Source organism: Bidens hawaiensis, unplaced genomic scaffold (assembly GCF_021521415.1).
Source record: "Bidens hawaiensis isolate Kalapana, Puna unplaced genomic scaffold, B.hawaiensis_p1.1 tig00008898_1, whole genome shotgun sequence".
NCBI lineage: Eukaryota > Viridiplantae > Streptophyta > Magnoliopsida > Asterales > Asteraceae > Bidens > Bidens hawaiensis.
Window position 1 is genome coordinate 339028 of NW_027491645.1, and position 72089 is coordinate 411116.

Sequence of the window (72089 nt, forward strand, 5' to 3'; positions counted from 1 at the left end):
ATGCTTGCACACACTCATTAGTAAAATCAAAAGGAGAATCTTTTAATAATAAATTACATAAAGGTTTTGTGATAACACTAAAGCCTTTAATAAATCTTCTATAAAAACCCGCATGTCCCAAAAATGACCTTACCCCTTTAATGTTTTTAGGCGGTGGTAAAGATGATATTACCCCGACTTTTTCCTTATCCACTTCCATTCCCCTTTCCGAAATAACGTGACCCAACACGATACCCTCTAGCACCATGAAGTGACTTTTCTCCCAATTTAGAACTAAATTTGTCTCAACACACCTTTTTAAAACTTTTTATAATTCATAGAGACAATTTTCATAAGTTGGGCCAAAAATGGAAAAGCCATCCATAAATACCTCGTGTGACTCCCCGACCATGTCCGAAAATATACTCATCATACAACGTTGGAATGTGGCCGGGGCATTACACAATCCGAATGGCATTTGCTGAAAAGCAAAAGTGCCATACGGACAGGTGAAAGTGGTCTTGTGTTGGTCATCCGGGTGAATGGCAATTTGGTTATAACCCGAGTACCCATCCAAAAAACAATAATACTTTTGACCCGATAATTTTTCAATAATTTGGTCAATAAAAGGTAATGGAAAATGATCTTTAGATGTAGCAGCATTTAAATTACGACAATCGATGCAAACTCGCCACCCGGTGACCGGTCGGGTGGCGATTTGTTCACCGCTTTCATCTTTAATTACCTGTATACCTGCTTTTTTCGGTACCACCTGTGTAGGACTTACCCATGCGCTATCCGAGATAGGATAGATGATTCCCGCATCCAACCACTTGATTACCACTTTCTTCACAACTTCTCTCAAATTGGGATTCAACCTTCTTTGAGTCTCTCGGGTTGGTTTTGCCTCATCGTTGGTGATGATTTTGTACATAACTATAGATGGACTAATGCCTTTTAAATAGGAAATTGTCCAACCTATGGCAGCCTTGTTCGCCTGCAACACCTTCAACAATTGTTGTTCTTGGGCCTCTTCCAAATTGGATGCAATAATGACCGGTAATGTGTCATTATCCCCCAAAAACGCATACTTCAAGTGGCTTGGAAAATCCTTCAGTTCCAACTTTGGTGGACTTTCCAATGACGGTTTTGTACCCGAATCAATCACAGCCAGTAGACTTTCAATTTGATGAGCCATGGTGGTCGTCCTTCTTTAACTGCCAACACGTCTTGATTTTTCTCTTCCATCCTCAATGCACAAAGATGTACATGTTCAGAAAAATCACAAACACATGCTTCCAAAGCATCGCCTCATAATCGTGCGGTTCACACGTGTCAACAATATCTGCCATGAAACACTCATCACCACATAAATCATCAGATCCGTTAGTGAACACATTTAATCTCATATTCCGATTTCCAAAAGCCATATCAACTGTGCCCAATCGACAGTCAATAATAGCATGAGCGGTGTTAAAAACGGTCGACCCAATATAACATTTTATTGTTGAGTCAAATCAACCGATTAGTAATCTAAGACCAAAAAGTCAACCAGATAGTAAAATTCTTCAACTTTTACTATCACGTCTCGCACAATTCCTCGGGGGAGTTTATTATACAAATAGGCCGAAAAAAACGTTGTCTCAACTCGTTTTAAAGGACCAAAATCATATTGGTCGTATAAACCCCCCGGAAGAATACTTACCCCGGCCCCAATATCTAGTAACGCCTTAGACATTTGAAAATCGCCTACTTGAATGTTAATTAAAGGCGTTCCCGGATATTGAAGCTTAGGAGGAAGATCTCCTTTTAAAACAACACTCATCTACTCAGTTAAATCCACTCGTAGAGGCACTTTTTGTTGCCTCTTTTGAGTGCACAATTCTTTCAAAAATTTTGCATATGCGGGAACTTGCTTAATTGCCTCAAGTAGAGGTAAATTTACCTTTACTTGTTTAAAAACTTCCCACATTTCTTCTTTTTGAGGACCCCTTCTTGAAATAATATTTTTCTTACCCGGGTCAAGTAAAGCCGAAGGAAATGGAACCACCTTTGGTTCTACTTCCTTATTTTCATCGTTTACACTTGAAGTTTGACCCGGATTTTTTAACGGTTTTTCAAAAGTGACATGTTTAGTGGGTTTATTAATTTCAATTTCATCATCACTTTCATTGCCCGTAATATCCTCAACTTCCCCATCAATCACCCCTGATGATAAATCTTTTTTTTATTCTTTACCACTTCTTAAAACACTAATGTGATTAATAGGAACATTACGAGAAGAGTTATGAGAAGGATTTACCTTTGTGTCGCTTGGCAATTGACCTTTATTCTTCTTCAACTCAGACACTTCAGTTGCGAGTTGACCCATTTGTGTAGTCAAAGATTGGATGGCCTTATCTCTTACTTCATCCTTTTGCATACGCACCTCATCAAGTTGATTTCTTCGTTGCATGTCTTGTTGCATTAACTTCAACATGTCCATAACCTCATTGCCACTCGATGAACTTTGACCCGTCGACCCGCTTTGACCGCCACCCCCTTAACCTTGAAATCCTTGATTATTCCAGCCATGATAATTACCTTGGTTATTATATTGTTGACGAGGGACATAATTACTTTGACTTCCTTGAAAATTCGGGTTATATTGAGTGGCCGGATTTCCATAACGAAAATTCAGGTGATTTCTTAACCCGGGGTGGTAGGTGTTGGAGTTCGTGTTGTAATTTCTACCACCTCCCCCTTGAAGTGTATTCACCTCTTCCACCTGTGCTTGACCTACCGTGCATACCTCCGTTGCATGACCCAACTCGTTACAATTTGTACAAACATTGATGACTTGATTAGTGGTTTGAACATTTCCTTCTTCCACGGCTTGCACTTGCGGTCTACCAATCGTCGGTCTTGCTCTTTTACCGGTTTGAACCTTTCTCTTTTAAGTAACCGCCATTTGTTCCAAATATGCCCAATCATCTTGTTCATAATTGGTACTGAATGTACCGTTAGTGATCGACCGCAAATCCCGTTCATCCTCCATACTCAAACCCTCGTGAAACGCATTCAACAACTACCATAAAGCAATACCATGATGAGGACAATTCTTGATCATCATGTTAAACCTCTCGAATGCTTCATGAAACATTTCCCCCAATTGTTGTTGAAAGGTTCTCAAACTTCTTCTCGCATCATTGGTCTTTTGGGCCGTGTAAAATTCTTCTAAAAATCTTTGTTGCATCTCGGCCCAAGTATAAACAGACACGGAAGGCAAAGTGTAAAACCATCTCTTTGCCTTGTCTTCCAATGAAAACTAAAGCAAAACCAACTTCACATCATCCGATGTAAAACCTTGACCCCCAATTGTGTTGCAAATGGAGTCATATGCCTCCAAGTGAAAGTAAGGTTCCTCCATTGCTAGACCTTTATACTTCGGAAGACTTTGAAGGGAATTGGTTCTTACTTCAAAAGTCCTCCCTTGATTATTGAGAGGGATAACCACCGGAGGCGGATTATTAGTAATTATGGGTCGGAAATGAGCTTCAATCCCCCTAACCATCTCTCTTGCGTGCCTTCTTGGTACCCCCATTGGTACTCGTGGTTGACCCATTTGCCTATAAACGGGTCTTGGCTGCGCGAATTGTTGTTGAAATTATGGTTGGGGAATTTGCGGTTGGAATTATTGATCTTGAGGTTACCCTTGCAGTTGAATAATCGGTGGCGGTTGAACTTGATTCACAACAACCGGTGGTTGTTGTTAAGCTTGTTGTTTAACCGGTGGTTGTTGTTGAGCTTGTTGTTGAACAACCGCCGGTGGTTGTTGTCGATTAACCTCTTGCAACGGTTCCGGTTGATGCCATTGACCATAGCCAAAAGTTCCCGAATTTACCCTTTTGCTTCCATCACCTCCCATGTAGTAACCTTCCACTGCATACCCCTCAAATTTATCAAACCCATACCCATAACCGTCACCTTGTGATCTTGAATTCTGCATAAAAGGTTGAGGTTGATATAGGTAACTTGATTGTGCTTGTTGAAAGGTTGGTTGTTGATGTTGTTAGGATGATGATGATCCAAAAGTAGGAAAAAGGTTGGTAATAGGTGGAAATGTGGATGATGTTGCATAGGTGTATTGAGCAGTGATTGGTTCAGTTGTGAGTTGGTTGATCACTTGATGTTGTAGTAGTGATCGGTAGAGGTGGATTTGGTGGAGGTGTAGTCGAGTTTGTGTGAACTGAAGTGGGAACTGGTGAATCCATGTTGTTTGATGCGGTTGGAGAACCAAGAAGCTTATTCTCCCTAAGTAAAACTCGGTTTCTTCGAAGTGTTCTGTCAATCTCGGGATCGATTACTAGCGGTGATGACCTGTTAGAGCCTCTAGTATGCATACACCTATTGGTACCTGCACACTAACACAACCAGCGTAAACCCGAAAATAACACAAAAAACTACTAAAGCTAACACCACGTTGCGCACTACTCCCCGGCAACGGCGCCAAAATTTGATGTGAGGTCGAAGACTCACTCAAAATAAACCGAATACAACTAATTAGATAGCGGTAAGTGGATATCGAACACAGGGAGTTCGTGGAAAATGTATTACTAAGTAGTTTTATAATTAAACTATATTAAACTAAGTGCAAAAAGTAAATTCAAAGATTTGGTTGTTGGTTTTGATTAACAAAAATAGCTAAAACAATAAATTAGTTTTAATCAATATGAGACAATATGCCTTCCCTCGGTTTCAGGTTTCTATGAATGTCAAAGTTAATGTTTAACTAAGATGAACAATAAATAAAGTTAGTGTTTATGTAAAAGATTGAGATAATTTAGGATCAAGTACTTGGATTATAAAACGCAAGGTAATCACTCAAAAACCAATTAGTTTATCCAACCCCCGAATCCCTCCCGATTAATCTCGATTACTTAAAGCACCAAAAACTGACGGCTTAGAACACAAATTCGATAAACTAACAATCTATCAACCAATACATAAACACCATAATAATAAAATCAATAAGATCAATTATTATCTCAGAAATTGCATAAACATTCAACAAAACATTCATAAATAAACCTTACAATCCGAGGGAAAACAATAAGGAGTTTAGCCGAGCATGATTCGGTTCATCATTCCTTCGATTATAGTTTGCATATGAATCAAAAACGAGTCTTGAATGATTACCACACTCAAAATATTGTTCTTGCACTCCAAAATCGCCTCTTGGTTGCTCTAGGGTGAAAAGATATGATTTTGATGTGAAAGGCCGTCCAAAAATACATATTATATGGCAGTTACGAATTGCAGCGTAGCCTCCACCGTAAGCTACGGTGGCTACGGTAGCTTTAAAAAAACCAACGTGGCCACAAACCGCCTTACGGCAGCTTTTTACTCCATCACCCATCGTAGCTTACGGTGGCTACCGTAAGCTACGGTGGCTTCAACTTTGTTTCATCTTGTTTGCTCCATAACTTCTTCGTTCTAAGTCCGTTTTCTTCACCGTTTTCGCCCACGCTCTCGTAATTCCATCTTCTATCTTCTCATACCTGCCATTACACGAGTAAACATAGTTATCTAATTCAAAAAAATAAACATATTAAACGCATGAATATTAACGAACTTAAACCACTTAAGGGTTGTCCCATGGACCACCCGTCACCTGCACATAAGAAAAAGTTTGATTAGTTGAGTGATGAAGTGCAAGCCTTATCAACTTGTTGCTTATCAGATTCAGTTTCAGACACAGCTTGGGAAGTGAGTGTTGTTGGTTCAGGATCTTCATGAGTGAGTTCTAGATTGTCTGAATTGTTTGTTTCATAACCACACTCTCTTGGAGTTTTGACTAGTGAGGTTGAGTTCTGGAACTCAGTAGAGTCAGTAGCATACTCTTTTATCACATAGTCCTTCTTTTCACAGTAATCTCTCACATCAGGAACTGTTTCAACTTTGGTTTCAGTCTTAGGTTTCCAAAGGAATCCTTCAGGTTCAGATCCATGTTTTAACAAAAACTTCTCATCACCGGTGAGTTCTGTTGGTTTCTTTCTAGGTTATGCATCTTTTCTTCTTGTCTTCTCACTGCTTGATGATCCTAGAGAACTATCGGATTTGACAGATTGAGTATCTTGTTTGAATCTCAAAGGCTGATAGTTCTTTTTTATCACTTTCTCATGCTTCTTAGGAGATATACTTCTTCTTGCTGATTCAGTCACTTGCTTCTTTGTTTTGACATCAGCTTTCTTCTTAATCCTTGTCTCCTTTGTTGATTGCTTTTCTTCTCTGTTCATGGTTTCACTTCCACACACTTTTCCTTTTCCCAGATATTCATCATACTTCTTTTTGTATAGAACAAAGTCTTGGCCATACTTTGTTCCATCTGGGACATGAAATGGTTGAAATTTCAATCTTTCATTGCATAAGTCTGTATGGTGTCCATATTCTTCACACTTCTTGCACCATACCTTTCCTTTGAATTTTTCATGTTCTTTTGGTTTCTTGAATCTTTCACTAGGCTTGGGTGACTTGACTCCTAGAGTCTTCTGATTCTTTAAACTATCAAAGTTAATTGAGAATGGCACAAACTCCTCAATCTTGATATCTTGTCTTTCAAGTTTCCTTTTGACAAAGACAACTTTCTCCATAATCATAGGTTCTTCATCACTGCTTTCTCTAATCCTTGATTGTCTCTTCTCATATTCTTCCATAGTTTCTACTTCTCCAACATCTAACACCTCATGACTAGAAAAGACTGGATAAACTGGGATAAAATTTTCTGTATCAATTTCTTCAGTCACCATCTTCTTTTTATTTTGTTTTATCCTTTCCAATGCAGCCTTGCTTGGTGGTCTGACTGCATTGTAGCTTATTTTCTTCCTTTCACAAATGTCAAAAGAAACATGTTCTCTCTTTGTTCTTTCATTTTGTTTCTTCATTCTTGGTGTGACAGGTGGATACTTTGGAAGTTTATCAACTGATTCTGGTTTCTTGTATCTTCTTCCGCTCTCAGCAGCTTTAATTTCCTCTTTAGTAATTTGATCACTTAAATCACTCAAGTCATCTTGGTTCAAATCATCAGACCCAAGGTCATCTTCAGAGACTTGAACTCCAATTGACTTTTCTTCTTCCAAGTCTTTTTTCACAACGAACTCTCTTTCTTCACTCACCTCAACATTCTTGTACAAATCCACAAGTTCTTCTTTGTCTTGAAAGACATCTTTGAATTGTTATAGATATGCATTTATTTTTTCTTTATCAACTTTTGGCATAAAATTGTTGTTGAAAGGTGGTGGTACTGCTTTGTACTTGTCTTCTTCTTTAACTTAGTTTAAAATTCCACGGATGTTTCCAATGGAGACCAAGTTCTTCAAGAATTCATTGTCAGCTTGCAGTTTTGTGTTCAACACCTTCTCTTCTATAATCATTTTCTTCAACCCATCAATTTTAGTGGTGAATCTTTTCTGAGCTCTGTAAATATTTTCAAAATCTTCTTTCAAACTTTTCATTCTTTCTTCACTCACTAGTTCACTTGCCTCATATTCATTGATGATACTTTGTTTCTTAAAACACTCACTTTCCAGCTTGCCTACTTTCATTTTCAGTTCATTGATAACTTCAATTAAATCAATAGTAGGAGCAGAATGTACCTGAGATGATGATCCATCTTCTTTCTCAATTATAGCCATGAATGCAACATTTTCCCTCTTGATATCATCAGCAATATCTTCTTCATGATTGCTCCAATCAAAGTTACATTCATGCTGTGTTGTTACAACAACATTTCCTTAATTTATGATCTGGTTTTGATTGGCTGGAACAGTGTTGTTAGGAACATTATGAAGGTTTTGGTTGTTGTTTCTCTGAAAACCTTGATTTTGAGGCACTCCTTGATCATGACTGTTCATTTGGAAGTTGTTAAAGTTAGGATTATAGTTGTTGTTGGGATTGTTGTTAAAGTTGTTGTTGAAGTTGTTAGCGTTTGGTCTCTGCTGATATTGAGGCTGCTGTTGCTACTGAGAGTGCTGATTTCTTGGTTGATTCTGAAATTGGTTTACTTGGAAATTTCTTGGCATGTTACATTCTCTTGCAAAATGACCAGGCTGTTGGCAATTGTAGCAAAAGGCTTTTGACTTGTCAAAACCAATTCTTTCATTTGGTCCTGATAGGAGTGACCTACCAGTCCTGTTGTAAAGCCTCTTGCTTCTAAGAGCCAACATAGCTGCTTGCCACTTCAAATCCATGTCCTTCAAATCATCAGCATCTATCTGCTCAAGATCATCTTGTACTACACTTGTGTGAATTAAGTTCTTTGCAACAAATGCATTATATGACTCAGTGAACAATAAAAGCAATGCCTGTGTATCACTTCTTTGACCATGCCCACCATTAGTGTGAGGAACATTTCCACTTAACATAGAGGCAGAATCAGTGTCATCAATCAGCTGCACTTGAACCTTTGCTGGTTTCCTTGATTGCTTGTGCTCACACCAACAAATGATTTTGGAATATCAGAATTGAGTTCAACAGGCTCTTCAATGATAGGTATCTGTTGTTGATTCTTGGTAGTCAAATTGCCCATAGGTGCAATCAATGCATTTGAAACATTGAAGCAGGGTCTTTCCTCCTTTATCATATCATTCTCTATCATCTCTATCTCAGCAGCTTGAAGAAAACACACTACATCATCCACTTTTAGCTCATTGAAGTTACTCTTTGTGAGGATGAACTTGCAGGCAGTATACCATTCCTTTGGCATAGAGTTGAGCAGCTTGGTATTGAGGTCAAAGTCAGTCATGACATAATCTGTGGTTCTGAGATCATTCAAAATTCCCAGAAACCTCTCCATAATTGATTTCAACCTTTCTCCTTCTTTATACTTGAATCTTTCTAGCTGCTGCTTCAATCTCTGCTTCTTTATGTTTTTGAGTTCAACATTTCCCTCAAACATTTCAAGTATTGCATCATACATTGCCTTGGCATTGGGATGATGTGCAACCTTGATAAGTATTTCCCAAGACAGACCTAGCTTCTACATAGCTAAAGCCTTGTCATCTACTTTGCTCATCCTTTCTCTCACAGCAGTAGTTGCTGCTGGATTTGCACCTTCTTTAACTTCCCTTTGTGGACCATTCTTGATGGAGTTTCACATATCAACATCATTATAGCAAATGGCTGCTTCAAACAAGACCTTCCATTTAGTGAAATTTTCCTTTCCATACAGTCTAGGAATCGTGTTAGTAGAGACTTCTTATTCCTCGTAACCAGACATTTTGAGAAATCAAAAGTAGTTTCTTTGTAAAAACAGAGTTCAAAATAATCAGATCTGAAAACCGATTATTCAGATCTGAGGTGTCTGATGCGATAAGAACAAGATTTATATATAAAGATTAAAACTTTAATTAAAATAAGGAAGCGAAAACACCAAATGACTGTAGATCTGGAAGAAAAATGAAGAATAGAGCTGCTGACGTCACTTTTCAATGTAACAGTGGTCTGCTTACGTCATTCTTCTTCAAATCTTCAATCAGCAACGATCTTTCCAAAATAGCGGCAACAAGCTCTGATACCACTTGTCTGGTCCCTTGATTTCAGCTGGATCTTACTTAATCATGTCATAACTCACACAAATAAATGTGTCGACAAGAGAGTTAATGACGGGTTGCTATATTTAGAAAGATAACCGTTTGTTAAAGGCGGAATCAATAACAAACATACGGTTGCTTAATCAGTATTCAAAGGTAACCAACACAAACAAGATTCACTCAAAAGATTTCCATTCATATAACATTCATCAAACAAATTGGATAATCGATTTAGGATTTCTTGAATGAGGGTTTTTCTGTACGTATTCTAGGACAGCCGTCACTTTCAAGAAAATATTCTTTCTTATCCAAAAAGTGTAAAGGCTAGAATCCGTCTTAGGCGGCGTGCCCTAAAACATTCTATTTGTAGGCCTGCCACCCTAGGACAACTGTCATTCCTTCTAGAAACCCCAAACGTAAATACATATTCAAATTACATAATCAGAAAAGAGTCTAAGTGTAAAACAAGTCTTCCGGGTAGGCTTTGCATCAATCTTCATTTTCCGAGTACGCTATGTACTCTGTCATCCTTCAGGACTTGGTAAACATAGAAGTGTGCCCGGGATCAGTTTCCGGGTTGACTTTACATAAAGAGTATTTTACCAAGTAAAATACTCACCAGGCAGACTTCAATCTTCTTGACTTTGCCAGACTTTGCCCGACAAACCCTTACGAGCAACCTTGTTCTTCAATGGTCCATTTCAACTCCTTGCTATAACATAACTTATTAGCAAAGTGTACTCGGGAGTACTGTTCCTTGCTTGAGTTGAACTTTGCCCGATGTTACTTAAAGATATTCATCTAGATCATCAAGCTTGTTCAGACGACCAATATTAATGAATACCTTGCCCGATCTTCCAATCACTTGGCTTCATGGACTTGGTTAGCCAAAAGCTTACTCGTAAGTGAACTTTTCTTGACTATGAAGAACAAACTTTCTTGATAAAGTGAACCTTGCCCGGATTTACATAAACTAGTGAACCTTACTCGGCAATGCACTAATTTGCAAACCCTACTCGGATATCCACTAAAGAAGATTTCTTAAAGATAACCTTGCCCGATAGACAAAATATCGTACCCGGCTAAGTAAAAGCTTGCTCGGAGGTCTAAGGTGTGCCCGGATCCATACTTAGCGAATTCTGAGGAGGTTGAGAAGATTCCAATCTTCCATATACTTCATTTTGGTCAAATCTTTGACTCAACATATGATGAAAATTCAAACCCTGGAGCAGCAGGTTGAGAAGACCTCAGCTGCCCCAAAACAGGGGGAGAATGTAAATATGCCAACTGACTCTATGGCAGATATTGAAACTGAGAAGGAAACAGGTGTAGAGACTGTTGATAGATTGAAATACATCTTGAATGCATATGATGATGATGAGGATAGTGATGAGAGGAGAATAGAAGATGTTGATTATGAAGTTGATTCTTCTGATAAAGGAGAACAAAATTATGAAGTGAATGATGATGTGATAAATGTGATATGTAGAGAAGAGGATGAAGAGGAGACAGGAAATGAAATTGAAAAGACAAATGATGAAGAAAATGTGGATGTTACTGATGAGGCAACTAATGTCTTAACTGACATTCAGACTGAAGAACAAACTGAGGTAACGAATGAGGAAGATGCTGTTATTGAGGAGTTGATACTCACTGAACCAGAAACTGAACAAACAGAGAACTCCAAGACTGTAGAGTATGATGAAGAGATGAAAAATTTGGATAGAGATATTGATGAAATTGAGCCTGAAACTGAAGAAGAGCTCCAGAGAAGATTGAGTAAGGGAAAGGCAAAAGTAACTGAAAAAGAGCCTGTTAAGGCAAATCCAATGAAAGACATTTTGTTTAGAGATGATGCTGAGGCTTCTGCTGCTGCCTTGAGAGAACAAGAAAATATTTTGAGAGAAACAAGAGAGAGGGAGATACTGGTCCAAACCTTGACTCCTCAGGAGTTGGCAGAGCAGGAAGTGCTGATTTCTCAAGCCAATGTGGCCAAAATGTTAAATGAATGTGAGGCTGAGGATCAGATTGTCTTAGAAGCACTAATTAAGTTGAAAAGAGTTGAGGATGTAGATAACTCCTTGGCTATAGTGGTTAGCAAGTTTCAAACACAAAGTCAACCTGAAAAGAAATCAACTGAAACTGCTGAACCAATCAATTTGAATACTGAAATGATGGTGGAAGAAGAGATTGGTGAGTCTATGGCTTCTATGGCTGTCAAGAAATGGGCTGAGTAAGTGAGAGAAGATCTAAAGAAAAACGCAACTGTAAACTGGCCAGAAAGGGAAAATGTGACTCAACCTCAAGAATCAGAAACAATTCATCAAAAGAAAAAAAGATTTTCTAATCTGTATGAACAATTTGCTGAGAAAGTCAACAAATTTGCTAAGATCTATGAGAGGAGAAAGAGGGCAAATGAGCAATCTGAATATGAAAGATATGCAAAGAGAGGCCAGTGGGATGATAAGAACAAATGTTTTGTAGAAACTCCTGATGATGATGATGCAAGTCCAATCAGGGCAGTCCCATTGCAAACCTTGCAACCAGGAGAAAAGATGCATGGTGTTCCTGATGTGCCTATTAGAAGTGAACCAAACCCAGATCATCCACCTTCTGATGAGCCCAAAATTGATGCAGTTAATGATTCAACTGAGGAGGAGGATGAATCTGATGATAATCAAGGTAAAATTGCTGAAGCTGCTAATGTTGAATCCCCACATGTGACAATGACTGATGAACAAAGGGATAACATTGAGCAGATTTTGTTAATTGCCAAAATGAAGAATCCTTTGATTGTGAAGCTGAAGGCACTTGGTGTGAAATTTGAGAGTATTGCTCAGATGGATAATGATGAATTGAATAAGTGACTTGAAGAAGAAAATGACAAGATCAAAAGAGCTATGCAAAAAAAGAGCGGAGATGATCAGAAATACAAAGAATATCTTAGAAGGCATGGTTATTCAGAAAAAGATCTAATACACTTCAAATTTGACAAACTTCAAGATCTTTACAATAGTGAAAGAGCAAAGGTGATAGAAAAGTGTGTGAAGGAAAATGAAAAGATTGAAAAGATGGAAGCTCTGAAAAAGAAGTTTGGAGGTATGTGTGGATACCTATTGGAAAAAGAGTTGAAGCCTAATATTGATGAAAATCTGACAAGAGAATCAGTGGTGGACCAATACAACAAACTCAAGAGAAAAGAAAAGTTGAAGAGGATACCACCAAAGATCTCCACTAAGAAGTCTGAACCATCTGATGAACCTCATGCAAAGAAAAGAAGAATTCAAACTTTAAGAGAGAAATTGAAAGAACAAGTCAGATCGGTTGAAACCCCAACCCCACAAGAAGTCAAACCTGAACCTGAAGATGAACCTATTGTTCCTTGGGAAAATGAAGAAATGATTAAGATATTGAGGGGCATAATGATAAATCAGAGGGGAATGGATGAAGCCACTTTTAATGCCTTGGAAAAGGAAGACTTGAAAGAACTTTTCTATATTCAAAGGCTGATTTGGAAAAATCTCTGAGGGAAGGAGAGAACCCTAGAAGCTTTGTTGATGGAAGGTTTGTACCTATAGGATTGTCAAACAATTATGGGTTAAACCAAATGATGCTGATCCTTAATGAATAAGCAGGACATGACCTTGTTAAGCTTGCCAACCTTCCACCTGAAATGGTAGAGTCAATCTACATCAATACTTTCAATTTGGGGCCTAGAAAACCAAAGAAATCTATCCCAACTACGCCCTCTGTTTCAAGATTGCATGCCTTATCTAGCAGAGGTGAATCAAGTAGAGATGAACCCCAAAGAACAGCAAGACCACAATCAGATGTGGATCTTCCAAGAGAACTCTACTATGATTCTGTCACTGAATCTTTGAAAGGAATTATGAAAAGCAGACAACTGAGGGACATAGTTGTTATAGGTGACTTTTATGAATATTCTAAAGAACAACTAGAAAGAATGGTCACACTCAAGTTGTATGATTATAGAAACAGAAATAAGATGGCTAGACGACAAATGAATGATCTCTCAAAATTTTTGAAAGAGGAAGCTGACAAGGGATTCCCATTCCTAAAAGAGAAAAGAAGCTGGAGAACAATCCAACTTCAAAGGTCAAGAAAGACAGAAAAGCTAAAGAGAATGGACAGTGCTGAAAGGTACAACAAGATGAATGTCAGAGAGAGGAACCTTTGTCAAACGTGAACACATGCATCAGTCTTGAAAGAAGAATGACACGCCCCAATTACATAGTTCAAAGAAATGGCATCATAACTGAGATTGAATACAAAGAAGATGTTGGCCATTATGTGCTAAGAAACTCTGATGGAAAAGTACTGGTAATAATCAAGAAAGATGAAGACTTGACTTACTTGAATGATGAAGATCTGATGGATATAAGGGATTTGGTCATACAAGAAAGTCACACTCACTACCAAATCCTTGATATCTTTAGGCTGAGAGCTACATCCGTAATAGTCAACAGAAGACAAGCCGCCCACAATGTAAGGAAAAGACAAGATTCCTAGAATAGGCTTTGTAATTTAATGTCTTCGGACAGAAGTCTGATTATGTAATTTGTTTATGTTTTGTTGAATATGTAATTTGACTTTAATTTAATGTGTGTTTTTGACTAAGTGTAAGTAACTATAGAAATGTTTTGGGTCAGCTGAGGTGTTCCAATCCAGGGGGAGATTGTTGAGTCAAAGATTTGACCTAAGTGAGATATATGGAAGATTGGAATCTTCTCAACCTCCTCAGAATGCGCTAAGTATGGATCCGGGCACACCCTAGACCTCCGAGCAAGCTTTTACTTAGCCGGGCATGATATTTTGTCTATCGGGCAAGGTTATCTTCAAGAAGTCTTCTTTAGTGGATATCCGAGCAGGGTTTGCAAATTAGTGCATTGTCGGGCAAGGTTCACTAGTTTACGCCAATCCGAGCAAGGATCACTTCATCAAGCAAGTTTGTCCTTCATAGCCAAGTAAGGTTTACTCCCGATTAAGTTTTTGGCTAACCAAGCTCATGAAGCCAAGTGATTGGAAGACCGGGAAAGGTATTCTTCAATAATACAGTGGTCCAAGTAGGCTTGATGATTTAAAGGAATATCTATAAGTAACATCGGGCAAGGTTCAACTCAAGCAAGGAACAGTGCTGTCGAGAACACTTTGCTAATAAGCTATTCTCTAGCTAAGAGTTGAAGAACAAGGTTGCTCTTAAGGGCTTGTCGGGCAAAGTCTGGCAAAGTCAAGAAGATTGAAGTCTACCCGGTGAGTATTTTACTTGGTAAAATACTCTTCAAGTAAAGTATACCCGGAAACTGATCCCGAGCACACTTCTTTGTTACCAAGTTCTGAAGGATGGCAAAGCACAAAGCCTACTCGGAAAACCAAGATAGCTTCAAAGCCTCCCGGGAAGACTTGTTTTACACTTAGAATAATTCTGAATATGTAATTTGAATATGTATTAACATTTGGGGTTTCTAGAATGAATGACAGCTGTAAAGGAGGTGTCAGGCCTATAAATAGAATAATTTAGAGCACACCTCCTGCGGCGATAAGGACGGATTCTAGCCTTTACACTTTTTGGATAAGAAAGAATATTTTTTGAGAGTGATGGCTGTCTTAGGAATTGTACGGATAAACTTTCCCTTCAAGAAACCCTAAATCGATTATCCTTTTGTATGATGAACATTATATGAATGGAAATCTTTTGAGTGAATCTTGTGTGTGTTAGTTACCTTTGATTACTGTTTAGCAACCATATCGTTTTTTATTGATTCCGCCTTTAACAAACGGTAATCTTTCTAAATATAGCAACCCGTCATTAACTCCCTTGTCAACACATTTATTCGTGTGAGTTATGACTTGATTTGAGTAAGATCTACCTGAAATCAGGGACCTGACAGATGAGAAGATCAGAAGTTTGGAAGAAGACTATGTGAGTAGCTATAGAGCTCAACAGAGATACATTACTGAAATTGATGGGTTGAAGAAGATGTGGATTGAAGAAAAGGTGAAGAACACAAAGCTAGCAATTGACAATGAATTCTTAAAGAATGTGGTCTCCACAGGAAACATTTGTGGTATTCTGAACCAAATTGGTGAGAAAGACAAGTACAAAGCTGTTCTACCTCCATTCAACAACAACTTCTTACCCAAAGTTGACAAAAAGAAGAGGGATGGTTATCTCCAACAGTTTAGAGAAGTGTTTCAAGGCAAAGAGCAGTTTGTTGATTTGTATAAGAAGGTTGAAGTAAGTGAAGAAGGATAATATGTTGTGAAAGAAGACAAGTCAATAGGTATACAAGTCTCTGAAGATGACTTTGACTCTGAAGATTTGAATATTGATGACTTAAGTGATTTGAGTGATCAAATCACTGATGAAGAAATTACGGCTGCTGAAAGAGGTAGAAGGTATAAGAAACCAGATTCAATTGAAAAATTGCCACATCTACCACCAGTAACTCCAAAGATGAGGAAAATGAATGAGAGGATGAGAAAAGAACATGTGTCCTTTGGCATATGTGAAAGGTCAAAGATCTGTTACAATGCAGTAAGGCCACCCAGCAAAGCTCTTTTGAAAAGGCTAAGTGAGAAGAACAAAGAAAAGGCAACTGAAACAATTGTTGGTGACAACTTTATTCCAGTCTACCCAGTATTTTCAAGTCATGAAGTATTTAATATTGGGGAAGTGGAAACCATGGAAGAATATGAGAAGAGGCAGTCTAGACACAAAGGAAGCCTAGATGAAGAGCCCATGAATATGAAGAAAATTATGTTTGTTAATGGAAAGGTTGAAAGAAATGATATCAAAATTGATGAATTTGTTCCTTTCTCAATTAACTTCGATGGTCTGAAGACACAAAAGACACATGGAGTTTATCCACCAAGACCAAGTGAAAGCTTTAAGAAATGAGCTTACCATGAAAGATTCAAATGAAAAGTGTGGTGCAAGAAATGTGATGAATATCGGCATCACACTGACACTTGTAATGAAAAACTCAACTTCAAACGCTTCCATGTTCCAAATGAGACAAAGTTTGGACAAAACTTTGTTCTCTATAAGCAAAAGTATGAGGAATACTTAGGAAAGGGAAAGGTAATTGGAAATGAAAAGAAGAATGAAACCGATCATCAAGATAAGAAGAAGACAAATGATGAAAAGCAAGCTGATGTGAGAGTTAGGAAACCAAGTGATATGCAAAATAGAAGAAGCAAATCTCCCAAGAAGACTGAGTTTATGAAGAAGAATAATTTTCAACCTTTGAGAATCATTCCCAACAATGACACAAAATCAGTTAAGTCTGATGATTCTCAAGAATCTCCAAATAGAGAAAATAAGAGAAGCAAAGGTGTTGTTCATAGAAAAAACCAACTGAATTAACCGGAGATGAGAAATTCTTGTTGAAACACGGTTATGAACCTGAAGGTTTTCTATGGAAACCTAAAGTTGAAAACAAAGATGAGATAAGTTTGGATATGAGAGATTTCTCAACCAAAAAGGACTATGTGGTTCAAGAATGTAACAATGAAGCGTCTAAGTGTGAAAACTCAACTTCATTTGTGAAAGCTCCAAGAGAGTGTGGATATGAAACTAATGACTCAGACCACATTGAAGTTACACATGAAGATCCCGAATCCATAACACTCACTCCTAGTGCTGCCAGTGAAAATGAATCAGATGATTTGCAAGTTGAAGTAACTTGCACTTCATCACATAACTAATAACTTCGTTTTATTGTGCAGGAACAGTCCACTACACTGAGTGAAGTATGGTATAAGGAAAGTGGATGTTTTAGGCACATGACTTGTGACAAGAGGTCACTTGTTAACTATGAAGAGAAGTTTGAGGGTCCGGTGGCATTTGGAAGTGATGAGAATGGAGGAAGAATTTTTGGAAAAGGTATCTTGACCAATGGGAAAGTAACTTTGACAATGTCTTCTATGTAGAAGGACTTCAATATAATCTTTTAAGCATATCCCAGATGTGTGATAAAGGTTACAAAGTTAGCTTTGATGATTCTCATTGTTTCATCCTAAGGCCTGAGTATGTAATTCCTCCAGGATGATTATAATGATGGCCCCAAGAAATGGCAATCTGTATGAATTGAATATGAAGGATGCAATTTCAAGGGGAGGAAGAATTGTTGGAAAAGGTATCTTGACCAATGGGAAAGTAACTTTGACAATGTCTTCTATGTATAAGAACTTCAATATAATCTTTTAAGCATATCCCATATGTGTGACAAAGGTTACAAAGTTAGCTTTGATGATTCTCATTGTTTCATCCTAAGGCCTGAGTATGTAATTCCTCCAGGATGATTATGATGATGGCCCCAAGAAATGGCAATCTGTATGAATTGAATATGGAGGATGCAGTTTCAAGGGGAGGCACAAAAGACTAAACTCATCAATTCAATTGATCAAGTACTTGAAATGCTTCACATGGATCTCTTTGGTCCTGTGAGTGTGCCAAGAATTGGAAAGAAAAGATACTGCCTTGTGAACATTGATGAAGTCTCAAGATATACTTGGGTTTACTTCCTGAGTACAAAAGATGAGGCTGCTGAGTTAATTATGAATTGTGTCAACAGAATTGAAAACAAACTGGATAAAAGGGTTAAAGTGATGAGAAGTGACAATGGTACTGAGTTCAAGAATGGAGTAATTGAAGAATTTTGCAACAACAAAGGAATACTTCAACAATTCTCAGCTCCTAGAACTCCTGAACAAAATGGTGTTTCTTAGAGAAGGAATAGAACACTCATTGAAGCAGCAAGAACCATGCTAGCTGATACTAATCTACCTGTCACTTTTTGGGCAGAAGCAGTTAACACATCATGTTATGTTCAGAACAGGGTCCTTATTAACAAAAGTCACAACAAGACTCCATATGAAATCTTCTACAACAGAAAACCGTATATCAAGTTTTTCAAAGCTTTTGGATGTAAATGTTCCTTTTTGAACACTAAGGATTATTTGAACAAGATTCAAGCTAAATCCCTAGACTGTTTCTTTGTAGGCTATTCTACACACTCTAAGGCCTACAGAGTGTATGTGAAAGATCATTTGGTTGTAATTGAATCCTCAGATGTTGTTTTCAAGGAAAACCAATTCAACACAGTTGATGGTACATAATGGTTATTTGATTTGGAAAAGCTAATAAAATCATTCAAGATATATCCTAAAGACTATGATGAATCCTTCTACAAAACCAATGTGGTTGAAGAGTCAAACAAGAAGACTTTGGATTTGGAGAAATTATGAAAAAAGGTTGCTAGTAAAGAAAAGGAATATACATTTATAAAGGATTCCTCTAGGGCAGATGTTGATCAAGTCCAAAATGACAATCAAGTGGACAATGAAAGTCCAGTACAAGATCAAGCAAATGATGTTCAAGACAATCCAGAAATGCAAAATGATCAAGTACAAAATTTGGAGGATCCAAGCAATCAAAATGAAGAAACAACTACTACAAATGCAAGATTTCAAGACTTGTTTGAGGAACTGAGATTAGGAAACAACGGTGCATCCACCTCAGGTCAGATCAAAGAGGGAACACCAGCAGTTGATGATTCTTCACCTGATTTGAGCATTGAAGAACCAGAACTCAATGAATCAAATCTTGACACAGCTATGTCTACTGATGTGATTATTCAAACCCCCTATGTTGAAAAGAATCATCCTGCTGAAAACATCATTGGAAATATACATGAAAGAGTCACAAGAAGTCACTCTAAAACTGCAAACATTTGCTTATATTCATGCTTTCTATCCCAAATTGAACCAAAGAACATTGTTCCAGCTCTAAGGGACAACAATTGGGTGCATGCTATGTAGGAAGAATTGGCTCAGTTCAGACATCTACATGTGTGGGAACTTGTGGACAGACCTAGAAACAAATATGCCATTGGCACAAAGTGGGTGTTCAGAAACAAAAGGGATGAAAGGGGTTTAGTGATTAAGAACAAAGCCAGACATGTAGCTTTGGGATGCCTACAAGAAGAAGGGGTTGACTTTGAGGAATTTTTTGCACCAGTTTCAAGAGTTGAAGCAATAAGAATCTTCTTAGCTTATGCTGCCTCAAAGAATATCAGGGTATTCCAGCTTGATGTCAAATCTGCTTTTCTAAATGGAAAGATAGAAGAGGAGGTGCATGTTTCTCAACCACCAGGTTTTGAGGATCCTATCTATCCTAACAAGGTCTATAAATTAAACAAAACCTTGTATGGACTGCATCAGGCTCCTAGAGCATGGTATGATGAACTTTCAAATCACCTGCTTGAAAATGGTTTCCAAAGGGGAGCTATTGACAAGACTCTCTTTTACAAGAAGAAAGGAAGAGATTTGCTCTTATTACAAGTTTATGTGGATGGCATTATTTTTTGGTCAACCAATGAACAAATGTGTATGGCGTTTGAAGAGGTAATGAAGTCCAAGTATAGCATGAGTTCAATTGGAGAAATGAACTTCTTCCTGGGTTTACTAGTTCAGCAAAAGGCTTATGGGATTTTCATTTACCAGTCTAATTATGTACAGGACATACTTGACAAGTTCAAGTGTAATGATCTGAAGACAGCTTCAACTCCAATGGATTCAAAAGAAAATATGGTAGCTGATGAAAAGTGGGAGCCAGTGGATGAACATGAATACAGAGCAAAAATTGGCTCTCTGATGTATTTGACTGCCTCAAGGCCTGATATCATGTTTGCAGTGTGTGTTTGTGCAAGGTTTCAGTCAAGCCCCAAGGTCTCTCATATGAATGCAGTCAAGAGGATAGTTAGATATCTTAATGGAAGACTTGACTTGGGAATTTGGTATCCAAAGAACCAGTCTATTGAACTGACGGCCTACACAGACAGTGACTATGATGGCTGCAACATAAGCAGGAACTCAACTTCAGGGGGGATGTCAATTTTTTGGTGACAGATTGGTGTCATGGCAATGCAAGAAGCAGACAACTGTCTCAATCTCAACTGCAGAATGAATACATTGCTGCATCTGCCTACTTTGCACAAGTCCTCTGGATCCAAAATCAGATGCTGGACTATGGTTTGAACTTTCTAAAGACCCCTATTTATATTGATAACATTGCTGCATCTTTTATTGTTAAGAATACTGTGCAACATTCCAAAACTAAGCACATTGAAATCAGACATCACTTCATAAAAGATTGTAGTGAAAAAGGTTTAATTGAAGTAACCAGAGTTGATACAAGTGAGAATGTGGCTGACATATTCACAAAACCACTTGATAGAACTAGGTTCAACTTTCTTCTGAAAGCCCTGGGAATGATCAATTCTGTTGAAGTCTGATTTAGGATGTGTGATTTTCTGTGCAAACTGACTATCTTTTCAATGTTTTTTTGAATGATTTCTTGTGTATGTGATTGAATGTGATGCTTTTCATGTTAACTGATATGTGTTTTGTTTGACTATAGATATGCAATTATAGTAAGCTTGAATGCTTATCTGACATCCTTGGCAAATTGCTTGAATATGTGTGCTTTCTGATCATGGGATGTTATTAGGATAAGATAGACTTTGAATGTTAGTACTGTCTGCTTGTCTTGATAATGTTATGTATGATTAAGACCTGAATATGTTGCAACTATTTGTGTCAAAATGAGTTTTATGTCAAAATTATATGATAAAATGAATTTTCCAATGAATTTTGCATAAACACATTATTTTGGTCAAAACATGAGCAAGTTGTTAATGGTGCAGAGATATGATAAGACTATTCAGTTCAAGCTTTAAAGAAGCTTCAAAAGGGTTTTAAAGAAAAGTCTCAAAAGAAATTACTCTTGCTGGAAATTATGTCATTTTCACAAGTCTGAGGAACATATACTTGTATATGTTTGGTCCTATCATCTACTTGTAGATTGAAAGGATAGCCATTAATCCAAAGACTGAAAGCATTTGAGGCAAATTGTAATTTGTTCTTTCACTTATAACTATGCCATAGACTCTAAGCCAAAAGGACATACACCAATGTTTGGTCCTGCTGTATACTTGTAGACAGTCAGGATAGCCATTAACCTGGAAGCTAAGAGTACTTGGGGTGATTGAATATGTTATATGGGAAATGATAGTACATTGTCTACTTAGCCAATCATATGGATTTAATATGCTAAAAAGGAATTTAGTACAGTCATTAACATGTATGGTTGCTTTCTCATGATGTGTAAAATCTAAGGTGATATAAACATAATGAAAATGATAATCTTTATGTGGAGATACATAGTTGTCTTTGCATATCTCAATATACATCTCTCCAGATGATAGGCAGAAAAGTGATTACCCAGTCATACACAAGTCTGCTGTTATTTGGTCAACCCAAAAATGAAATATCTTTAAATATGACAAAGAACAAGTTTGTGAAAATTTTGAGAAAATATCAAAAACAAGGGGAGAATAAATCAACCAAAAGTTGATAAGTGTTTTAAATATTTTATCAAACAAAGAGGGTTTCATCTAGAACTACAGATATGTTGACATATCTGTCTCATCTTGAATGAAAGGCTTGTAAGTCCGGATGGCATGTAAGTCCACACTTCAACCTCTTTTGTTTTAAAACAAAAATACAAAAATATCCAATAAGTTCTGTCATACAAAACAAAATTTTGACCAAATAGCAGGAGGTTGAAGTTAAATTGGGGTGATCTGGGGAAAGCCAAATAAGCTTTGAAAAGAGATATGAGGCATCATAGAACAGTGTTGACCATTTCTGAATTATGCTTAACTGAACCTAAATCATATCACCAAAGATATGAAATTCATGCTAAGTTTATACCTGCTGTTAACCTGTCTATTGTCATAATAATGCTGAGAATAAAGTATTGAGAAAGCTACTTAGTCAATATGATCCCATACTTGAGATCTTTTCAGTAAGAGAGAAATTATTTCGAAAAGAAAAATGACTGAAATTTGATCTCTAGATACACCATTTGCTCTTAAACAATGGTCTTAAATGAAATATAAAGTTGATAATTGGGTTTAAGTTCAAAAAGAGTTGCATTTTGCCTTTAAAATTGAATATGTATTTTCGGGCAAGGTTTGATGTTTTCTAACCTTCCCGAACACAAAACAGTTGAATATGAATTTCCAGGTAAGGTTTGATGTTTTATAACCTTTCCGAGCAAGCTTAGCCATTTAGGTCTAACTTTATAATTTCCGGGCATGCCTTGGAGTGTTTACACTTCCCGGTAGAGTATACTTAACACTCCAATATCCCGAGCATGCTTGAAGTCTTAACATGAATATGTGATCTAGCAAGCCAACAAAATATTTCTTGTTCCGAGCAAGCTTTGCATCTTATATGCTGCATATGATCTACCGAGCAAGCTTTGTGAACTTAGCTTTGGTCCACCGAGCAAGCTTTATGATCAGTGTGAATATGTTTTCTTTCTTTGAAATTACAAGTGTTTCCGGGCAAACCTAGTTTACCAGGAACACTTTATATTTTGGGCACCCTTTGAATGTTCAAGTGTTCCCCTAATATACTTGGGTAATTTCACTGATTTTTCGAGTACACTTTGTGCTATGAAACCGCTAGCACACTTTGTATTCTTTTTCGGGCATACTTTGCATCAAAGTATACTTGACTGATTACTTGTGAATTGAAACTGTCCAGGTAAGGTTAGTGATTTAATGAATTATCCGAGTAAGGTATGTAGTTAAAAGTATGTTAGTTATTTAGGTATCTTAAGTGATTCCCAGCAAGGTTGCCTACTTGATGTTCTATACTTGATTATATTAACTTGTGATTCAGTTCTCGAGCAATCTTGTATTTTGAGTAAGCTTTCTTCATCTTAACTTCTAATTTGGACCAACCAATAACCGAGTAAACTTTGAGTAAATGGACTATACCGAGCAGGCTTTGCAATACTTACACTGACAATTTCCGAGCAAGGTTAGCTCAACTTAATACTATGATTTGGATGTTTTTAAATGTGTAAAAGGTTAAATGGATAAGATTACTATTTGACAGCTAATAACTCACCAAAAGAAAAAAAGCATTTAAAACCCACTTTCAAAAGGTATATAAGGGGGAGTGAGAGATATTTTTCAACATTATTTTCCCTCTCTCTCTCTCCTTCCACTGCTTACTCAAGAAATACCAAACCGACTTATAGAATTCAAAATTAATCCAAACCATAACTTTACCAACCTCTAATTCCTACTCGGTAAGCAATAATAACATGTTTTCCGACCACGATTCGATGATTATGAGCTTTGATTATGCATTTTTACTAACACTCTGTTTTGTGTGTAGGTTATAAATTTGTCAAATAGCAGGTTCTTAATGATTTTTCTATCTCTCTTCTTAAATTTTATAACTTGAAACTGCTTAAAGTAATGATCTTTAGAGCTAATTTCACTTTGAATATGTTTGATTGTGTATTTTTTAGATATGGCGGACGAAAATGTTCCACGATACTTCTTTGAGCATAAGCACAACATGTGCGCTCTTCTACAAGTGACGCCAGTTAATGAGGAAGTTGCCTCAATTATTCGATGGTTGCAAAGATCAAATATACAGTTTGCTTTAACGGCAAATCCTGTAATCTGCAGGAACCACTCATTGGATTTTTGGAACTCAGCAACATTGACAGATGACGTGAATGGCCGACGAATAGAAGCCACTGTTGCTAATCAGGAAATACGAGTGAATGAGGCCGTGATTCGAAGGTGTCTACAATTGAATGACGATAATCCTAATCCAATCCATCTCACAACTGCTTAATTATACAAGATATTTGTCAAATGTATGGGCTATCAAGGGAATACAAAAGTTGGCAAATTCCAAAAGGCCATGTTGCCCACCTTGTACAGATTTTTGATTCATTATATAATACAGGGTTTTGCCCCAAGGATAGGGTCTTGGACCCTCATGAGCAGAGATTTGGCAAACGCCACTGTGGTAGTATTATTTGACTATCCTTTCAACTTTTCACGAATGATATTTGAAGGATTAGTGCAAAAGTTGGAGAAGCCAACCAAGCAGAAGGTTTTGGCATATCCAAGGTTCCTGCAAATCATTTTCAATCAAGAGTTGGAGGACTTACCAACTATAGGAATAACACACATCCTGCAAAATCCAGACACTTTTAAAAGAATAGAAAATCTAGCTAGTACAAGCAGATTTGATCCAGAGGAAGTGTATGAAGATCTTCCTTGGTTGATGTTTGATGATATATTGATCCCTTAGTTGCATATGTTATTATCTGAGGATGAGGATGTTGCAGGAGAAAATGATGGGAATGATGGAGGTGATGACAGTTCTGATGATGATGGAAATAATGATGATGATGCTGGAAATATGGAGGGAGGAAATGTCAACCTTGAGGTCATTGTACAACCTCAGGGGGGCATCATGTTATACCAGAACTACCAATACCAACACCACCTTTGTCACCACAACCACAAGACCAAACCACCCAATCCCCAACCCAAATCCAGCCTGAAACATCAACACAAACATCCCCACCACCACAAACATCACCAACCAACAACCTAATCCAAATAGATACATTCATTCCTAGCCCACCTCATACTCAATCACAACCCCAACCAATTACAACAACCTAGCCTACCCCTATCCATACCCAAACCATACCTCAAACTAGATCCCAATCACCACCTCAAACCACAACTCAAACCACACCTGAATCACATACACCACCTACATTTACAATCACCCACTCTAGAACCCTTCTAATACCAAACATCAACCCACTACCATCCACCAGTGAAAATATTCTTGAAAACGCCAACCCAATAATCCCTCAATCCACCGATCAAGACCAATCAGAACCTAAACCTTTCTCTACCTCACCACCAATAACCCCTCCTGCTAGAACCTATCTATTTGAAAGAAACTTGGAACTAATGTTGGAACATGCAAAGTTAAAAGAGAGAAATGAGGAGGTAACAAAAGAGAATGTGGTACTACAAGATAAGTTGGCCCGGGCACTGATGAAAATTCAAACCCTGGAGTAGGAGGTTGAGAAGACCTCAGCTGCCCCAAAACAGGGGGAGAATGTTACAGAGCCAACTGATGCTATTGTGAATATTGATGAACCGATATTGGAGGGTGCAAGTGTAAAAATAGCTGATGTTGATGGGTTGACATGCATTTTAAATGCTTATGATGATGATGATGAGAGTAAGGAAAGAAGGATAAAGGATCTTGAATATGAGGCTGATAAATCTGATATTTAAGATGATGTTAATGATGAAGTAATGAATGTCATATGGAGAGATGAGGATGATGAGGTGAGAGGAGAAGAGGAGGCAGGGGATGGAATTGAAAAGATGAATGTTGAAGAGAATATGGCTACCACTGATGTGGCCACTGATGTTTTGACTGGCATTCAGACTGAAGCTCAAACTAATGTAATCAATGAAGATGATGCTGCTACTAAGGAGCTGATACTTACTGAAACTGAACAACCTAAAAGCTCCAAGAGGGTAGAGTATGATGAAGAGTTGGAAGAACTAGAGAAAGAAATTTATGACTATCAGCAGTCTGAAGATGAGGAAGATCTGAAAAGAAGAATGGATAAAGGAAAGGCAAAGGTTTATGAAGAAGAGCCTGTTAAGGCAGATATTGTGAAAGAGAGATTGTTGGATGAAGAGGAAGAAGCTTATGCTGCTGCTAGAAGAGAGTTTGAAAATGTGATAAGAGAGACAAGGGAAAGGGAGATACTTGCCCAGATCTTGTCTCTTGAAGAGTTAGCAGAGCATGAAGCATTAATTGATCAAGCCAATATTGTCAAAATGATTAATGATGAAGAGGCTGATGATCAAGTAGTTATTGAAGCAATGATTAATCTGAAAAGAGTTGACGAAGTAGACAACTCTTTGGCCATGGTGGTAAGCTTGTTTCAACCTTAGAGTCAACAAGAAAAAGAATCAACTGAAACAGCTTAGCCAGAAAATATGAATACAGAGATTATGGTTGAAGAAGAGATTGGTGAATCTATTGCCTCAATGGCTGCTAAGAAATGGGCTGAACAAGTCAAAGATGATATCATACAAAACCCAAATGAAACCTGGCCAGAAAGGGAACATGTGACTCAATCTCATGAAACAATTCGTCAAAAGAAGGAAAGACTCTCCAATCTATATGAACAATTTGTTGAAAATGTCAACAGGTTTGCAAAGACCTACATAAGAAGAAAAAGGGCACAAGAACAGTCAGAACAAGAAAAATCAGCCAAAAGGGGGAAACGGAATGAAAAGAATAGGTACTTTGTGGAAACCCCAGATGATGAAGCAAGTCCAATAAGGGCTATTCCTTTGCAAACTTTAAGGCCAGATGAAATTGTTCAAGGAGTGCCTAATATACCATTCCCTGAAAATCCAACTCCTGATGAGCCAAGAATTGATGTTGTAGATGATACTACAGAGGAGGAGGATGAAACTGATGATGATGATGATGATGATGATGATGATGATGTTGATGATGATGATGATGATGAAGATGATCAGGGAAAAGGTGCTGAAACTGCTAATGTTGTGTCCCCACAAGTCACAATGACTGATGAACAAACGGCAAACATTGAGCATAGTTTGATGGATGCTAAAAGGAAAAATCCTTTGGTTATGAAATTGAGAAGCTTTGGCATAAGCTTTGAGACCTTAGCTGATTTGAATGATGATAAGTTGCAGAAAAGGTTGGATAAAGAGAGAGATGAAATCAAGAAGAAAATGGAACAAAAGAATAGAGATGCCCAAATATACAAAGACTATCTGAGAAAACATGGGTATTCTGAAAAAGATCTAATTCATTTCAAATTTGAGAAGCTGAGAAAAGCCTATGAAGGCACAAGTGAAAAAATAAAAGAAAAATTTGTAAAGGAAAATGAGGAGGCTGAAAAGCTTGAAGCTTTGAAAGGAAAATTTGGAGGAAAGTGTGGATACTTGCTGGAGAAAGGGATGAAACCTGGCATGGTTGAGTGTTTGGACAAGACCGCAGTTGAATCAATATTTAACAACATGAAAAGAAAGGAGAAATTAAAGAGGTTACAACCTGAGCCCTCAACTGTACAAACCAAGAAGAATGTAGATGAACCCCCTACAAAGAAGAGAAGAATCATGACTCTGAGGGAGAAAATGAAAGAACAATTTCAAGGGAAGGCAGATGAAACCCCAATCCCAGAGGAAGTAAAACCAGAACCAATTGATGAACCTATTGTTCCTTGGGAAAATGAAGAAATGATAAATATTTTGAGGGGTGTTATGGTAAACCAGAAGGGAATGGATGTGAATGCCTTCAATGCATTGAATAAACATGAACTGAAAGAACTCTTTTATATGCAAAAGGCTGAATGAGAAAAAGTTCTCTTGGAGGGTGACAATCCAAGAAGCTTTGTTGATGGAAGATTTGTTCCTGCAGGTTTATTGAAAGATCCCAGAATGGCTGAGATGATAACAAGACTTTCAAGGGATGCTGGAGAAAACTTTGCTGATCTGATTTTCTATCCTGCAGAGTTGATTAAATCGATGTATATGAAAGCGTTTGCAGTAACAAGGCCCACAAAACCGATGAAATCTATACCAACAAGGCCATCTGCATCAAGGCAACAACCAACAACACACAGAAGTGAATCAAGTGGAGCTGGATCACAAAGAACAACAAGACCACAATCACATGTGGATCTTCCAAGAACTCTCTACTTTGATTCAGCCTCTCAGTCTCTGAAGGTGATAATGGAAAGCAAACAATTGAGAGACATTATTATGAAAGATGATTTTGCTGAGTATACTCAAGAACAGTTGGAGAAAATGGCCACACTTTATCTGTATGACTATCATGACACGAGCAAGTTGGCAGGAAGACAGCAGAATGAACTCTCCAAGTACTTGAAGGATGAAGCTGACAAGGGATTCCCATTCTTAAAAGAGAAGAAAAGCTGGAGGCTAACAAAGCAGGAGAAAACAAGAAGGGATGCCAAGTTGAAAAAGATAGCCAGTGCTGAATTGAACTACCAGCTGAAAGTCAAAGATAAGAATCCATTGTCAAACATGAACACGTGCATAAGACTGGAAGGAAGAATGACACACCCAAACTATGATGTGCAGAAGAATGGCATTATTGCGGCAATTGAATACAAAGAAACTACATGCCATTATATTCTTCGCAACTCAGATGGAATAATCTTGGGCATAATTATAAGATATGAAGACCTGACCTAATTGCACAGTGAAGATCTAAGAGATATAAGGGATCTGGACATTCCTGAAAGCCACATTCATTACCAAATCCTTTCTATCTTTAGGCAAAGGGCAGGAACTGTGATTGTGAATCGAAAACAAGCCTACTACAATGCAAGAAGAAGATAAAGATCTTTAGAATAGGCTTTGTTTTGTAATGTCTACGGACAGCTTTTGATTATGTAATCATTTTATTTTGTAATGAGTATGTAATTTGATTTTGATTTGAATATGTATTTTGACTAAGTGAATGTAACCTTAAAGTTGTTTTGGGACAGCTGAGGTATTCCAATCTAGGGGGAGATTGTTGAGTCAAGATTTGACCTAAAATGATCATAAGGAAGATTGGAATCTTCTCAACCTCCCTGGAAATCGCTAAGTATGGAACCGGGCACACATGAGATATCCGAGCATGGTTTTACTTAGTCGGGCATGATATTTTGCCTATCGAGCAGATTTACCTTCTTGAAGTCCTCTTTAGTGATAACCCGAGTAGGGTTCACTACATCTAGCAGAGTTGTTCTTACAGAGCAAGGTTTGATTAATAAAGTGGAATCCGGGCAAGCTTGTTGAAAGTTTGATAGTACTTACTTTCTGAGCAAGGTTCAACTCAGAGCAAGTTATAGTGTACCAAGCACACTATGGTTGCTTAATAAGTTATCTAACAAATGAGTTGAAATGATTCTTGGAGAACATTATGGTAGTAGGATGTTTTCGGGCAAAGTCTGATAAGATCAGGAAGATTGAAGTCTACCCGGTGAGTAGTCTCCTTGGTGAAATACTAAGTAAAGTCTACCCGGAGAACTGTACCCGAGCACACTTCAAGGTTACCAAGTCTAAAGGAAGGCATAGCACAAAGTCTACTCGGAGAAGGTTACTGCTACAAGGCCTACTCGGAAGACTTGTTTTACACTTAGTATAGTTTTAAATATGTAATTTGAATATGTTTGAATCATTAGGGTTTCTAGAAGGAATGACAGCTGTCAGGAGGTGGCAGGCCTATACATAGAATAATTTAGGGCATGCCTCCTGAGACGGAATACGGACATTTGCCTTTACACTTTTCAGATAAGATCGAATATTCCTTTTTGAGTGTGACAGCTATCCTAGGTTTTTCATTGATTATACATTCCGACAAGAAACCCTAATAGATTATCATTTGTATGAATCCCTTTATATAAATGGAAATCTTTCGAGTGATTATTCGTGTCTGTTACCATTATTAACCTATTAGCAACAAAACTTGTTTGTTTCTAATTCCGCCGTAAACAAATAAGAATCTTCCCTTATTTAGCAATCCGTCATCAGCCTTCTTGTCGACACAATATGTGTGGGTTATGACATTGTTATTGATTATTGAGTGATTATTCGGGACCGACAGTCTCAATCCCACGAACAAACCTAACCTAATCCAGACACTCAATTCCAGATCACACCAAATCGAAATTCGTAAACCGTATAGACAAACACCTCTGCTTCCAAACCTTACAATCTCAGTCCAATTCCATCAATAAATTTCACAATACCTCAATTAAATAATTACGAAGAACACAAACTCAATTTCGAATCCATTTACAACAAATTCAGCCTCCAATTAACATCTCAACATGTTAAATCAGCTAAAATCAATAAAACCAAAATCAGATCTAAAATTAACACTGAATCAGTGGATTATCTATCAGATCATTACGAATTACCTTAACACATACACAATCTAACCTCTGGAGCTCTGTTACCACTTGAGAAAATACACAATAGAGCTTCAATTACAATTAATCAATTCCTAGTGATCAATCTACGGATCTAGTTATTGGATATGCGTATATGAGTAATAGATTAGTGAACGAAGTGTGTGAGTGAACAATTTGGCATAGTAATGGCTAGAGAAAAATACGTTAAACACTTGTTAAATTACTCAAGCATGAACAACCTATTTATAGAAGACGAATGCCATTCTTGTTAAATTACTTAAGCATGAACAGCTAGCCTATTTATAGAAGACGAATGCCATTCGTTATACATTCCGTAACGAATGGCCTTCATTCGTCTTCACTACAATAAGTAAACATAATAGTATAGAGAATGACTCATTCGCTATACCCCATTCGTCAACATTCCATGACGAATGGGTACATAATGATAACGATTAAGGTCCATTCGTTGAACATCCTTAACGAATGGACACGTATAATAACTTAAACTCTCATTCGTTAAACATGCTTAATGAATGAACCTACATAACTTAACGAATGGCTTGGTAATTCCCAAAATACCCTTACATTACAATAATAAATTATAAATGATTACAAACACTCGAGACGACCAAAACCGTGTACTAAAAAATAGCTTTGAAAGCAGTCTTGTTGGTAAATTTTACCAACATCCTGCCCTTTTCACACCCAATCAATAGCTTTTATATGGGTGAAATTTACCATGTACGGTTGTCGTATAGCTTTGCTATGGGTGAAATTTACCATGTACGGTTGTTGTAGCTGCAAAACATATAATTTTACAAATTTTCTTATTTATGATAATAGACAAAAATACATTAATAGTTCACAAATGTTATATTTCAAACAGTAGTTATTAGCCATACCATCATCTAGGAACATAAAAACGTTTAATATATAATCACAAAACACAATCCCGGGACATTATTGCAATATTTCCTCGGGATTTTATTCAATGAATTGTCAATAATGATCCAATGAGCAGTCGATAATCGACTTTTGAAAGCAAAGAAGATCACGAGAAACTCTCGAACTAGCGTTTATGCTTGAATTTATGGTTTCTTGGAGTGCCTTTTACAAAAAACCTTAAGCCTCTTGATGCCTTCTTCCACAGCTGAAGGCTCAATAGCAAATGTTACCCTTAGCCAATTCTTCAATCCTACACTTATACCTGAAGGAGAAACAAGAAAGAAAAATACTATAAGGATCGATTCGAGTTATATGTTATCTACTTATCTTTAACGGGTTAGATGAGTAAAATAAAGAATTTTAGATAAAATTAAAATGGTTCAGAAGTCACCCAAAGTGTATAAAATACATAAAACTTCTTAATTTGCGATATTAAATATCTAGGTTATTAATGCAATTATATAGTTTTTATAATTGTATTCATCCACGTAGTGATGACAATTAAACTTGATCGATATTTAGGCTCTAATGACTATTAACGACAACCAAATCGCGTTAAAGAAAAACCCCACTACGATTGTTGTCAAAACTTCCCTGGTAGCCCTTCTTTTCCTTTCTACCGACCAAAGAGAACCAACTTTCGACGTCAAAGAAATATGAGTCGGTTTCCGGAAACTTAAAGAAATAAATTTTCTTTGACGTCGATAGTTGGTTTTCTTTTGGCCGGCAGAATGCAAAGAAGGGCTACCAGGGAAATTGTTATAGTACTTACCGTAGTGGGGTTTTTCTTTAAAGGGCTTTGATTATCTTTAATAATTGATATAATAGAGATTAGTCTAAACAAGATTGTTTTATTGATTAGCATAATTATTTTGTTTACACATAAACCTATTTATAAACCAACAAATTCAATTCAACACAAATGCTTATTAGACTAAATTGAGAGAAAACTAACTCAAAAACTCCAAGGCTTTCTAAATTCGACAACTAGATCCTCGTACTTACGTAAAAATTAGTTTAATAGACAGATGCTTGAAATAAAGGCGGGGGTGTTTTGTAAGGGGACTCGGGAGTAAATGGGTAAAAATATAAACAACAAATTAGATTATATGAAAATGGATAAAAGTAACCTAAGTATTAAAATGCATAAAACCTCCTAAATCGTTATTTTTTATATAATAAATATTTTGTTTATATATATATATATATAGGTATTAGAATATATAGATATCATTTATAATTAAAAAAATAACTAAATTAGAAGGTTTTTCTTTAAAAGGCTTTGAATAGCTTTAATAATTGATATAACAGAGATTAGTCTAAACAAGATTGTTTTATTGATTAGGATAATTATTTTGTTTACACATAAACCTATTTATAAACCAACAAATTCAATTCAACACTAATGCTTATTAGACTAAACTGAGAGAAAACTAACTTAAAAACTCCAAAGCTTTGTAAATTCGACAACTAGATCCTCGTACTTACGTAAAATTTAGTTTAATAGACAGATGCTTGAAATAAAGGCGGTGGTGTTTTGTAAGGGGACTCGGGAGTAAATGGGTAATATAAACAACAAATTAGATTATATGAAAATGGATAAAAGTAACCTAAGTATTAAAATGCATAAAACCTCCTAAATCGTTATTTTTTATATAATAAATATTTTGTTTATATATATATATATTATTTATAATTAAAAAATAACTAAATTAAACAAATATATATAATATTATAATAATTCTTAACTAGCAAAACAATTTTTAGTTACACGAAAAATATTATCAAAAAGATAAATCATAATTATCATAATTATGATGAAAATAACTAAATATTTTGTTATACATATGACTATAAATACCTATAATAGTGTAAACAAATAAAATATATCTAGATAAGAAATGAGTGAAACTTGAGCTTTGACATCGAACACAAAACAAGCAACTAGAAGTGACAATATGAATGGGTTGGATTGGAGTTGGGTGATGGGTTAGAATGGGTTTGAGTTATAGGATGATGGGTATGGTTTAAGATGGGTAAAGTTAACCCATTTTAATCCATGTAAAGGTTAAAATACAAAGGGTTTTAAAAACCCCTTAAAAAATTTTAAAAAATTATTAAAAAAAAATAACTCAAAATATAAATCAAAAAAGCAAAATGTAAAATAACTAAAATGTATCCCTCATCGTTCTCATTCATTTAAAAAACCGGTTTTGTATCGGTTCAGGTTTGATTTATTCGGATTTTTTTACGGTTCGGTTTTGCTTTTTTGCATTTCGGTTGGTTTCGGTATTTGTTCAGTTTCAATGATTTTGGTTTCGATTTCTTAGTTTCCATTTGGTTTCGTGGTTTTTGTTTGAATAGAGCTTGTTTTAGTCCATTCTAATCAATAAACAAACTCATTCTAACATATAACCAAAAGTCACTAGCAATTTCCTAAGGGAAAATTCTCAAAATAGTCCTTTTTTAGAGAGAGAAAATGCAAAATAGCCTTAAATTTCAACATATTCCCAAAATAGCCCATCTAATTTGGACTGAGCAGACGAGATCTGAAAAAATCCTCCGACCAATAAAATTCAGGCAAGTGTCAAAATCCGACGAGATTTTTAAAAATATTGGGGGACCAGTCCATATTTCCTATTAAAAGTTTTTGAAATTAAACAGTCTTGCCAGACGGTCTTTTAATGTTTCCTAATGTGTCCCCACAACTTCCACAAACATAGGAAAATGTGCCTTTAAATTTAGTCTTTCAAGACGCATTTAGGGTGAATTTGTACCAATAAGATCATAAATTTATAAATATGAGGGATCCCTCCATATTTTTGAACTAAAATTTATATTCCAAAGCGTTCTGGCCAGACGGGTTATATAAGTTTCTTATCTCGACCCTATACATTTTAAACTCATAAAAAAATGTGCCATTCAACTTTGTCTTTCAAGACACTTGTAAAATTTGAACGAAAGGGATCATATTTTTAAAAATATTGTGTTACCTGTTCATATTCTTCAAAAAATCTTTATATTAAAAAGTTGTCTTGCCAGACGGGTTATATAAGTTTCTTATCTCGACCCTATATGGTATTTCCCTTACATATTTTATTATTATTATTATTAGCTTTTATATTGCGGTTAAACTGTGACCTTTTTATTAATATTATTATAATTAGTAGTAGTTTTTTATATAACTGTTAAACTTTGATTTCCTTTTTTTTGCTTCATACACATGTTCTTAGAGCCGAGGGTCTCTCTGGAAGCCACATCTTTATTCCTTTGGATAGAGGTACGGTGTGCCTACATCCCACCCTTCCCAGACCCTACCTATAGCTTTGTTGTCGGTGGGATTTTACTGGGTATGATTGATTGATTGATTGATTGATCTCGACCCTATATATTTTAAATCATCAAAAAATGTGCTATTCAACTTTGTCTTTCAAGACACTTACTTGAAAATTTTGAACTTAGGGGATCATATTTTTGAAAACATTGTGGAAATGTATGTTACCTTAAACCGAGCTTGAAGTAAATCAATTAGCTTGGAATGGTTAATGTTTGAAGCAAGACTAACACCTCCCCGTTTACAGTTTATTGGAACATAATCATAGCTTCCGTTAACGGTTTGCCAATTACCACCATAACAAACAACAACATTATCAAAATCCATGAAAGATAAGGTTTAGAGTGGTATGAGAGGACGGTTTAGGGTGGTATGAAGTGGAAGATGATGAAAATAACTCATGTATATTCTTTGGATGATCATGTCGGAAAAGACGGAATCTCATACTACATTGGCGGTATAGACGGAATATAAATAAATTTTGAATGTCTAGACTAAATTTAAACACATAAGAAATAAACTACAAACTCGTCTTCTTGGTACAAATTCACCCTAAATGCGTCTTGAAAGAATAAATTTAAAGGCACATTTTCCTATGTTTGTGGAAGTTGTGGGGACACATTAGGAAACATTAAAAGACTGTCTGGCAAGACTGTTTAATTTCAAGAACTTTTAATAGGAAATATGGACTGGTGCCCCAATATTTTTAAAAATCTCGTCGGATTTTGACACTTGTCTAAATTTTATTGGCTGGAGGATTTTTTTTTAGATCTCGCCTGCTCAGTCCAAATTAGATGGGCTATTTTGGGAATATGTTGAAATTTATGGCTATTTTGCACTTTCTTTCTCCTAAAAAGGCTATTTTGAGAATTTTCCCATTTCCTAACCCATCTTGACCTTTTAAATTCTTTTGATTCATACTAACTCATTTCAATTTTAAAAAAGATATCCATATTGATTCAAAACAACCCATTTAGTTTTGTTTTGCCACCCTTACAAGCAACCTCAAACCTAGGTAAGCTCATCTTACCTGGAAGAATTATAACCGATTCTTCTTTAGCAAGCTTGACACAAAAATCCACATCATCCTTAATACCATCAAATACTGACATATCTAGTTTCACCTTCAAACATAAACAAGTATGAATTTACACAAAAGCTTTCAAGATAATTGTGCATATGTGTCCTCACCATAACAAACATAGACCCCTCAGGCTTACTAGGGCAAAGTACACCAGGAACATCCTGAATTCCCTCATAACAGACATTTGCGGCATTCTTAATTATACCAACAATTTTAATAAAGAAATCATCTTTCGTTTTAGCAAGAATATCGGGAACCGCTCCCTACATGTATAAAACAAACGGCATGTATAAAACAAACCCATGTAACAAAAGGCTTATAACACAAAAGCATGAAGCAACATGACTCATTTACAAACATTAAAAATAAACAAACCTGAATAAAAGTTGGGGCATCTGGTGATATATTGAGGTATGTTGTAATGCAATCAATGATCTGTAAAGAACAATCAAGTTAACTTTTTTTCCTAAATATTTATGCTTCCATTTGCATATGAGAAAAACATATACTCACCCCGTGTTCTTTAAGAATGCAATTAGGATCATTGATGGCAATCCAACCGAACCTCCAACCTGGAACAATCCACCTTTTTGAAATGGAACCGAGTGTGACTATTGGTGTGATTGATGCAAATGTTCCCATTGGAACAAAAGGGTTTTTCCCAAATGCAAGATGATCATAAACTTCATCAGAAATTACTAATATCCCGAGCTTCTTTGCAGTCTCAGCAACCTAACAAACCAACGGATTGTTTTATAAACGGAAAGCAAGAAAATTTAAAAACTATGGACACCTATTGAAGTTGCTAGTGAGTGAAAGTGATATCCAGTGTTATGTGAGGGTAACTGTGTTTTTTAAATTAGAAAACCTAATAAAATACTCTCAAACTTTAGAACTCGAATTCATGGTCTTCGATTATGCACCGAGCCATCGATTTTGCACTGATTGAATTGAAGGTGATGAACTGGAGTTCTGGAGTTTGAAAAAGTATTTTATTAGTGCTTTTAAAATTGAAAAGACACAATTACCCTCACATGAACAACACATGACAACATATCACTTTTTCCGTTAAAAACTACCTAGGATTAACGTTGCGGACTAAATGAGCAACGCTCTCACCAATGTTTGGACCAAATTTGCAACTTTTAACATATAGGTACCAAACTTGCAAAATGGTTAAACCATAGGGACCATTTGTGAAACTTTATCATAAAAAAATGCTTTTTAACCAAAGTAAGACAATTTAAGAATAATGGGCACCTTTTGAAGATGTTGGTGAGTGAAAACATTTCCACAAGGGTTTCCAGGGTTGATTATGACCATGGCAACCGTGTTTTCATCTGTAAGTGCGTTAACCGAGTCAATGTCAACTTCCCAGTCTTGGTCGGGAAGAAGGTCAAAGTGGCGAACTTCCAAACGGCATGTTTTAGCAATGGCTTCATAATATGGGAACCCGGGTTTAGGGAGTAGGATGTTGGCTTTAGGGTTAGCGAGCACGGTTACCATGGTTTGAACCGCTTGTGTGCAACCAAGTGTCAAGAAAACATCATCTGCAGATAGTTTATACGGAAGATCTTTAGATAGGTACTCTGCAACAGCCCTGCGTAAGAATACAAATATTTATATTTCACCACAAATTACTAGTCAAATTACTTGTTAAGATATAAATTCTCAGTTTTATCCAAAAAAAAAAAAAATACTTGTTAAGATATAAACTCTCACTTCATCCAAAAACTGATAATTGGTCAAGACTTAATTAACAACTTAAAGAATACTTAAAGATTTAAAAATAATAAATTAAAAAAAAATATTAAGAGTGGTATATCTAATCCGAGCCTAAGCACGTTTAGCCTTGAGCTTAACTTGTTCCAATTTAAGAGGGCTCGAGCTCGACTTGTTTAGAGTGGTATATCGAAAGCTCGATCTCGGCTCGGTTCTTTATTACTTATCAGTTGATTAAAGGAAGGCTCGAGTTTGGCTTGTTTTGAGTGGTATATCTAAACCTCGAGCTTGTCTCGGCTCGGTTCTTTATTATTTATCAGTTGATTTATTACATATATGTTCATAACTATAAATTTTATGTATAATAATTAGGGTTGTAAACGAACTAAACCGGACGAAACCCTATTTGTGTTCGTTTATTAAGCCTTTGTTGAAATCTGTTAGTGCACGTTTTGTGACTGGTGATTTGAAGTTAAAGTATTCAAGATTAAAGTATTCAATAGCTACAGAAAAGGGGGTGTCTGTTAGTGCACGGTTTGGTGTCCGTAGCGATCGAATAACTTATAGATAGTCTAGGTTGTTTATTTAATGTAAAATGGCCCAGTCGCTATGGTTTGTATAGCGAATAAGGTCCATTCGTTATTATCTAGACTAGTTCGTTACGATATAAGCCCATTCGTTATGTAATATAACGAATGGAGGCCTAATTCGTTATGGAAGCATAACGAATGAGGTCTAGTTCGTTAAGATTATTACCATTCATTATGGAATCATAACGAATGGAGTCTAATTCGTTATGAAGATATAATGAATTAGACGTAAATTAACGAACTAGAGCATGTGGCCTATAAATAGGCTAATCCATGCTCATTTGTAAAGTGATCACACACATGAGAGAGTGTGAGAGATCCTAGATCTATTATTTATTTTCTCCATAAGTTATTATGTATTTATCCTTATTTATCAATAAACCGTATTTAAAGTATTCGTGTTCGTATTGTATAATCGATGTATCGACGCGGCTAGATCCATGGAAGGTTTCAACAATGTAGATTGCCAAACGTACACTACACATCTTGCTGGCAAGGGACCTGATTGGATGTTGGCTTATGTTGGTCTATTTGATTGTTTCTCTCCCTCAGTTGATGTACAAACTGAAGATTTGGTTCAAGCTTATTTAGAAGATAAAATTTTATTTGTTCCAAGTTCTTCTACTCATCAGTTTACATTTGTAAATGATCAACCGGAAGTTTCAGATACTGTTTGTCTGTATCTTTTGATGATGCCGACTTTGAAAATTTTACCTCTAGACCATTTTTTTTTTAATCTCTATGAAGTGCCTGAGATACATCTAGAGAATCTTCCTAACCTTTGAATGCTGAATCGACTGAAGATAATGTCACCTGCTTACACGGTAATGTTGAAGTTCTTGAGCATCCGACTCTTCAGATTCATTCTCATCATCCCCAGGACAATATTGTTGGTATATGAATGAGGGAGTACATACAAGACTTCAAGTTGCTAATGTTGTTGATGATCAGTTGTTTTGAGAGTATGCTGACATGAATTCTTTGGGAATTATAAGTATCGCCAAATACACTTGCTTTCTATCACAAACTTAACCGACTAGTGTTCCTGTGGCACTTCAGGAACCATCATGGGTAGAAGCAATGCTAGAAGAACTGCAACAATTTGTTCGACTTGGTGTTTGGGATCGCATAGACAAACTAGTTCAGGCGAAAAAGGCGATCCCGAAAAATTGGGTATTTGAGTGTAAGAAAGATGGTTGTGGGGTAATTGTGCGTAATAAGACAAGATTGGTAGTCCAAGGATTCAATCAACTTAAGGCAAAGATTATACCGAAGTGTATACTCCGGTTGCAAGACTGGAGGCTATACGAATTTGGTCCATGCAGGTTTCAAGAATTTCAAGGACTATCCAAATGGACATTAAGAGTTCTTTTCTAAAGGGGGAATTAACGAAGGGGTGTATGTGAAGCAATCTCCTAATGAAAATCCAGACGATCCCGAGCGTGTTTGTCGGCTTAACAAGGCTCTTTATGGTCTTCACCAAGCCCAAGAGCTTGGTTAGCACGTTGGCTGATCATGTTATTGATAGAGGCTTCAAGCGAGGGACAGTGGATTGTACTTTTATTATAACACGACAAAGGAAGATCATCTCCTTGTCCATATATACGTTGATGATATCATCTTGGCTCTATAAATGACTGTTTATGCAAGGAATTCTAGAAGACAATGCAGAAGAAGTTCGATAAACTTCTTTTTGGGGTTATGGGTTCACCAGTCGTATTTTGGTATCTTTATTCATCATACTAAGTACGTGAATGATATATTGAGTCGATTCAAGATTACTGCCAGAAAAATCCCCTTAACTTCTCTTCCCGTGGGTCACAATTTGTCACCGAACGAATTGGAGGTACCGTCAATTCGGCCCTATATCGTGCAATGATTGGTTTATTAATGTATTTAACTAGTTCTCGCCCTGATATAATGTTTTATGTTTGCCTGTGTGCTAGGTATCAATCGAGTCCCCGAGTGACTCATCTGGTGGTTGTTAACTGTATTTTTCACTATACATATATGCATAATTTAGCAAAACTGAGAATTTTTTATTAATGAAACCGAGAATTTTAACAAACATTTTGGTTTTTTACCTTTTTAAAATATTCGGTTTTATAGTATTTTTTAGAAGGTTTTTCTGTAGTCCAAAATGGTTCTCAAAGTTCTCTTAGGATTCTCACCTTATGTGTGTGTGTGTATAGGTGGGATCTTGAGAAAACTTTTTTTAAAGAAAGAACTATTAAAGAATTATTTGTAACTTTTTTTTAAAATAATATTTTACAAATTTTTTTTCATTCCTTCTTCTAATAAGATGATATTGTTCCTAAAAAAACTGTCGATGTAATGCATATATGCATTAATGCGTATTGCATAAATAAAATAGTGTTTTATTGCATATTATACAACACAAATGCATTATATAATACACACTATTGAATATATATGTAACGATTCCGGCAAATCCAGGTATACCCTAGCCGGTATATACTATTTACGTGTCATTTAATATTGATTATATGAGTTATAGGACGTATATACGAGTATATATGATTCATAGTACGAATCGTACTCGATTATATAGTGAATCGTATTGGAATTACAATTAACCAATGAACGATTATTGAAACCCGAACGAATCGGGAATTACATTATAGACGAAGTATATAATGTTTAGCGATGTTTTTGAAGTATTAATGCTTCGGGATAAGTGAATTATAGCACAGAAAAAGGATTTCGATTTATTGGTACGTCGGTACGATAAACGAAACCTTTAACATCAAACCAAGCAAGAGATGATCAATCAAGCCGAAAAAGATGCGTAATTATTAATAATATGATGTTTTAATGTCATGGTTTAAGTTTTTAAAGTTTTTAAGTCGGTTTTATGTAAATTTTATTTTAACCCGAAAAACGACCATTTTAGGCTCGTTTTAAGCCGAATTACGAGTTTAAACGAGAAACGAACTGAACCAGACTATCCACAACATTATCCGGATTGTGTAATCCAAATGTGTGGCCATGGTTTGAGATGTGGGCCCCCCCCCCACATCAACAATAGGGCCGGCCTTACACACACACTTTACACATTATATTTTTCTTTTTTTCACACCAATTCTCTCAAAATCTCTCAACTCTTTCAACATCCATCCAAGTTTCTTTGATTTCTACCAAAAACTTGAAGGTATAACACATGTTTTAAGGCTTTAATCTTGTTTCTAATTCTACAATATTGAGAAAAGGAGGTTTCATGTGAAAAATGGGTGAAAACCCGAGATGAAACCGATTCTCGTGTGATCAAGAGATGTATACAAGTTATACAAAGGATCTTGATCCAAGTAATTAGTTAAAAGAGTTTAGAATGAAATTTTACGGTTGAAATCTTGTAAAAATGAGTTTCCATGTGAAAGACGGGTGAAAACCCGAGATGAAACCGACTCTTGCATGATCAAGAGATGTATACATGTTATACAAGGGATCTTGGTCCAAGAAATGAGTAAAAAGAGTCGAGAACGGATTTTTACGGTTAAAACCTTTGTTTTTATATCAAAACCGACACTATGAAAGAAATGGTTTGATTGTTGGTGTAAATTGCTTGGTATAGTGTTATTGTGCTTGTAAGTGTTGTATCTAGTGGCTAGCAAAGGCTAGAAACCAAGATCCTTGCGATCTAACGATAGAAAACACAAGATAGTTCGGTTTTCGTGTGATTTAGTGAGTTTGGACAGATTGTAGTGTACTTAGAGTCGGGTCACGAAATTTCACAGAGATGATCTACACATGAAAATATGAGATCTGTGAATTTTTGGTAATTTTTGGATAAAAGATGAATATTTGGTGAATTTAATGCTCGGTTTTGGCCAAAAATGGTGAAAAATAGCTAAACTTGATGAAAAATTCTGGAAAATTTTGGATAAGCTTTTTATAACATATAAAAGTCACACACAAAATTTGAGCTCAGTTGGAAAAGTCTAAAGGGGCTTTTCGGTAAAATGAGTTCTAGGGCTTTCTAGCTCGGTTTTTGTGAAAATGGCTTGAAATATGAGTTTTGGGTTCTGGAAAAATTCCAGGGAGTCATGAGAATGGTAAGGATCATCCCGGAAAAATTTGGGATTTTTCTAAAGTCTTTAGGTATTTTTGACATATTTAGTGTTTTAATAATGTTTAAAAATAGATAAATAAATGAAAATATAAAAAAATAAATCTGGAAAATTTTTGTAAAATTTATTACTGTCAAAATAAGTTTTGTCCAAAATTTCAAGACCCGAGACTAAACGGGTAATTATTTGTGCTAAAAAGTACATAAAAACAAATTTCTAAAGGTTAAAACGTGTAAACCGGCAAAACTCGCATAAGCGAGCTGACTGGTATATAAAAACCTAAAAATTGACCATTTTCATAAAACTAAGTAAATTAAGTAAAAATAAATCATCCGAAAATAATTCGGATGATTTGGGTAATTTTACCGATTTTACTGTTTCCGGCACCTAAATGACGGAAACGGGCCCCGCGGCCAAACGGGGTGTCCAAACTAAAATAACGGTTAAACACCATTTTTGGGTTAAGTGTGAATAAACTCATTTTTGAAACTAAAAACGGATGACCGTGCTAGGCACGCAAATCAAGGAAAACATAAAAATGATAATTTTGACCGTCCGACTCTAAGTAATGGCACAATCTGAGTCCTTAGGAGTGTCACGGGGTTAACATTGTCCCCGGATCGAGTACAGTACTGGGTTAACAATGTCCCCAGATGTGCCGATTAACACGGATTTAATTTATGGGAATTATATAGTAACGACTAGATATTATATTGCAGATCCAGGCACGTAGCTGTTCATTGTATTACCCACCGACTCACAAAAAGGTGAGTTTTCACGAGCCCCTTTTAATGAACTGTTTTAAAATATATTTTCCCGGGGCGGAAAACATGTCTTATTTAAAGTATTTAAGTACATACCGATCGTATGGAAATACTTGTATATTTATATATATATGGTTTGATGCACAGAATATATAAATTGTTTATCATGTGTTATTGTTCTGGGGTAACATAGTTCCCAGGGGTTGTTATTGTTCTGGGGTAACATAGTTCCCAGGGGTTATTATTATTCTGGGGTAACATAGTTCCCAGGGGTTATTATTGTTCTGGGGTAACATAGTTCCCAGGGGTATTTATTGTTCTGGAGTAACATAGTTCCCAGGGGTTATTATTGTTCTGGGGTAACGTAGTTCCCAGAGGTTATTATTGTTCTGGGGTAACATAGTTCCCAGAGATTATTATTGTTCTGGGGTAACGTAGTTCCCAGAGGTTATTATTGTTCTGGGGTAACATAGTTCCCAGAAGATTAATGGAAATGTTCTGGGGTAACATAGTTCCCAGCATGATTATATTGCTAATAAATGATTATTAAAATGATTTGTCAGTGTTTATTTAAATTAGTGAAACTCACCAACTATTTGTAGTTGACCCGTTTTCTTTACATGTTTTCTAGGTATGCCCAAGTTGGAATGATTGATATGTGCTTAACTATCTGTGCTATCTGTTGGAAGCTTGCTGCTCTATGTTTTGTAATGAATTTATTAATGTCTTATCGGTAAAATATGGGTGTAACACCTAGACAGTAACGAAACTCGCAACAATGTAATATGTTATAATTAATGTAGTGGTATTTTCTTTATAAGCAATGCTGTTGATATCAGATGTGTCTGTTGCATCCCGTGTACGTTTCCGCTGCGGTTACGGGGTGTTACAGAACTTGGTATCAGAGCCATTGGTTATAAAGAATTAGGATGTCTGAAAGAGATACCTAAAATATAACCAGTAGCTCAAGTATTATAGGATCTGAATATCAACTAATAATTTATTGTGACGGGATCTGGATGAACTTGGATGGACAAGTGAGTTATTATGGTCCGGAACATAATAACAGACTTGTCTGCACGGGAGAATTCAGGGGAAGTCACGAGGAACTTTAAATAGGTAAAATTGGCAACATATGTGTAAATATATGATAATATTATTATGTGGTAAAGTTGTATAGATAAGTATGCATTAATTTGATTATGAATTACACTATGGAAAGAACTATATGCTTGTTAACTTGTGTGCAGGTAAAAATGTCAAGCCCGCATAGCTTATCAGTAGAGGAGGATCCGGAGGAGGTTAGCCCTGGAAACTCCGGGAGCTTACACGTGTCTTCCGACTCCGAGCCTAGCGAGGCGAGTCACAGGAGCTCGAGCCAGTCCTCCCCGGCCCGGATCGTCAGATCCCCTACTCCGCTCGCACCGCAGGCCACCTCTGTCCCTCCGGGATTTGTTCCCCGCCTTACGGCGCGGATCAGCATTCCGCGTGTCCCACCGACCTCTCCCCCACCCCGACCTGCTACTCGTCGGGGAGAGTCCTCATCTCAGCCCGAGCCGATGGCTCTACCTGTCTGGGGCCTTCCGAGACAGGAGCGGGATGCGGCAGCCTGGCTACGAGTGCTCACAGAGCAAGTAAATGAGCACTCAGCCGCCCTGACCGTGGGGGTACAGAGACGGGTGTACCTTGGTGACCGCATACTGGATTGCCAGTATGCAATCTACCGATTGACAAGGGAGTGCTCGTACTCCCTATTGATGGTTCAGCGGTTGGAGGCGTGGCTCCGGGGGGTGGTGGCAGTAGTAGTGGCGTTGGTGGCAGTGATGATGTGGTGGGCATACCACCGTGTTTAGTAGTTATGTTTGGATGGGGATAGTCAGGGACCATTTTTTTGATACTCTGTGTAAGTAGTTAGTGGTGATACTAACACGGAGTGAATCTTGTTTAGTTATGATACAACCACTGGCCCCTAGGGTGGGTCTCTTTTGGGGCATATCTTTATAGATACTTTTGGGTATCATTCAAGCACTGACCCTTTTACGGGTTATGTCGAGATGATACCGACATAGGGCCCTTGTATTAAAACTTAGTTGTGTAATGTTGACTAGAAAGTATGTAAACTGATGTTGTGTAATATGTATCAATGTTTACTAATGAATGAAATATGTATTGTGTTTTATAATTTGAGATGGTATTGATTATATGTATTTCTTGATGTTGTGTAGAATGGCACCGAAACGATCAACGAAAACATCGGAAGTAGATGTGAGCCGTTTGATTGCTCAACAGTTGGAGGCGGCGATACCGGATATAGTATCGCGCATCGCCGCCAGTATTAATAACTCGACCAATCCAACCCCTCCGAGCAATCAAACACCCATAAATAATGACGGGGAACAAAATGCTAATCCTCCAAGGAATGATAACACTATTCCGAGCAATGACGCACCGCCTAGGGTGGTCGTTACTGACAGCAATGGCCCTATACCTACGGTAGAGACAAACCGTACTGAACCAATTCGTGCATCCAGGGGATGTTCGATCAAGGATTTTATGTTGTGCAAGCCATTAGAGTTTAGCGGGTCTGAAGGACCAAATGGGTTAGTTAAATGGATAGAGAAAATAGAATCAGTGGTGAATATTAGCAACTGTCCCGAGGATTGTGTCGTTAAGTACGCCACTTGTACATTCACCGACCATGCCTTGACATGGTGGAACACCATAGTACAGACTCGAGGTCAGGCGGCGACAAACCGCATGACCTGGACAGTGCTTAAGGCTCTCGTTTTGGAACATTTCTGCCCAAAGAATGAATTGCAGAAACTGGAAAATGAGTTGTGGAACCTAGAAATGCAGGGGGCGGATCATTTGGGATATACAAACCGGTTCAATGAGCTGTCACGATTAGTACCATGGTTGGTCACCCCAGAGGCAAAAAGGGTGGAGCGTTATATTTGGGGACTAACTCCAGTAGTGAGGAGTATAGTTAACGCGGGGGGACACCAAACGTATGAGGGTGCAGTGACACAGGCCGGTATTGTCACGTATGATTTCTTAAGGAGTGGATCACTAAAGGTGACAGGAGAGTCTGCTGGGGGAAAGCGAGGTACGTATGACAATAGGATCCGGGAGAAGCAGCAAGGTAAACGAGCTAGGCCCGCTGCCCAGAGCTATGCCATGACTGGTTCGGGCGGAAGGCAAGAACCGCAGAAAGGAACGTTTCCTAAGTGCGGGAAATGTGGTTACCACCATGGTGGCGTGTGCAAAGAGGTGGTGTGCCACCGGTGCGGCAGGATTGGACACACAGCACCAAAATGTAGGACAAACCTGAATAACCTAAATCGACAACCGCAACCAATTCGTGCTCAACCATTTAGGACCCAACCAGCCCTGCAGCAAAACCCGCAAGGAAACCAAATGGTGACCACTAGCCGTGCCTGCTACGAATGCGGCAGCACGGATCACTTCAAAAGAAACTGCCCGAAACTGAACCAAGGAGGAAACGGGAGACAACCCACGGGTCAGGCATCGTCGTCCAACCCGGCGAGAAGCCGAGCTTTCGTGATAGGGGCGAGCGAAGCACGCCAGGACCCCAGCGTAGTGACAGGTACATTCCTTGTTTCTGACCATTACGCTTCAGTATTATTTGATACGGGTGCTGATAGAAGTTTTGTCTCCGTTAAATTCCTATTAATAGCAAACATGCCGGTTAGTGAATCCATAGAACCCTATACCGTAGAAGTCGCTAACGGTAAGACCATGATAGTCAATCAAATCGTTCGGAATTGTCCTTTTATTCTAAACGAACAATCCTTTCTGATTGACTTGTTACCGGTAGAACTGGGTAGTTTTGATGTGATAGTGGGAATGGATTGGTTAGCACGTAACAGGGTAGAAATAAACTGTGAAAAGAAAACCGTCAAGATCCGGGTGTCGGATGACGAGGAGGTATTAGTGCAGGGAGAAAAATCCGGCACCATGATACCATTTATATCCCACCTCAAGGTGTTGAAATATATACGTCAGGGATGTGTGGCGTATCTAGCGAGCCTGACGGCCGCTGATTCTGAGGAAAAACGGGTGGACGATATTCCCGTGGTACGCGAATTTCCACAAGTTTTTCCAGAGGAACTTCCTGGATTACCGCCAACCCGACAGGTCGAATTCAGAATCGATCTGTTACCACAAGCTGGCCCTGTTGCTAAGGCCCCTTACAGACTTGCACCGTCCGAGATGCAAGAATTATCCAACCAGTTGCAGGAATTGTTGGATAAGGGATTTATTCGTCCCAGCTATTCCCCGTGGGGTGCACCTGTACTATTTGTGAAAAAGAAGGACGGAAGCCTTCGAATGTGCATTGACTATAGGGAATTGAACAAATTAACCATCAAAAATAGGTATCCTCTTCCCCGAATCGATGATTTGTTCGACCAACTACAAGGTGCGAGCTATTTCTCAAAGATTGATCTTAGATCGGGATACCACCAAGTTAAAATTCAGGAGGAGGATATCCCAAAAACCGCGTTTCGGACTCGCTACGGTCACTACGAATTTTTAGTTATGCCTTTTGGACTAACAAATGCGCCAGCGGTGTTCATGGATCTCATGAACCGAGTCTGTAAACCCTATCTTGACAAATTCGTCATCGTGTTTATTGACGATATTTTGATATACTCGAAGAGTAAAGAAGAACACGAGCGACATTTGAGGTTAATTTTGGAACTTTTGGATCAGGAGAAGTTGTATGCAAAATTCTCCAAATGTAACTTCTGGTTACAAGAAGTGCAATTCCTTGGTCACATTATAAATCATCAAGGAATACACGTCGATCCAAGTAAGATTGAAGCAATTAAGAATTGGCAAGCACCTAAATCTCCAAATGAAATCCGCCAATTCTTAGGCTTAGCTGGGTACTATCGTCGATTTATTGAGAATTTTTCCAGCATTGCCCAACCTTTAACCCTGCTGACCCAAAAGGATCGAAGGTATGATTGGGGTGAAGAGCAGGAAGCGGCGTTTCAAACGCTAAAGCAAAGATTGTGCCAAGCGCTAATCTTAAGTCTCCCCGACGGAGACGATGGATTTGTTGTATATTGTGACGCATCCCGTAAAGGGTTAGGATGCGTGTTGATGCAAAATAAAAAGGTCATAGCCTATGCGTCTCGACAGTTAAAAGTTCATGAGAAAAACTACACTACTCATGACTTGGAACTGGGAGCAGTCATCTTTGCACTTAAAATCTGGAGACACTATCTCTACGGTACAAAGTGCACCATCTTCACTGATCATAAAAGTTTACAACACATATTCGATCAGAAAGAACTGAATATGAGGCAACGAAGATGGGTCGAGTTGCTGAGTGACTATGACTGTGACATTCGATATCACCCCGGCAAGGCTAACGTCGTAGCCGATGCCTTGAGTAGGAAGGATCGGGTTAAACCATTGCGAGTGCGGGCGTTGGGGATGATAGTCCGGTCAAACCTTTCAGATTTGATTCGAGTCGCTCAACGCGAGGCGTTGAAAGAGGACCAATTGGATAAAGAGGGACTTTACGGGAATGAGAAGAATTTCGAACAGCGTGTGGACGAAATTCTCTATTTCAAAAATCGGATTTGGATCCCGACCCTCCATGACCTTCGTGATTTGATCATGGATGAAGCGCATAAATCGAAATATTCCATACATCCGGGATCAGATAAAATGTACAAGGATGTGAAAGAATTTTACTGGTGGCCAGGTATGAAAAAGAATATAGCCACATACGTCGGCAAGTGTACGACGTGTGCGAGAGTTAAGGCGGAGCACCAGAAACCCTCGGGAATGCTACAACAGCCGGAAATTCCCGAATGGAAGTGGGAGCAGATCACAATGGATTTTGTGACACATCTCCCCAAGACACCCCGAGGTCATGATGCGATTTGGGTAATCGTGGATCGATTAACCAAATCGGCACATTTTATTCCGATTAGGAATACTTTTAACACTGAGAGACTTGCGCAGATTTATATAAATAAAATAGTGTCTCATCATGGCATCCCCATCTCGATCATCTCCGATAGGGATAGCCATTTCACCACCAAGCTTTGGCAAGCTGTCCAAGAAGCATTGGGAACACGTATTGACCTAAGCACAGCTTACCACCCTCAGACCGATGGTCAGTCTGAGAGGACCATTCAAACTTTGGAGGATTTGCTTCGTGCTTGCGTACTGGACTTTAAAGGAAATTGGGATCAACATCTCCCACTCGTTGAATTTTCCTATAATAACAGTTATCACAGCAGTATAAAGGCAGCACCTTATGAAGCATTGTATGGGCGGAAGTGCCGATCACCACTTTGCTGGTCTGAAGTGGGTGACCCGCAGGTCATTAGATCGGATCTGGTCCAGGAGACGACCAGCAAGATTCTTGAAATTAAGAACAACCTAAAAGCCGCGCGGGACCGGCAGAAGAGTTATGCCGATACCCGTCGAAAACCGTTGTCATTTGAGAAGGGTGAAAAAGTATATTTGAAAGTATCCCCTTGGAAAGGAGTGGTCAGGTTTGGCAAGGTGGGGAAGTTAGCCCCCAGATACATTGGACCATTCGACATCACTGCAAAAATCGGTCCGGTAGCTTACCGATTAGAACTGCCTGAGGAACTAAGTGCAGTTCATAACGTGTTTCATGTGTCAAATTTGAAAAGATGTCTGGCGGATGAGACATCGGTGTTACCCTTAGAGGGTGTTCAAATGAATGATAAGCTCAACTTCGTAGAGGAGCCCATTGAAATAGTGGACGGTAAGATCAAGCAACTTAGACACAATAAGATCTCGTTGGTCAAAGTTAGATGGAATTCGCAACGAGGCCCAGAATTTACTTGGGAATGAAAGGATGAATTTCGGAAGAAATACCCCCACCTATTTCCTCAAAAGGAAGTAGTTGACGTGTAAAATTTCGAGGACGAAATTTTTATAACGGGGGGAGAATGTAACGATTCCGGCAAATCCAGGTATACCCTAGCCGGTATATACTATTTACGTGTCATTTAATATTGATTATATGAGTTATAGGACGTATATACGAGTATATATGATTCATAGTACGAATCGTACTCGATTATATAGTGAATCGTATTGGAATTACAATTAACCAATGAACGATTATTGAAACCCGAACGAATCGGGAATTACATTATAGACGAAGTATATAATGTTTAGCGATGTTTACGAAGTATTAATGCTTCGGGATAAGTGAATTATAGCACAGAAAAAGGATTTCGATTTATTGGTACGTCGGTACGATAAACGAAACCTTTAACATCAAACCGAGCAAGAGATGATCAATCAAGCCGAAAAAGATGCGTAATTATTAATAATATGATGTTTTAATGTCATGGTTTAAGTTTTTAAAGTTTTTAAGTCGGTTTTATGTAAATTTTATTTTAACCCGAAAAACGACCATTTTAGGCTCGTTTTAAGCCGAATTACGAGTTTAAACGAGAAACGAACTGAACCAGACTATCCACAACATTATCCGGATTGTGTAATCCAAATGTGTGGCCATGGTTTGAGATGTGGGCCCCCCTCCCCCCCACATCAACAATAGGGCCGGCCTTACACACACACTTTACACATTATATTTTTCTTTTTTTCACACCAATTCTCTCAAAATCTCTCAACTCTTTCAACATCCATCCAAGTTTCTTTGATTTCTACCAAAAACTTGAAGGTATAACACATGTTTTAAGGCTTTAATCTTGTTTCTAATTCTACAATATTAAGAAAAGGAGGTTTCATGTGAAAAATGGGTGAAAACCCGAGATGAAACCGATTCTCGTGTGATCAAGAGATGTATACAAGTTATACAAAGGATCTTGATCCAAGTAATTAGTTAAAAGAGTTTAGAATGAAATTTTACGGTTGAAATCTTGTAAAAATGAGTTTCCATGTGAAAGACGGGTGAAAACCCGAGATGAAACCGACTCTTGCATGATCAAGAGATGTATACATGTTATACAAGGGATCTTGGTCCAAGAAATGAGTAAAAAGAGTCGAGAACGGATTTTTACGGTTAAAACCTTTGTTTTTATATCAAAACCGACACTATGAAAGAAATGGTTTGATTGTTGGTGTAACTTGCTTGGTATAGTGTTATTGTGCTTGTAAGTGTTGTATCTAGTGGCTAGCAAAGGCTAGAAACCAAGATCCTTGCGATCTAACGCTAGAAAACACAAGATAGTTCGGTTTTCGTGTGATTTAGTGAGTTTGGACAGATTGTAGTGTACTTAGAGTCGGGTCACGAAATTTCACAGAGATGATCTACACATGAAAATATGAGATCTGTGAAATTTTGGTAATTTTTGGATAAAAGATGAATATTTGGTGAATTTAATGCTTGGTTTTGACCAAAAATGGTGAAAAATAGCTAAACTTGATGAAAAATTCTGGAAAATTTAGGATAAGCTTTTTGTAATATATAAAAGTCACACACAAAATTTGAGCTCAGTTGGAAAAGTCTAAAGGGGCTTTTCGGTAAAACGAGTTATAGGGCTTTCTAGCTCGGTTTTTGTGAAAATGGATTGAAATATGAGTTTTGGGTTCTGGAAAAATTCCAGGGAGTCATGAGAATGGCAAGGATCATCCCGAAAAAATTTGGGATTTTTCTAAAGTCTTTTGGTATTTTTGACATATTTGGTGTTTTAATAATGTTTAAAAATAGATAAATAAATGAAAATATAAAAACATAAATCTGGAAAATTTTTATAAAATTTATTACTGTCAAAATAAGTTTTGTGCAAAATTTCAAGACCCGAGACTAAACGGGTAATTATTTGTGCTAAAAAGAACATAAAAACAAATTTCTAAAGCTTAAAACGTGTAAACCGGCAAAACTCGCATAAGCGAGCTGACTGGTATATAAAAACCTAAAAATTGACCATTTTCATAAAACTAAGTAAATTAAGTAAAAATAAATCATCCGAAAATAATTCGGATGATTTGGGTAATTTTACCCGATTTTACTGTTTCCAGCACCTAAATGACGGAAACGGGCCCCGCGGCCAAACGGGGTGTCCAAACCGAGCTCTAATTTCATCACTCTAACTAAAATAACGGTCAAACACCATTTTTGGGTTAAGTGTGAATAAACTCATTTTTGAAACTAAAAACGGATGACCGTGCTAGGCACGCAAATCAAGGAAAACATAAAAATGATAATTTTGACCGTCCGACTCTAAGTAATGGCACAATCTGAGTCCTTAGGAGTGTCACGGGGTTAACATTGTCCCCGGATCGAGTACAGTACTGGGTTAACAATGTCCCCAGATGTGCCGATTAACACGGATTTAATTTATGGGAATTATATAGTAACGACTAGATATTATATTACAGATCCAGGCACGTAGCTGTTCATTGTATTACCCACCGACTCACAAAAAGGTGAGTTTTCACGAGCCCCTTTTAATGAACTGTTTTTAAATATATTTTCCCGGGGCGGAAAACATGTCTTATTTAAAGTATTTAAGTACATACCGATCGTATGGAAATACTTGTATATTTATATATATATGGTTTGATGCACAGAATATATAAATTGTTTATCATGTGTTATTGTTCTGGGGTAACATAGTTCCCAGGGGTTGTTATTGTTCTGGGGTAACATAGTTCCCAGGGGTTGTTATTGTCCTGGGGTAACATAGTTCCCAGGGGTTATTATTGTTCTGGGGTAACATAGTTCCCAGGGGTATTTATTGTTCTGGAGTAACATAGTTCCCAGGGGTTATTATTGTTCTGGGGTAACGTAGTTCCCAGAGGTTATTATTGTTCTGGGGTAACATAGTTCCCAGAGATTATTATTGTTCTGGGGTAACGTAGTTCCCAGAGGTTATTATTGTTCTGGGGTAACATAGTTCCCAGAAGATTAATGGAAATGTTCTGGGGTAACATAGTTCCCAGCATGATTATATTGCTAATAAATGATTATTAAAATGATTTGTCAGTGTTTATTTAAATTAGTGAAACTCACCAACTATTCGTAGTTGACCCGTTTTCTTTACATGTTTTCTAGGTATGCCCAAGTTGGAATGATTGATATGTGCTTAACTATCTGTGCTATCTGTTGGAAGCTTGCTGCTCTATGTTTTGTAATGAATTTATTAATGTCTTATCGGTAAAATATGGGTGTAACACCTAGACAGTAACGAAACTCGCAACAATGTAATATGTTATAATTAATGTAGTGGTATTTTCTTTATAAGCAATGCTGTTGATATCAGATGTGTCTGTTGCATCCCGTGTACGTTTCCGCTGCGGTTACGGGGTGTTACAATATATGAAAATACAACACTAATAATTGTACGCAAAACACACTATCACATATATATAATACAACACTAATGCGCATATGCACTATATCGATTTTTTTATATTTTTGTATATAATATAACACTATTGCAAATATGCAACACAAACAACTGTATAAATGATATTCAACACTATTTCAAATATCAAAATGCACACTATTGCACATATGCAATTAAATAAAGGTCTATTTATTGCATATATGCATTACAACGAGTTTTTTTTATTTTCTATTTTTTTATTTTTTTATTTTTTCATGGTGAAGAATGTTATAACAACATATAAGAAGAATAAAAGAATAAAAAACTTAAAAATATTTTTTTAATTAAATTAAAAGTATTTCATTATTAGTTCTATAGTTATCTCATTAAGAATGAATTAACGAATTTAGACGAAGATGGGTCCCATGTTGCACAAAATTGAAGATCCATGCAACAATATGCAACAATGGACATTAAAGAAAATAATTCTAGTAGAATAACTGATTACTTGGAACTTATCGGAACCTTTTAAAGAGACAAGATTAGACACTTGGTGGGCATGATCGAATATACCTTCTAGCGGGTAGAATACCAACGTTGGGGCCATAACCATTATACTTGGCAGACCGGAGGGAGTCGACGACGGCATCTTGTGCAACCTGAGCAGTACGGAAGCAGGGGAAAGCAGATGGGTCGCCATGGCCGAGAGGGATGACTGGTCTCGGGTCAGATTGGTTGAGTTTGGAGAATAGCATATACATGATGCCTCTAACGGAATTGTCTGAAGACATGTTAAAGTTTGGGTTAGCTCGGAAGCCCCATTTCTTCTTCATTAACGTTGAGCCGTTGTTCTCCATCTCTCTCTCTCTCGAGATCCACTCGATTAATGTGATTGGTTTTAATTGGAATGTATGGTTTGAGAATCTTTTGATTGTTATTTATAGCAAAAACAGAGAGAAACTTTGAATTTTTTATACTCCTGCTGTCTATTGTTTATGCAACTCTTACTTATTTATAAATTTTTGCCATGTGGAGTTTTAGCTCAGTTGACTTCTTATGTTGTACCTACTTTTCATATGATTTATTAATTTTAAGATAATAATTTTTTTTTAATTTATTCCTTCTAGATCACTTATTGGTTTCGCTTTTCATCCAAACGGACTTTTTCCGGTTGTTTGTATAAACTTTTAGTATACATATTTATAGAGAGTGAACAAAAATAAAAGATCAGAGTTTAAATTTAAAGTGATATTTATCGGAGAAAAATATGATTATTTACTTTAGTGGTTCAAAATGTGGGTCTTGCTTCTTTACGATGCCGCTCGGTGCAAGACCACTATAACACCAACTTTAGAAATTAGAACGGAGAGACTTCATTTCTGTCGGCATTGAGCTCTATCTCTTCCACAATAGTAATACACTAAATAATTTTCATATTATACGCTCTCATTCCTAGACCCGTAGTATCAATCTTTATCATCTTCAAAACATTAAAATAATTACAACTTGTCGTCTTGATTGGGTATGTACTATGAGATCCGATCAAGGATTCTTGGCCACCCAATGTCATAAATTGAATATAAATTACTTTATAATAACTAACATAAGGCCATATGTACTGGGCGTGATTTTGGGCGATAAGTGGGCGAGTAGGGGCGCGAACACCGCCCCCTCCCCCTCCTCGACGATTTTTGAGCGATAAGGGGCTGGGGCGGGTTCTTTTATCTCCCGGAGTGTTTGAAAAATATTATTATTATTATACGTTGCAAACGGTCAAATGTAAAAAAAACAAATTAATTAATTAAAACAATATATATATATATATATTTATATATATATATATATATATATATATATATATATTGATGACGGGGGTAGCCCAAGGAAATAATAAAATGGCTGGAACACATTAACGCTAAAAGGGTTAAAAGGTTAAACGCTTCATTTCCCGCCCAAACTTATGTAAACAAGTACCCACGTGCTACAGTACGATGTCACATCACTGTTCACATCATTGTCCCCTCTGAGCAAGGGACATGCTCAGATAAAGTAACAATATTTTAATCATGGACCAGCGGTCCAAAGCTTCCCGCCCAAAAAGGTCAACTTTCTAGGCAAACTGGAGGCGAACTAGTTTAGTTACAACTGGACGAAAAGCTTAAGTCTCTTCTCCTATATAAGAGAGACTTAGCCACAAACAAGAACACAACAGATTTGGACAAATAACACCATCTCCCTAATCTTCTCTTCTTCCTTGAGAAATATGCTCTTAGCTTATTTCTTTCTTACTTCAATAACTTCATAGCTTCACCAAAAACATCATCCTTAAAACCGATTCCAAACATCACGGTTCTTGATCTCTGGTGAGCTATAACAACAAACAACTAACTAGTGAACCTCCTTCTACGTTTTGCAAACGTAGAGGGACACCACGACCTGCGTTAGGCTAACCTGAACCCTTGAAGCCTGTTAGCTTAACCAGTCCATTCACTATCATTGGTCTTATCTTTGTTGTAGCAACAAATATATCTATAACATACACCTTCTTCTCCATTTCATACACAATTCATACCCAAATTCTTTAAAAAATATAGCAAAATGAATCCTACAAACAACCCGAGCCAACCGAAACCCGTGGAACTCACCGCTATCATGACAGAAATAATAAAAAAACACGAAAAGTTTGTCGAGGAACTCAACGATACCATGAGAGAAACCAACAAACAACACAAAAAGATTGCCGCTATGATGGAGTTGCGGGAAATGAGTAAAGAATATGAAACCCTCAAAGTGGCCGGATCACACGAAGAGGCCGCATTGTTGCAACGACAACGAGTCGAAAAAATGCGCGAATATTATGGATATTAGTATTGTTTTTAGTTATGTTTGTTTTAGTTGTGTATCTTTTTTTAGTTATGTATTTTTTTGTATTTCTTTTTAATTTTAATGCATTTTTATTTAATTATTTAAATAAATTGGTTTTTATTTAATTAGTTTAATTATAAAAAGAAAATAATAAAAAAAGATATTGTGGGCCCAACTTGTAAACCCTACACCATTACACTCCAAAAACAAATTCTCACTCCTAGCTTACTGGGCGCCACGTGTCACAATTCGTCACCATTTGTTGCCCATCCACTACGCACAGCCTAACTAGACTAACTAGTAATGGTAACAGTAAAATACGTCTACTGGCCAAGCCGGTTTTGAAAAAACGAAAAATATTTTGGCCCTTAAGGAAAAGTAGTATGTCGTTGGGTTTAAATAATTCAATTTTTAAATTGTCATATTTTATTATAATTTGGGTTATACAAAAAGTTTTTGTAAAAAAATATGATTAAAAATGTATCAAATGAGACTAGAACACACAACATTTTGGCTATGAGTCATACCCCTTTGCAACTAAAAAAAGCTAGTTGTTATGTAATTAAGTTTAAAATTAATTATACATATTGTTTTTTTATTAAAATACATATATTTCTTTCTAAAAATAATTTCTGGCCTAACAGGGTATCTGCTCGCAGGCCGTCGACCACCCAACCCCCTAGGGCCGACCCTGCTAGTGACAAAAGTGTATGCCTTACAACTAAATGATTGTTATTTTTAGTCTCACTTAAGACATGGATAAAAGGTAGATAAAAGGTTAAAACCTTGGTTGTTTTAAAGCAATAAAAAAGAAATGATAACCGTAAACTAACAACTATAATTACGATATTACTAATTATAGTCACCCTACCACAAATTATCTTTTTTTTATAACATTCATCAAGACTATGCGATAATCCATTAGGTTTACCAATCATCAAGACCCGAGTTTGAGTCCTAAGACCGAATTTCAACCGTTATTTTAGCTTGACGCTCCAGATATTCGAACTAGAACCCCCAAAAGAGGAAACCCCTAATGAAAACCTCTTAACTAGGGGTGTTCATCGGGTTAACCCGATCGGGTTTCGGGTTAATCGGGTCGGGTTAATCGGGTTTCAAAAAAAAACTAACCCGCAACCCGACCCTATTAAGGTTTGGGTGTGACATTCGTGACAAAACGAGGTATACTATATTCACTACGTAACAAGTAAACGATAAATCGGTTAATTCGTAGTGCTTAAACGAGTAACCGACCGATACTAATTATGACCCGTATATATACTGAGGGGTCATATACGAGTTATATATATATTATAGTGGCTAACATATTGATATTTAAGCCCCAGTACGTTTAAAACTCTTTAAACGAAAAAGGTTTCGTTTATTGATACGCTATAAGTTTAAACGCAATCGTTAACATCAAAACGAGCATTGTAGCATCCGTTAAGCCGAAAAAGATTTATAAAACACTTATATGACATGTTCTAGGCAATCCATGAAAATATTTTGGATTTTTACAACGAGTCAGTACGTTTTTCTTATTTTACAAAAATATGCTGAAAAACACTCGTTTTCGCGCTGTTTTTCGCACTCGAACTAATTTTCTTGCGAAAAACCGAATCTGAATTAAACTTTGGACTGATATTTACGCATTTCACGGAAACCGAGGTATTAATGGGCCAAAAGGAGGCCCAATGGGCCCCTTTATGGGCCGGCCACAAAAAAATGGGGTGGGACCCCATGTATAAGGCTTGTTATACAAGCTTGTTACTTGATATTTTGCACATTAACCAAACTAAGATCAAGATCAGTTGAGTTCTGCATCATCCCTTCCAAAACCCTAAAGGTAAACAATAAATTCATGAAGATTTCAAGCTTGTTTAGTAAGATTTAAACATAGAAAATTAGTTCTTGATCAGTATTAAACATGTTTAACCATCCAAAAACCATAAAAATCAAGTAAAATCATGTTTTGATGTTAAACATGTCAACAAAACAGAAACATATTGATTTTTAGTCAAAAACACGGATTAGAACATGAATACAACGTTTTTACGGTTTGAAAGTTCGGTTTGATACCAAAACCGAAACCCTAGTCAACAAGGCTTTTCAATGGATGATTTATGCTTGGTTTGATGTTATATGATACTTAGATACACTGAGTTTGCAACCCGAGACCCGGAAAATCGTTTAAGCTAGCAAAACTCATCGAAAACCGACAAGGTAAACCCGTAACACTCGTTTAAGGGCTGTTTAGTATTAGGTTGTGACGTGCTTCTTGTTAGCTTTTGAAAATTTTCAGGGACATTAGGGATCATATAAATGATTCCCTGTTCAAATTTGGTAATTTTTTGATAAACGGAGAATATTTGGTGAATTTATTTCCGTTTATGAGCGTTTGTTTGGGAAAAATAGCTAAACATATTGACAAATTATGAAATTTGGTTTTGGAGATTAATATGTTATGGTAAGATCATTGGTAAAGTTTGGGGATCATTGGAAATGCCTAAGTATGGTTTGTGCAATTATGATTTAACAGAATTTTAACAGCCGAAAAACGCACAAAAAGGCATTTTTTCAAAAGATTTAGGTTCTGGAGATTTTGTAGGGGCTTTTTAATAACATTGAGGACATTTTTAAAAATTATCGGATTTTTCGGAGGTCTTTTGATATAAACGGGCCATTTATTACACGATTATAACCTATTAAATGAATTTTTATAAATAAATAATTAATCATAAAATTTCTGAAAATATTTTTATAAAAATCTCCATATTTTAATGTATTTTTACAAAAATTTACATAATTTATATATAAGTACATATTTAGTTATGATTAATCAAAGATTTAAATTATTATCGTTTTAACGAAACCGGCAGTTTGATGTTTAACGGACTGATTGGTACGTCAAAATATCAAAAGTGGTCAAATATCATAGTTTTAGATGTATTTGATAAAAACGAACTTTTTACGAGAATTCCGAACAATTCGGATGGATTGTACGCGTTTTGTATAATCAAATCCGTGTGAAAACTGAAACGAACCCTGCGATCAAACCAGATATCGAAACTTCAAAATTCTTTCATAAATTAAATCATTTTATCAATCAATATGTTTACTTAAGTTTATGTGATCATACCTAATCCCGAAACGCATAAACGATAAACTTGGCTAGGCCTGGGAAACGGTGAAACTGAGCCAAATCTGGTTTTAAACATTTCATAGTATACAACGTCACAATCTAAGACTATGGTCATGTTCTGGGCCTAACAGCTATAACCAGACTAGTTATACAGCCCAATTTGGTTTAAACATTGTACTAGTATTAACAGTACGATACCGATTATAGGATACGAGTTATAATCGTGGCATAACACTTATTGACGTATATTACCTGCTTAAACTACGATAAGGTGAGTTTCACGACCTCACTTTCTAAACTGTTTTACGAACTTTTGGGGGTGGAAATCATGTTTGCATATACTTATATACTTGAAAACGTGTGATGATGTGAATTATCTAAGTACTAACACTTGAAGGTCCCCACAAACACAAGTGATTAACTTCGTGTCGGTGACGTGTGGATAGTACTATCGGTTTGGCAAACCCAACTGACAGGGCCGGTGGGGTATGCCGGAACATGTTAACCCAGTTGCACATTGTCATTTAAACTTATTACATATTGCTATGTGGTGTTAGACATAGTACATACTTGGGGCAAAGTGGTTGTTAAATGCCAACGGGAGTGCATGGGCAGGGGTGGCCATGTGTTTTAGCTCGTTTCGGTTTCACTTGTGGCTTAGTATAATACATCATACACATACATGTATACATACACACTGATTTGCTTACATGCTTGGTGTTAGAAGGAAAGTTACGAACTCGTATACTGATTTCGTTGATACTCGTGAAACTTGAAACTCACCAACTAGACGTAGTTGACCCGTTTTAACATGCTTTTCAGGTAAGCCGAAGTTGGAATGATTTGCTTACGTGCTTGGTGTTAGAAGGAAAGTTGAATAGCTGTGAATAGATGCAAATACGTAGTAATGAATAAGAAGCCCGTGAACTGGTTATGTGATTTTCATCTAGTTTGTAAACTTAGTACCTACCAATGTAATATGATGTAAATTAGTTTGTTGAATTTCTTTATAAACAATGTGGTTGATACCAGTGTTATCTGTTACATTCCCGTATTACGCTTCCGCAACTACCTAGTCGGGGTGTGACATTGGGTTAGTCGGGTTTCGGGTTAGTCGGGTCGGGATAGTCGGGTTAGTCGGGTTACCCGATATTTTGATGTTAATTCAAATATATATTTACAGAATTAGTTTGAACCAAAAGCACTAACAAGTACTATGTTGTTAAAAATGGTTAGATACATTGAGTTACAGTAACAATATGTATGTTGGCTCGGTCTCTTCAAGAGTCGCTGCATATGTAAACCTCATTGTCCGTGATCAAAATTGCAAATGAGCGTAGACTTTGTTATGTTACCAACTTACCTGCAATAACAAATCAAATTACTATTCATGGTTTTCCAAAATCGAGATGAATAAAAAAAAGGTAATAAAACACAGTTAAGTTGAAAATAAGTCTTCGAATTCAAGTGTTTCCAATCAAAGTATGTACTGTGGCTTAAAAAACTGGAGTCAGATACAAGTATGGTGGACAACCATTTCATATGTGCCTTGTTGATTATAAAAATGGTTTTTATATAATGGGATTTCCTAAAATAAGTTGTAGTAACTTTAAAGGCTAGCATGCAGTAGCATGAAGGTCTCTGCGGATAGCAAGGCTAGCATAATCTAGTCAATAAGTTAGTAGACTAACAACAGCATACTTTAAACATACACCCCTATCTGCAGTTCACATTCCACAATTTTGTATCAATAAGCCAACATCAGTTTAATAACATGGCCAACTTAAACTTCAAAACGAATCAAAATCCCATCATTCTTAAAATTCATAACTTGAAAGACAAGGTCTAAAATCCAAATTTCAAAATTCAACATCAAACAATCAAAAGTCAAGGTCTTAATTAAATTCAAGATCAACAAAATCCAAAATATAATTTCGGTCTTCAAACTATAGCCTTGTAACTTCTTCTTCCATTAAATCTACAAAAACAAAAGATTTCATGAAAATCCCAATGCTAGATTATAAAAATATTAAAGAAACATTAAAAAATTACCTTTTTCAAGTTGAATTATTGTTTCGGGATCTTCTTCTTTTTCCGGATTACTTCCGGTACGAAGCCAATCTTGTGTGCAAATTAAGCATTTGATAGTTTTGTCACCCAAAGAACTCCTATACGAATCCAACACCCTCCCACTTGTGCTAAACACCGATTCCGATGCTACCGTTGATATTGGAATAGCTAACAAATCTTTTGCCATACGAGTTAAAATCGGAAATCTTGGGCTATTAACCTTCCACCAAGTTAATATATAAAAATTAACATTAGGATTAAAAGGTTCAACACTTTCACCCAAATACTTATCCAATTCACTAATTGAGGAATTAGATGTTTGACTCGCTTTCATCTTATTTCTCAACCTATCTCCGAAATCATGACTTGTACTACTTGTAGGATTATTGGATGTTGAAAATGGTATTGGTGGAGCATGAATTAGCACATAATCGTCATATAACTCTTGCATTCCATTCTTTATGTGTGTTTTTTTAACTCAACAAAGGCTTTCCCTTCCATTCCATAGTGATCTTCCAATACAATATCCAAAAACATCTCCTTGTTTCTTGGATCAAGTAAGATAGAAAAATATAACATCAAATTCATACTATCAATATCTCCAAAGTACTTGTCAAATTTGGGCTTCATCACCTTAGCAATATCATAAAGATATTGATCCTTGGGTGGTTCTTTAACAATGTCGCATTGAAGTTGTTCCCTTAAAACCTCACGAATTTTTGCTAGTTCAACAACAAGAGTATGTGATGTCACATACTTTGTTCCATAAATTCTCAATGTAACTTCATAAAATGTTTTTAGAAAAATACACAACTTTCTTGCTCTCACCCAATCTTCTGATGTCGGAACCGAATGGTTCTTTTTCCTAATCTCATTACCAAAAGTCGCATCCTCCAAATCAAACCTATCAAATGCATGTTCATAGGTTTCTGCTACATCTAACATAAGGTATGTGGAGTTCCACCTAGTTGGAAAATCAAGAACCAACTCTTTTGTACTTGCACATCTAGCACTTTCGGCACATTTTTTGAATTTTTCAATTCTAGCACCCGACTTCCTTACCCACTTAACCACATATCTTATGTTCTCAATTGACTTATCAACATTTTTCATACCATCTTGCACAACTAGATTCAAAATATGTGCCGCACAACGTATGTGAATCCATTTCCCATGCAATAAAGAAATGTGGTTGTTTGCATATATTATTTTCAAAAAATCTATTGCATTATCATTTGCACTCGCATTATCAACTGAAATTGTCAAGATATTATTGATATCCCATACATTCAAGCAAGACTCTACCCCTTTTCCTTTGTCGACACCCCGTGACCATCAAGTGGACAAAAATTAAACACTTTCTTTACCAAATTCCAATCATTATCTATAAAATGAGCGGTAAGAGCCATGTAACTTTTTTTCTTTATGGATGTCCAAGTATCAGTTGTAACACAAATCCTACTAACGCTTCTTCCAATTAAATCACGAATTTTAGTTTTCTCCTCCGCATACAATTTGAAACACTCTCGTGTGATTGTGGTTCGACTTGGAACACGAAATAGCGGTTGATTAATTTTAGAATAGTGTCTAAATCCCCCACCCTCGACAAAACTAAAAGGAAGTTCATCAACAATAATCATGTGCGCTAAAGCTCTTGTACTTTTCTTTTGATCAAACTTCCATGCCACCATTTTGGTTGTGTCACCATGTTCAAAAGTAATATTAGTTTGACTAGCACTAGTTTTTGTCAAAAAAAGATTTTCACTTAGTAAGATGATTTGAGAGATTTCTAGTACCGTACTTTTTCGGCTCATATAAATATTTTGAACCGCAATGTAGACATCTGGCCTTTTGATTTTCTTTTTTCATCCCCTTCTCTAACTCTTCTATTACAAAGTCATTCCAAATTGCCGATCTTTTGCTTGAGTTTCTTTTTTGTTTCACTTGCTCTTGAGAGCCTTGACTTTCTTTTGATCGTTTCTTTGAATTCCTTGGTCGTTTCACATGCTCTTGATTGTCTTGACTTTCTTTAGAGCGTTTTTTTGAATTCCTTGCCCGTTTCACACCCGTCTTGAGAATCTTGACTTTCCTTATTATTGCTTTTTGCATCATATTCCATTGAGTCAGACATCTACAAACATATAAGGCATCAGTATTCAATCAAACTAAACTAATGAATGTAGTAGGATATATAATTCTTTAACCAAACTAAAGATAATAGATTATTAAAAAAAATTATTTTGGTGGAGTGTTATAAACAGAAGCTTATGTATGTACACATTTATCCCCCCCTAAAACAAGCATCTGTGCACTTGTCGTTTGATTGAATAATTACTAATGAGTTACAATTTATTTGAATCTCAAGTAATGATACATTATACCCATGTTATCGTATTAGAAAAACATTTGTGCAAGTAATCTCAAGTAATAACATTTGTGCACTTATACTATACAAATGACCATCTATACACTATACAATTTATATTAATGGACTTATATTTGTGCACTTGCCGTCATTGAACCAAGGCACATATGAAAATACACAGAAGCTTACATATAAAGATATTTATGTCATAATTCCCAATAATTACTATGAATGAGTAAGGTTGTTAATGGTTTTGGATTTTTTTAATGAAATCGTACCATAATTAAAAATACTTAAATGTATTATAATTGTTAGATAGACACACTTAGATGATGTCATGTGAACGATTAGCTTTGTTTCTAAAAAGTAAATGATTACCTGTGAATCCTGTGATGGTTGATAATCTTCTGTAGATGATGCCATGGTTGATAAACAATTAATAACGTGCAAAGGAAGCAATGGCTGATAACTTGTGATGGTTGATGATAGTACGAACACAAACTGATCCAGGGTTTTAAGGTATTAATTGATTCATATTGGGCTTGTATTATACACAAATATAAGTCCATTAACATTATAAGTTGTATATTGGACCTGGGCTTTAATCCTTAGTAACATAACTAATCGGGTTTTTCGGGTTAACCCGAAACCCGATTTTTTTACTAAAATAAACCCGAAACCCGACCCTAATAACTATTCGGGTTAATCGGGTTAACCCGAATAACCCGATTAATACTTTTGACCCGAATTAACCCGACCCTAATTAGCTTATTCGGGTTCGGGTCGGGTTAATCGGGTTCGGGTATTTTGGACACCCCTACTCTTAACCACCAGATCAGAGGTCTAATTAAATTATGAATCTCTTAATGTTTTAATCCTGTTATCTTTTACCTCATACAAAAAAAAATTTATTTATATATTTTATAAAAAATATTAAATAACACTTTTATCTAATAAAAAATTTAGTTGTAGAATAATTATCTTCTTGAATTTACACGTAAAAGTTTTATCAAACCGTTAAACCGAATCATGTTTAGACAGTATTGTGGTTCTCGTCAACTCTTCATAAGTTTGCTTCTTTTAATCAAGTTTTAATTTCGTTTTATTTCCTTGATAAAAGATGGAATACAATCATCCTAATTATACAAACACGTACGCGAATAATATCATCGTTGATTTCAATTCCAATTAATTAAAAAACACGCGGTGGTGAAATAGTAAACTAATCATTTTCGTTTACATTCTAATTCACCGTCTACAATCACGCTGGTGGCATAAATTTCAATTAACACAATCGTGAATCAGTTCGCTTAATACGTCGACCAAAATCAAACCTGATATGCTCAATTAGTCTCATTTCCATTTTTAAGGCTTTTCTTATAACTATTTGGTTTGCATGCTCCAATGACCATTATGGCCTTTCCAATATTGTGTTGGGTTACTTTTGTAAGTTTGAACATTACCATGTTTTGGTTATTTAACCTAGCGCCGATCATTCCTGGAGACCATCCAGAAATCGGTTTTCTTCTATCTCTTTAGCTTCTCTTGTTCCAGCCCTATCCAAGGTAGCAGAGCCGTTCCGATCTCCTATCGGAATCTCTTGTTACCATGATGAATACTCGCAACCAAGATGTCGACAACACCCTCAAGAGTCACGATAAGGCGATTACGGAATTCCAACCAACATTGTTGGCACCAATGAATCAACACGAACAATCCTCCAACCAACAAGAAGAGATCTTAAAGGTGGTACGAGACAAGTCGAGTCAGTCCAATAGAGGTGGATTTAGTTACGGTTCATCGTTCTCTGCCAGTGATGCCGACTCGCTGATTACTCGACCCTTGCGAATCGGGATGGTTGAATTTCCCAAGTTCTCGGGTGAAGACGTTGAGGGTTGGATCTACCGTTTCAAACACTTTTTCGCGATGGACGATACCCCGGAGGAAGTAAAGATCAGGTGTGTTGTCGTTCATTTGGAAGGAGATGCACTCCAATGGCACCGAGCTTTCATGAAAACATGTGGCGCTATTTTCTCTGAAATTCCGTGGGAATATTACGTGCGATCTATCTCGGCTCATTTTTCTAATGCTATGTTTGAAGACCCCCTAGAAGAATTGGCTTCCTCAACAAAACTGGTACCCTCCATGAGCTCAACACCACATTCGACTCTCTGTTGAACAAGGAAAACCTCATTGAAACTCAAGCTATTAGTCTCTATCTCAAGGCTCTTAGACCGGATATTCGGGACCAGTTAAGATGTTTAAACCACGCACCTTGCATGAGGCATATGGGCTGGCTAAGACTCAAGCACTAAACAATGAGAATTTGGAAGAAAAAATTGATAGAGGGAAGTGGACTGTATGAAGCACAAAAAGCAGCCCCAGTTCAAAGATTACACCGCCCACCAATGCTACCAAAATACCACTTTTACCAACACCAAACTAAACACCAGCTAACATTACTAAACCAACGGGGGGTGCACGTCGCCTCACGAGTAGAGAGTTGGAACAAAAACGAGTAAAAGGGAGTGCTTTTGGTGCACTGAAAAATTTGTTCCCGGACATAAATGCACTCAGAATAAGAGTCAGGTGTACATTATTGAGATAGAGGATGGAGATGAACCGGTTGTGGAAGAAATGGTTCCCGAAGACGAACATAAGGAGCACCAGATTTCGATTCATGCAATAACAGCTATTCCCTTCTATTCGACCATGCGGGACCAAGGCACGAGGGGTACTCGGCAACTTCGCATCAGTATTGACACCGGGTCAACCCATAACTTCCTTGACAACAGATTGGCGAAACGATTGCAATGTTATGTTAAAGACATTCCGTCGATTAAAGTGGGTGTTGCGGACGGGGAGCAACTGAGTTGCACCCAGTTGTGTACCGACTTCCAGTGGACTGTGCAAGGCCAATGGTACTCAACAGAGGTTCTACTTTTGGCATTGGAAAACTATGACATCATGTTAGGGGTAAAGTGGCTCCTATCGTTACAAGATATTCTTTGGAATTTTCAAAAAATGACTATGAGGTTTGAGGTAGAGGGCAAACAGTATGAGTTAAAGGGGTTGCAAAATAATAAGATGTCGGTATTTTCGACAGAAAATATGGGAGAGCTGCCGCAAAAACACACTAAAGGAGGGAGTTTACAACTATTTAGCCTACAATTAGCTAATGGTAAAGATGAGACGACTTACCACTCTAAGGTTATATTTGACCCGAAACCAACGCATGAAAATCCCGCATGGCAGGTATTAATCCGAGAGTTTTCCAAGGTGTTTCAGATGCCAAAAGAGCTACCTCCTACACGAACTTTTGACCACCATATCATTCTAAAGGAAAGAATGGGAGCCATTTGTCAGCGGACTTACCGGTACCCGGCGGTTCAAAATTTTATTATAGAAAAGACCACACGAGAGCTATTGGATTCGGGGGTTATTCGGAATAGTCAGAGCTCGTTTGCAGCCACGGTGGTGTTAATAAAGGAAAAAGACGGCCAATGTCGGATGTGCATGGATTACTGCCGACTAAACGAAGCCACCATAAAAGATAAGTTTCTGATTCCCTTAATTGAAGAGTTGTTAGATGAGTTGGGTGGTGCCTCCTTATTTTCAAAACTGGACTTACGCTCCGGTTATCACCAGGTTCGCATGGCACCTTAAGACGTTCATAAAACCGAATTTCGAAACCACGAGGGTCATTACGAGTTCATTGTCATGTCGTTAGGCCTTACGAACGCACCAACTATGTTTCAAGCTCTTATGAACCATGTGTTTAGGCCTATGCTGCTAAAAGGAGTGTTGGTATTTTTTGATGACATACTTGTGTACAGCAGGAGTGAAGATGAGTACATCCAACACTTAAGGAAAGTTTTATCCATAATGAAGGAGAATAAGTTGTTTGCTATAGAATATAAATGTGTGTTCAGAGGTCGAGCGATTGAGTATATGGGCCGTATTATATCCGAAGAAGGGGTAAAATAGGACCCAACAAAGATCGAATCGTTCCAACATTGACCAGTCCCAAAGACCCTTAAACAACTCCGGGGATTTTTGGGTTTAGCCGGTTATTATCGACGTTTTATTCGCTCCTTTGAAATGATCGATATACCTCTCACAAATTTGCTAAAAAGATGCTTTTCGTTGGGGTGAGGAGGCTCAGGTAGCTTTTGAGCGGCTCAAAGGTGCATTATCATAAGCTCTTGTTTTATCATTACCCGACCCTACTAACCACTTTGTAATCAAGATGGATGCATCAATGGGTGGGCTAGGAGCAGTCTTTATGCAAGAGCGCCACCCAATCTCGTTCTTAAGAAGGGCGTTATCACCGAGACAAAATGCATTATCGGTATACGAAAAGGAGTTACTCGCGATCTTGATGGCGGTGAAACAGTGACACTATTACCTTATCACTGGACCATTTATTATTCGCACAGATCAGAGAAGCCTCAAACACATTTTAACCCAAAAGGAGACGACACCGTTGGAACATAAATGGCTCGCAAAACTTATGGGCTATGACTATTGTATCGAGTATAAAAAGGGCAGGGAAAATATGGTGGCTGATGCTTTATCTCGTGTTGAAGGTACCACGTTATTTACTACTGTTGTTTCACAAGTAGATCCTTTACTATTGCAAAGAAATATTGAAAGTCAAGGCAAATATATTGAAGTCCAGAATGTAGTACAGAAGCTTAAAAATGGAGAAGACTTGCCAAGATTTAAGTGGAATGGAAAGTGGTTAACTAAGAGAAATCGTATTGTATTAGGTGAGGACGTAAATTTATGAGAAGAAATTGTCAAAATTTATCATGAATCTCCGATGGGGGGTCACTCGGGGGGGTGAAGGCAACGGTTCAACACATTAAAGGGTTGTTCTTCTGGAAGGGAATTAGGAAAGTGGTGCGCCGGGTGATTCGGGATTGTGACGTGTGCATGCGGGCTAAACATGAAAATATAGCCTCCACGGGTCTTCTACAACCTTTGTCGATACCCGACATTATTTTTACCGACATTTCGATGGTCTTTATAGGGTGTCTACCGAAGGTGACGGGCAAGGATACAATTTTCGTGGTGGTTGATCGTCTCACAAAGTACGAGCATTTTATGGTTTTTGGGCACCCATTTTCGGCTAAGGAAGTAGCTCGAGTGTTCCTCGATAACAGTTATAAGCTTCATGGGTGTCCAAACTCAATTATATCAAACCGTGGTCCCATATTCTTGAGCTCGTTTTAGAACGAGTTTTTAAAGCTTCAAGGGGTGTCTTCTAAGTTGTCTACAGCTTACCACCCGAAAACAGACGACCAAACGAAGGTTGTTCACATGTGTCTAGAGGGTTGCTTGAGGTGTATGGTGATGGAGAGACCTCACACGTGGGTGAAATGGGTGTCTCTAGATGAGTGGTGGTATAACACGACTTTCCACTCGTCCTTGGGAAAGACACCATTTGACGTCCTTTACGGGTACCCCCCCCCCCCCCCCGGCTACACATTCCTTACATTCCCAAGGGCGCGGTGGATAAAGAAGTGGATGAGATAATGCAAGATAGAGAAGAGGATTTGAAGGTCTTGAGGCAATCGCTTGTCAAGGCTCATAATCGTGTGAAACAACTGTAGGTTCCTGGACGGATCGTACACGGGATGTCGCTAACAACGCAGGTGCGGAATCCCTGCGTAGGTAGATACGAGTGTAGAGTATGTAGAGATCGAACACGCAAGCAATAAACCAACCACGTTATATTGATAACAAACACGTGACCCGAGGTCACTGTTACAGACTATGACACGTAACTCGGTTACTGAATAACTGAAACAAAACCCTAAACGACCAACACAAACTGTTTCGCTGAAACAGTTTATATACACGACAACTTCGCCATAGGCGAAGTTGTCAATAACTTCGCTGATTCAACAAGTTCGCCATAGCGAACTTGTTGACAACTTCGCGAATTACACAAATAAACATAATCAAAACATAATTGCATTACAGACTCGATTACAAATGCTAGACTATGAACTACTGACACACATGTACCAACAACTATTCACTGATTTGTTAAGCTATTTCACTCTTTGATTAGTTAATAATGACACAAAATTTTTAAATTTTTTTTTTTTTTTTTTTTTTTAAATAAACACAAAGGCATGGTTACTCGGGATTGATCATCCCGTTCAGCTCAATTAGGTTTTGAAATCTGGATTTATCAAACGCTTTTGTGAACAAGTCAGCAAAATTTTCAAGTGTATCAACTTTTTCGATCTTGATCAGTTTCTTCTCAGCACAATCCCGTATGAAGTGATGACGAATGTCAATATGCTTAGTTTTACTGTGCTTCACGGGATTGTTAATTACTGAGATGGCGGCAGTGTTATCAATTAAAATAGGAGTGAGTAAGAAATTCAGACCATAGTCGCGTAATTGTTGCTGAATCCACAAAACCTGAGAGCAGCAGTTGGATGCTGCCATGTATTCAGCTTCGCATGTTGAAATTGCAACTGATGTCTGTTTCTTGCACTGCCAGGAAACTAATCTTCCTCCAAGAAACTGACAGCCTCCTGTGGTTGACTTCCGACTCTGATTGCATCCCCCATAATCAGAATCTGTATATGCCACTAGTTCAACGTCTCCTCCCTTCGGGTACCACAACCCCAGCTTCGACTTGCCCTTGAGATACCGTAGTATCCTCTTTGCACCTTTCAAATGAGATTCTTTCGGATTTGCCTGAAAATGTGCACAAAGACAAACAGCAAACATTATATCAGGCCTAGAAGCAGTTAAATACATTAATGAACCTATTATCGCCCGATACAGAGTTGGGTCCACATCTGCGTCACCATCTGATTCAGCACCCAATTTGTGATTGACGCAGATGGGAGTATCATATGGAGAACTGTCCTCCATCTTGAATCTTTTCAGCACATCATGAACGTACTTCGTTTGATGAATGAACATCCCGTCCTTCTTCTGATCAACCTGCAATCCTAGAAAGAAAGTTAGTTCACCCATAGCACTCATCTCGAATCGTTTCTTCATGACAGCTTCAAAATCCTGACACATGGATACTCTTGATGCAGCAAAAATGATATCATCCACGTAGACTTGAACCAGTAGGAAGTCACATCCTTCTCTCTTCACAAACAACGTACTGTCAATCAATCCCCTTTCAAAACCATTTTCCAGCAAGTAGTCCGATAACGTTGAATACCAGGCACGAGGTGCCTGATGTAACCCATATAACGCCTTGCTCAACCTGTATACGTGATCAGGAAAGTCTGGGTCAGGAAAACCCGGAGGTTGCTCAACATACACAACCTCATCAACTTTCCCGTTTAGAAACGCGCTCTTCACATCCAACTGAAATACCTTCATCTTTTTAAATGCAGCAAACGCCAAAAACAATCGAATCGCTTCTAACCGGGCGACAGGAGCGAACACCTCATTGTAATCAATACCCTCTTGCTGATTAAAACCTTTAACAACCAGCCTCGCCTTATTTCTTACAATAATTCCCTTATCATCTCTCTTACACTTGAACACCCATTTTGTGCCTATAGCATGCACATTTCTTGGTTTTTCAACCAAGGTCCAAACTTCCATTTTCTCGAACTGAGCCAACTCTTCTTGCATGGCCTCGACCCACGAGCTGTCCTTTAAAGCCATTTGATAATTCTTTGGTTCAATTTGGCTTATAAAGCAGGAGTACAAACATTCATTCATTATACCCGTTTCTTTTATGCTTGTATAAACACAGGTGTGCTCATTCAAGCTACTTCTGGTTTGTACACTGGAGGACACATCACCTATAACGTTCTCCAATGGGTGATCTTTGTGAATTCTCGTGGTCGGAACAGCACCGACATGTAAATTGTCTTCCAAGTTTGAAGAGATCTCATCTATGGTTGTTTCTGGCTGAGAGTGAAAAGGATTAATAAATTCATCTTCAGTTGAGGCCGCAGGGGTATCGATAGGGTTTGATGTGGAAGGTTGAGATTTCTCAAACATCTGATGTTGCAATAGATTCTCTTCCTCATCAAGTATCATCTTCGTCACAGCTCTTTCGTCTTCTTCAGAAATTTCCAAATCAGGTACGTTAAACGACTTAAAAAGTTTAACATAGTCGAAAAGCTCAGCAGGTCCATTGCTTGGTTTTGGCGGTTGGTAACTAGTAATGTCGGTGTTACAAACCACCTCCACCTTGCAAGTCGACGTATTGAAGACCCGTCTGTTGGGAGTCCCAACAACATAACCGACTAGGATTCCCTCATCGGCTACTTCACCAAATTTCGAATTAGTCTTCAAAATCGAACAAGGAGACCCAAATGGTTCAA

The 72089-nt window shown here is 37.3% G+C and overlaps 2 protein-coding genes across 2 annotated transcripts; both read right to left on the reverse strand.

The window, feature by feature from the left end:
- Positions 1-31167: 31167 nt before the first annotated feature.
- LOC143530320 (tyrosine aminotransferase-like) lies at positions 31168-36181 on the reverse strand. The gene is made up of 5 exons (XM_077025882.1): positions 36173-36181; positions 35939-36094; positions 35778-35871; positions 31590-31675; positions 31168-31266 (listed from the first exon to the last, which is right to left on the reverse strand). The coding sequence occupies exons 1-5, from the start codon at positions 36179-36181 to the stop codon at positions 31168-31170; spliced, it is 444 nt and encodes a 147-aa protein (XP_076881997.1).
- LOC143530322 (putative aminotransferase TAT2) lies at positions 31208-37518 on the reverse strand. The gene is made up of 4 exons (XM_077025883.1): positions 37092-37518; positions 35939-36563; positions 35778-35871; positions 31208-31675 (listed from the first exon to the last, which is right to left on the reverse strand). The coding sequence occupies exons 1-2, from the start codon at positions 37335-37337 to the stop codon at positions 36306-36308; spliced, it is 504 nt and encodes a 167-aa protein (XP_076881998.1). The 5' UTR covers positions 37338-37518; the 3' UTR covers positions 31208-31675; positions 35778-35871; positions 35939-36305.
- Positions 37519-72089: the final 34571 nt, after the last annotated feature.

Excerpts from the sequence above, each read along its gene's own strand:
- LOC143530320 (XM_077025882.1), bottom strand. Across the intron at positions 35,872-35,938 it reads AGGGGTCTATGTTTGTTATG|GTGAAACTAGATATGTCAGT; the intron begins GTGAGGACACAT and ends TTATGTTTGAAG. Across the intron at positions 31,676-35,777 it reads ATCGGTTATAATTCTTCCAG|GTATAAGTGTAGGATTGAAG; the intron begins GTAAGATGAGCT and ends TTTCTCCTTCAG.
- LOC143530322 (XM_077025883.1), bottom strand. The coding sequence starts at position 37,337 with ATGGTAACCGTGCTCGCTAACCCTAAAGCCAACATCCTACTCCCTAAA. Across the intron at positions 36,564-37,091 it reads CTCACCAACATCTTCAAAAG|GTTGCTGAGACTGCAAAGAA; the intron begins GTGCCCATTATT and ends TTGGTTTGTTAG.